At 39.3% G+C, this 72089-nt stretch overlaps 3 protein-coding genes and 1 pseudogene across 4 annotated transcripts in view; 1 reads left to right on the top strand and 3 right to left on the bottom strand.

The window, feature by feature from the left end:
- Positions 1–16213: 16213 nt before the first annotated feature.
- LOC104589561 (uncharacterized) lies at positions 16214–33465 on the bottom strand (annotated as a pseudogene). Its single transcript, XR_016085887.1, has 5 exons — positions 30096–33465; positions 29947–30018; positions 20825–20946; positions 16936–20649; positions 16214–16863 (listed from the first exon to the last, which is right to left on the bottom strand). The product of XR_016085887.1 is annotated as an uncharacterized LOC104589561 (transcript).
- Positions 30648–35520, bottom strand: LOC104589560 (pentatricopeptide repeat-containing protein At4g38010-like). Its single transcript, XM_010247910.1, has 5 exons — positions 35232–35520; positions 34025–34095; positions 32588–32670; positions 32431–32484; positions 30648–32271 (listed from the first exon to the last, which is right to left on the bottom strand). The coding sequence occupies exons 1-5, from the start codon at positions 35518–35520 to the stop codon at positions 30648–30650; spliced, it is 2121 nt and encodes a 706-aa protein (XP_010246212.1).
- A 25656-nt stretch (positions 35521–61176) lies between these two features.
- LOC148792232 (uncharacterized) lies at positions 61177–61539 on the bottom strand. Its single transcript, XM_088903766.1, has one exon. The coding sequence runs from the start codon at positions 61537–61539 to the stop codon at positions 61177–61179; it is 363 nt and encodes a 120-aa protein (XP_088759892.1).
- Positions 61540–71868: 10329 nt separating this feature from the next.
- Positions 71869–72089, top strand: part of LOC104589554 (protein FAR1-RELATED SEQUENCE 5-like) — a 7081-nt gene continuing 6860 nt past the window's right edge. Inside the window, exon 1 of the mRNA XM_010247902.3 lies at positions 71869–72089. This exon is cut by the window's right edge and continues 1198 nt beyond it. The gene's annotated coding sequence lies outside the window, so the exon portion shown is untranslated.

Here is a 72089-nt window from a genome sequence, read left to right as displayed (position 1 = left end):
ATGTGGAGGAAGATGAACAAAACATACATAACCAAAGGCATGAAGAATAGACAAATCAAGTGAATGGTGAAACAAACTTTGAAAATGAGGGGTATTATGCAAGACAGATGATGGAAAAATGTTAATAAGGTACACAGTAGTGTCGGTTGCCTCCACCCAAAATGAAGTAGGAGCATGGGGATCATGAAGAAGAGTTCCAACTATGCTCAAGATATGTATGCTCTTGTGCTTTGCCACTCCATTTTGTTGTGGAGTGCCAGGACAAGATCTTTGGGATTGAACTCCATTGTTTCTCAAGAAAATTTGAAAATCTCCATCAAGGTATTCACCCCTCGAGTTTGCATGGAAAACCCCAATGTTTGCATCAAATTGGTTTTTTATATTTTTCTAGAAAGATTTAAAGGTAGGAAAAAACTTTGGATTTGTTTCTCAATAAATATATCCATGTAAAGCAAGTACAATCATCAATAAATGTAACAAAATATTTAAATCCCAACCTACAAACAACTGGAGATGACCAAACACCACTATGTATTATTTTAAAAGGAACAAAAGCATTTTCAACAACTGAAGGAAAGGGTAAAATATGGCTCTTAATAAGGCAACAAGAAATGCAAGCCTTATTAACATTATTAAAAGAAGTAGTTTTAGAAGACAAATAACCATCATGAAACAAAGACTCAAGTTTATTTGCATAGGGGTGCCCAAGACACCTATGCCACAAGTGCCATACATTATTTCTGCAAATAACCTCAGTACTAGGAGTGGTAGTAAATAAACGGGATGTTGATAAATGCCTTAGTGTCTTTTCAAATTCCAAGGCAAATGGCCAACCCAATGTACGCACCTTCCCTTTCACCATCCTAGTGCGCTAGTCCTGAATCAAACATCTATCATGGGAAAAGGAAACAATGTTACGTACCATCCTCAACTAGCTAATTGACTGAGATCAAATTCGTTGTAAGTTTATGAACAAAGAAAGTTTTAGGTAGATGAAAGCAAGAATTGGTAGATGTAATTAATGACAAATCATTGCAATCGACAATATCTAATTTCTCTCCATTAATAGTAATAATATGTTTATTCAAGGATTTGGGTTTAACGAACTGACCAGTGTGAGCCCCTGTCATCATATGGTTAGAGGCCCCAGAATTAACGATCTATAAGTGACTAGGAGAGGAACAATAATATGATGATTCACCCAAAAGACCGGTGGCTAAAAATGCAAAGGAAATAGCTGAGGATACTAGTTGTCGCATTCTTTCTTTTATAAGAGTCCCAAAATTTTCATCCATTCCTATTGAAGTTGTACTCCTTGTATTTGCACATTCAGTTGTTGTCTAGAAAGCCTTGTGTTGATTATTCTTAGATCTTGAACCATTTCCCTTTGTTGGCTTGGTAGGACATTCAGGAATAATATGCCCATGCTGTTTTCAGTAGGTGTAGAAAATTTTCTTCAGACATTATAAGATAACATGTTCGTATTCCTTGCATTCATAGCATTGTCCAGGGGACAAGTCCTTGGGCTTGGATTTGTTCATTAGAAAGGTTATCTCTGTTGTTGAATCAGATTTTGACCTCCAGGTCGATTGAGTAATGAGTTTAGTTTCCTCCCTGAGAAGCTCCCCCAAAACTATGTCAAGTGTGGGAGAAGTGCCCTACTGAGAATGTTGGACCTTACAATTTCGTATTCAGGTATTTTATGCATTAGAAAATGCATGATTTTCCTCCTACCAAAGTGTTATTTCAGATTTTTGTTGTAGCAAGCAAAGGTGCTTTCACCCATGTGAACTGATTCATATTTTGTCCACAAGTTCACAAAACGAGCATAGTACTCCTGTATTTTCTTCTCACCCTAACTGTAAGAAAATACCTCTGTCTCTATCTGATACTAATGAGAGATGTTGGATTGTTGGTACACCTTTTCCATATATGTGAACATTTCACTAGCAATTCGATAACTTCTCACTGGAATAGCAATCTCAGTTTCAACAGATCCAAGAAGCCAACACACTATTTTGGCATTGCCGATCTTCCACTGTTTCGCCCCTTGGAATCATACTCATTTGGTTGTTTTGTGGAATCATCCACAAATCTCCATAAGCCATTTCCTTCAACATAGAACTGGAAATGGAATTTATAGAAGGCATAGTTTGTTCTATTGAATTTTACTAGTGGAATATCTCTTTTCTCCATTCCATTTCTGTAATGAGTAAGCAAAGAAAACTAAGAAAATAAAATAGCCAATGGTCCAATAAAGAAACTAGTCACACAAAGTTTTCAAACTGATAACAGTCCAAAAAAGGTAAGTTTTATGGACTGTCGAATAAGATGAAGGGAAAAATACCCTTCAAAAGGAATCTGAACCAGAACTAAATTATAGATCTATATAGATCTGACCTGGGCGAGTTCAAATTTGAAGTTTCATAGTGTTTGGAGTAGCCAATTGAGAGAAAAGGAAGAAACCCTATTTCTGGTGGCGATCTTCTAGAGAAATAGCAACAGAGATATGCAAATTAGTACAACAACATACAAGATCCAATACTGAAGTAGATGGGTCGATCTCACAAACCTAAACAGATTTCAATTAAGGATAGGTTGAAAACCTGTTCTGATACCATGTCAACTTAGATCAAATCAGAGAAGAAAAAGCTGATAATGAAATGGGTGTGTTATCTCTTAAATCACATGCCCAAAAATGCTCAACTTATATGTGAAAGAATACAATGTCATGGAAATGACAGTTATGTCCTTGTCTTACAAGAAAGAATAAAACAAAAGATAGTATACATAAGTTACAACATAAAAGAGTGGTTCCAAGGGCCAAAAAAGGAAAGATGTAAGAAACATAAATCAGTCTCTATATAGAAAAGTCTAGCTAGTGAGGGAGAAGTAAAAGCATCTTTTAATGCTTTCTAATCTTCAAGAGATGCCTGTAATCTAATAACCTGATTGATTATGTTTTCATTGAGAGATGAGATCATCTAACTTAAAATAAGCTGGTCCAGCTTGATCCACGTTGTGTGTTCTGGGTTGGGAATCATACAATTCTCTTGAGTTAAATATGCAACTTGTTTGGGAGGACAAGGTATGCTACCATTTATTATTCCCTCAATTTCATGAGTGTAAAAAATGGGAACAAACTGAGCTTTCCACGCCACATTATTATCACCGGTTATCTTTATAAGAATGAAGTGATTGATATTTGAAAAATTGATGAAGGAAGACAGAAACTTTAAAGTATAAGTCTTAGGAAAGAAGTAGAGGATGAAGAAGAAGAAGAATTAGAGGATTGGGAGATTAGAATTAATAGCTGTTATGGCTAATAAGAGAAAATAGAAAGAAATATAATTCTTGGTTTTTCCACACCCATTCCATTCAGTGATGCATGTATTTATAGAGTTTACATAAGTCATGAGTCCTACTAGTACTTGGGGACAAGATATACTTTAGGTAGGATACTCCTTATCCTTATCTCATAGCAAACTTCCTACTAGGACTCAAGGGTTCAACACTCACACATATGATGCATCTTATATTTTCTCATAATTTCTTATCTTATTCTTCCTCTTTTGTTATTGTTTCATTGATTTCTTTTTATTTATTTTGATTTTTTGTATCTAGAATTCTTGGATCTGGTATACAACTTTTTCATGTGTTTTAGACTTTTAGAAGTCATTTTGAAGAAGAACATTGATACTTAGTTTTTTCATGTGTTTTAGTTTGTTATGTTTCTATGCTGTAGAATATGTATTTAATGAGTCACTGACATTATTTGCATCGGTGTTAGTAATCCAATCTATGTCTTGGCATGTAAGGCTAAAACAAGACTCTTCACAACCTACAAAAATCATAACCTCACCATTTGAAACAACTGTAGTTGTCTCATTTCCTTTTCTCCTTTTTCTTTCTTTTTGTCATCTTTTAAATTTCTACATTCTCTCTTAAAGTGTCCCAACTTATTGCAATAATATCAAGTGATATCCTTTCTTAACTTGGATTTACTTCTAAACTTGTCACAATTGTATGGACCTTGACTTTGACTTCTTATCATACTCATTATGATTTTTCCATCGGGTGCAAAGTTGCTAAGAGACACCACAAGTGTCTCTAAACTTTTTGGAAATGAACTAAGTAATAATAAGACTTAAAGCTCATCTCCAACACCATTTTCATTGAAGCCAAATGATTTACAACATCTTGCATTTGGTTCAAGTGTTCGGTATTGGACGAACCCTCCTTGTACTTCAAATTTATGAGATTTCTTATTAAGAAAGCCTTATTGCCAATAGTTTTTTTCTCATACAACTCATCTAGCTTATTCCAAAGTGGAACGGTTGAAGTTTCATTTACCACAAGATGATAAATCCTATCATCCAAACATTGTCAGATACATGATATTGTTGACATATCCTTGGGCTTGCCTTGTTCACCTAACTTCCTTCCTTCCATGATTTGCATAAGAGCCTTGCTTTGGTACCACTTTGTTAGGAAGACAAATGCCCTTTTACTTCCTTGCGCAAATCAAAGAGATTAACAAGAAAATAACGAGCAGTAATATACAGATGCAATTTAACAAATACAATGCAAAGAATAATAGAGACACCAATATTTGCGTGAAAAATCCCTAAATGTGAGGGTAAGAACAACGAGACCGAAATCCACAAACTTTCATTATCAATCAAATATATAATAGGGTATAACACTTTTATCTAATTAACACTAGATGAATACATTAAGAGAAAACTCTTGGTTTCCAACAATAGTTATCATCTAAGTAGATGGAATGAAGAAAATGACAAATGTCTCACCAATAAGAAAGCGAAAGAGAGAGTGCCAAGGGATATTATAAGATTCCTTCTTTCTCTTCTACAACCCTTGCAAGTCTTCTTGTCCACACTCAAAAAACCCTTCTCCACTAAAACCTTAGAAAGCAAGAGAGAAGATGGAGAGTTGAACCCAATTTGTTGAGACCCAAAAGACATATTGGCTTATGAAAAAAGCCAAATACCAAAGCCAGTTTTTTTTATTTACTTCTTTTTGTCTTTTTGCACTTTTTACCACTTTGTTTGCCTTTATTTATTTGTAAATCCCACCTCATGAGGAGGACAATGTATACTGTTTTGACTTTGTATTTTTGAGCTGTATAACGTATTTATATGCTAAAAAATTTTATGCATGCTATATATATACATATATATATATATATATATATATATATATATGAAAAGTAATAATTTGAGAAAAATATGTTTAACTCTTTACACGCCAAGTGGTTCTGCATGTGTCGTAATGCTTGCTTATGTTTTACATTTGCCCGTATCAGTCATGTTTTTTCCTTGTCAAATAATATATGCATGAATGTTCTATCTATATGCAAATGTATGGTTTGGATTTTCATATTTCATTTGGTTCTTGTTTTCCACAGATGTACATAGGGCATGAGAGATGTACAATAACCATATCCAACAACAATTTTTGAGCAGATTTGCAGAAGTGTTGTGTAGGAGAGATGATGTGCAATAATCATATCCAATAAAAGGAGAAAAAACATATCCAATCACAATATGTTTAGTTAGATTTTGATTATTTGATTGCCGAGATTGTTTTGACGTTTGTGAGGATGATGACAATGCCATTAGCCCAAAATCGAAAGATGTTCAATCAAATTCTAACCAACAGTTTCAATTACAACCAACAACAAGATAATGGTGAAAATTTGGAAGGTTGATCTTTATCTAGATGTGTCATACCTGGACGTAAAAAATATTGAGTGGTTCACTACTTAAATCAGAAAATGTTCATTCTCCTTCTAGAAAAGCTAATGGTGAAAGGGTAAAATTGGCTAAAGGTGAAATGAATAACTACCAAGGAAAGTGGGTGTTACAAAAGAAATGAGAAAATAAGAAATCTCGTTTACCTGAATAAATTAAACAAAAAAAAAAGGGTAAGTGCATTTATCCAGGTTATTATGTTTTTGAAAAAAGAACAAGATCTAAGTCGTGAACTCTTTTTTCTATGTAGGCTTCTTTTATTGATAATTCTATTCATCCAAATCCATCATAGCCATCAATCTAAAAAATAAAAAACCCTAGTGTATTTATCTATTCTCTATTTGTTCCTCAGTAGCTTATGCGGAAACTAGAAGCCAAAAGAGGACCGAATAGAAACACCCAAATTGTCAATCTGATTCAAGGTTTTGGTTATTCTCTTATTCCGACCCTATATTAACAGCTGAAACATGAACCATCTGCATCCCCTTTCTCTCCCATGCAGCATGAAACTACATCTGGAGTTAACTAGGGGAAACACAAGTCTCTAAAGTAATGAAAGTCAAATCAATTGGTTAGCAGCAGGAAACACAAAAAAATTGTACTTAATCGGATTCAGGAGGCTATCCCCATTTAATTCTAACTACTCCATGGTCATGTATGAGTCTAAAATGTTGAGGTCACTAATGTGCCTATTGTTGTTGCTGGAGATGGGTGAGCAACAATTTTTGATTATTTTTGGAAGGTCGATTGATGAAGCCATTTTTACCATGTGACTAGACACTTCAATCTTATTCTTACCACCTATATAATAATCAGATACATTATCTTTCAATCAAATCATGTTATTTCATGATGCGGGAAAGATATGGTATGGAAAGAGTTTTGACCAATCAAAACCCATCCATGAATTTTGATAAATAACACCTTATTTGCTACAACATTTAAGATTCCACTTTATTGATCAGTTGTTTTTCAGATATCATATCTTTTTCATATCATAGTCGCACCCAAGATTTAAATATGCAATCCATATGATACGATGCTAATCACGTTTGTACTTCCGTGTTGTTTAAAATTTTTGTAGTGGGGTGATTCACACTTGAGACTTTTTGAAAAATAACTCTAAAGCAGCTAAGCCAATCTTTATCTTGCAACAAATAACGTAATACAATAACTTTTATCTAAACATGAAAATGTAATCCAAATAAATAATATATATCTATTCAACAACTTCAACTAGGGGTGTTAATCGATTGGTTTTGGTTTGGATCTAATCCGATCCAAACCTTATTGATGATGCATGTTTCGGCAGCTCCCAGCTGGCAGATGACTCAGATGCCTAGCTGAACAATCCCTACTTGGAATGTGGCTTGGATGTCTAGCTGAACAATCCTTACTTGGAATGTGGCTCGAATGCCTAGCTAAACAATCCCTACTAGGAATGTGGCTCGGATGCCTAGCTGAACAGTCCCTACCTGGAATGTGGCTTGGACACCTAGCTGAAGGGTTCCTAGCTAAAAGGTGGCTCGGACACCTAGCTGAATTGTCCCTACCTGGAAAGCGGCTCTGACACATAGCTGAACTACCCCTAGTTGAAGGTGGCAAGTTGCATAGTTTATTGGTGTGACCTGCAAGGAAATAGTGTCAGAGTGCCCGGTTTGCTTTACCCGGGGTGAGCACTCCGATGCTTAAGCGGTGAATCAGAGATTTTTTAAGAGAGCTAAATGTGAGAGAGTTGCAAGAGCTAAATTGCACATCTACATTATGAGGTTGGAGGTAAGGCCCTTATATAGGCATTGTTTGGCATCGATTTCACTCACTGCATTTGAGATCTCTAGGAAGATGTGCCTAACTGGTCTGAAGTTCTCGGAGGTAGTCACGCACGTATACCATTCTTTGTGCCTTATTCGGTTTCCTCCGGAGCATTCAGTGTGAGAGCTGATTTCCAAGAGACCCAGGAGTGATGAATGCATGAAGAATTGGTCAACGAGCACATCTTGCAGGTTGCCACCTAGACCTCAATCAAGTCGACAAGCCTTCGAGGGAGGTTTCTCCTCACGTCAAGGTCACTTCAGCTGGTAATGATGAGGTACCATAGGTCGGCCCTAGACGAGGTGCTGCTAGCTGCCTTGAGTTGTGGATGAGGTCACTGATTTCCACTAGGTCGGTGCGGAGCCAGGTCGCCAAGTCGGCGGAGGCAGGTCTCCAAGTCACCAAGTCAGTCGAGGCAGGTCTCTAGGTTGCCAGGTTGACAGAGGTAGATCTCTAAGTCACCAGGTTGGTGGAATTCTGACAATCCAGTTTTTCTCTCAGAACCTCGGCCTATAGACACCTCGTCACCTCGGTAGGACTGGTTTGCGAGGGTGGCTCCACAACCTGCTGGCCATCAACTCCCATGTAGAGCATGGAGTGCTCTACCTGTGGAATGACCTCACAGTTTATTGGCTATGAACTCCCACGGGAACCACAGAGGGCTCGACCTTTAGGGGTGGAATCACAGTTAGGGAGATTTTGTCCAGGCAAGACTGCAAGAACTCGTCTAGGCTAATCATTTTGATTCTGCCCCCTGGGGGTTCTTTTGATCAAGCATTGTTGTTATTGCTTAAAGATGCTATTACTTGATGCTCAGAGAATCATGTGAGAACTTAGCCTTTTGTAGCATTTCCCACAGACGATGCCAATTGATGATGCGTATTTCAGCAGCTCCCAGTTGGCAGGTGACTCAGATGCCTAGTTGAACAATCCCTACCTAGAATATGTGGCTCGGATGCTTAGCTGAACAGTCCCTACCTGGAATGTGGCTCAGATGCTTATCTGAATAGTCCCTACCTGGAATGTGGCTTGGACGCCTAGTTGAATGGTTCCTAGCTGGAAGGTGGCTATGATGCCTAGTTGCACTATCCCTACCAGGAAGGTGGCTCTGATGCCTAGCTGAAGGTGGCTTTGACACCTAGCGGAACTATCCCTAGCTGAAGGTGGCTCTGACGCCTAGCTGAGGATGGTGAGCAACATAGTTTACTGGTGCGACCTTGATGGAAACAATGTCAGAGTGCCCGGGTTGCTTTACCTGGGGTGAGAACTCCGATGCTTAATTCAGTGAATCAGAGATTTTTTAAGAGAGCTAAATGTGAGAGAGCTGCGAGAGCTAAATTGTGCGTCTACCTTCTGAGGTTGGAGGTAAGGCCCTTATATAGGAATTGTTTGGCATGGGCTTCATGCACCATGTTTGAGATCTCCGGGAAGACGTACCTAACTAGTCTGAAGTTGTTGGAGGTAGTTGTGCATGTAGACCGGTCTTTGCACCTTATTTGGTTTCCATTGGAACATTCAGTGTGAGAGTTGACTTTCGAGAGACCCGGGAGTGACGGGATGCATGCAAATTGGTCGGTGAGCATGTCTCATAGGTTGCCACCTAGACCTCAAGCAAGTTGGCAAGCCTTCGAGGGAGGTTGCTCCTCACGTCTAGGTCACTTCGACCAGTACCATAGGTCGGCCCTGGACGAGGTGCTGCTAGCTGCCCTGAGTTGTGGTCGAGGTCACTAGCTAGATTTCCACCATGTCGGCAGTGAAGGCAGGTCGCCAGGTCGGCGGTGGAGGTAGGTCACCAAGTCGAGAGCAGAAGTAGGTCGCCAAGTTGGCAGCAAAGGCAGATTGCTAGGTCGGCAGCAAAGGTAGGTCGCTAGGTTGGCGGCAAGGGCAGGTCGCCAAGTCGCCAGTTGGGACTCCATCAATTTGGCTAAGGCAAGTCATCACCTAGGTGATGCTGGGATGTCATCCAACTGTTCTGAGGTACCATGCTTCATGATGTTAGGGGAGGGCCAAATTTTCCCTCATCAATTGCCCCCCACTCCCGAGTTGAGATTAGCTCAACGAAGGGAGTATTTTTATTGTAGGGCCTTTGGCTTGTTACCAACATATTTCGAGGTTTGGCTTCCCCTTGTAATACGTGTGTCACTGTTGGCATTTGAATAGCGGGTCGATGCCACAGATGCTTTGTATCAATCCTCGGAGGTTCTAGTTTTCTTCTCCTATGATAAGCCATAGGGAGCTCAACATGCGGGGGCATCTCTACTAAGCAAACTTGCACGGGAACCTTGAAAGGCTCGACCCACAAGGGCGACTATAGTCTATTGGCCGTCGACTCCCGTGGGAGCCACGAAGGGCTTGACTTGTAGGGGCAACCTCGCAAACAGGGTGGACATGGCTCGTCTAGGCTGATTACGTGTGTCGCCAAGTCGACGGAGGTAGGCCGCCATGTTTGCGATAGAGGTAGATCACCAGGTCGATGGAAGTATGTTGCTAGGTCAGCAATGGCAAGTCTCTAGGTCGCCAGGTCGACGAAGGCAGGTCTCCAGGTTGGTAGGTTGGCGGAGGAAGGTCTCCAGGTCGCTAGGATGGTGGAATTCTAACAGTCTAGTTTTGCTCTTAGCACCTCACATCGAGGTCACTTCGGTCGGTATTGATGAGGAACCATAGGTTAGCGAACCTTTGAGGGAGGTCGCTCCTCACGTCGAGGTCACTTCGGCCAGTACTGATGAGGTACCACAGGTCGGCCTTGGACGAGGTGCTGCTAGCCGTCTTGAGTTGTGGGTGAGGTCGCCAGCTAGATTTCCACCAGGTCAGCAGTAGAGGCATGTTTCTAGGTTGGCGGCAGAGGTAGGTCACCGGGTCGGTGGAAGAGGCAGGTCGCCAGCTGGGACTCCATCATTTTGGCTAAGGCAAGTCGTCACCTAAGTGATGCTGGGATCACATCTAGTTGTTCTGAGATGCCATGTGCCATGATGTTAGTGGATGGCCAAAATTTTCCTCATCACTTATCAAATTGGATTTGGACGGTCCATTATAATTATTGGATTGGGCCAATCCAAAATAAATTGGTTTGTATTCTTATTGGTTTGAATTAGACCTAAACCAAATTTCCAATAATCCGATCATGAGGCCAAACCCTTGTCCAATTTGAAATCTCTTGATGCTCAGATTAGTCGAGGACAACACAATAAATTTACTTTGCTTCCTTGACGAACTGGCTAGTGGAAGGAACCAAGGGCTAGGGGAACCCGAGGTGGGTTACAGTCGAGGGCTGGTGTAGTCTGCCCGAGGTTGGTTGAGGCCGAGTACCTGTGAGGAAGGGAACGTTAGAGGCCCCAGGTGATAACCTGAGGAGGAGACTCTAACAGTCAAGTTAGTGAGGGCGTAGCGGAGAGGGAGAACAAGGTCCGAGGAGATCGGACAAGGTCACCAGAAAGCTAGAGAGCAAGAGAGTTTGGAAAGATGAAAGCTTGGTGGCCAGAGAGAGACCCCTTACCTTGGGGGCGGCATGCCCTATTTATACTGAGGTCGCCTGACAGCAGACTCTGTGGACAGTCAGGATGCGATCCGGCCCTAGGCAGGGCAGCCTTCCGAGCTCACCGTGTGTAGTCGTGCCATTGGTCCCGCACTGGGTGCCGACCTCCGCCCTGCTAGGCACGCAGATTGGCTCCGCCCCCGGCCATGTGTCGGTGCCCCGGTGAAACGTACAGTATTTTGTTTGGTCACCCTTCTTGGGTTCCTCTTTTTCTTCTCAAGCCACTTCATATACCCCTTCCCTTCTACTTGCATGAGGATGTGTGCTTGGGTGGAGTTGAGCGGCATGTACTGGTCGTAGGATGAGGCTGGCGACTTCATACTATTGTCGTCACCGCGACTGTCTTCATGTTGGTGGTCGCAATGGTCGTGGTCGGCCTCTCCGCCTCAGTGCTCGTTGGCCAAGGCTTCCTCGGCAGCAATGTACTACTGTGCCCTTTTCAAAAATTCCGCCTTGGTTTTGGGTGGTGTCTTGGCGACAGAGCACTTAAGGGCTGACCCGGGGAGGAGGCCTTGGATTGCTGCATGCATGGAGACCATGGGGTTGAGGTCGCGGACCTTGAATTCTTCTTTCTTGAAGCAGTCGACTATTGATGAAGTGGGTGAGGAAGAGGTTGGCGAACTGGTCCCAAGAACTGATGGAGCATGGTGGGAGCCCGAAGAACTAGCGTCAGCCTATCCCCTTGAAGGTAGTTTGGAAGGCTTGGCATATCAATGCGTCGAAGTACTCGTACAGGAGCATGAGTGCCCAGAAGCTCTCAAGATGTTCGTCTGGGTCTGAGGTGCCATCATAAGTCTCCAGTGTGGGAGCTTTAAAAAGTTGTGGAAGAGGTTCTGAGGTGATGGCGGAAGCAAAGGCGTTCATCCTAGTGGAGGGGTACTGATTTGCCGAGGTGTCACCTTGGTTCTCCTTGACATGCTGAACTACACAGAACTTGGTCACCAGGGACCAACTCCAGACGGTCCTCAACCAGCTTGACCACCTCATGCAGAGGCTAGACGAGGTGGGGCGACTGGCAGAAGGCCACCCCGCTGGAAACCTAGGCCATCGTCGCGGACGCTCTTCGTGGGCTCCGCCGGCTAAGCACCCTGTTGGACCTCAATGGGTTGACCCCTCAATGTTTGGTGGAAGTGGACGAAGTGTGAGTCAGCCACCAAGAAACTTGCAACCTCTCAGCCAAAGGGAGAATGAATCAGTACGGTCCTGCAACTGGCACTGAAGCCAAGGAGACAGTCGTCGACAAGAAACGCCTCCTCCACCTGGCACCTCGGACCTTTAAGACTACCTCGACAGCCAACGGGCCTAAAGGGATCGAAATGCGACTGGCCTATCCCACTGCCGAAGAGACTAGGGCAAAGCCGAGGTCGGCGATCTACTGGCCAATGGGTGCCTCGGCTTTGTCCTGGTCTCTTCGGCAGCGGGATGGGCCGGTCGCGTCTCGATGCCTTTTGCCCCGTCGACCGTCGAGGTAGTCTTGGAGGTTCGAGGTGCCAGGTGGAGGAGGCATTTCTTGTCGATGACGGTATCCTTGGGTTCGGTGTCGGTTGCAGGACCATACTGATTCGTTCTCCCTTTGGCCGAGAGGTTGGAGGGTTCTTGGCGGCTGACTCACACTTCGGCCACTTCCACCAGACATTGAGGGGTCGACCTAGTGAGGTCCGACAGGGCGCTTAGCCGGCAGAGCCCACGAAGAGCGTCCGTGGCAATGGCCTTGGTCTCCAGCGGGGCGGCCACCCTATGGGCGGCCTCCTGCTGGTCACCCCACCTCATCTAGCCTCTGCGTGAGGTGGTCAAACTAGTTGAGGATCGTCTGGAGTTGGTCCTTGGTGACCAAGTTCTATGTAGTTTTCTTGTTTCTAGCCATTTCGCCGGATGCTGAGTTGTAATGCTGGGGGGAAAGGCTTAACAGTCATTCCCATAGACGACACCAATTGTTTTTGCTCGGATTGGTCGAGGACAACACAATAAATTTACTTTGCTTCCTTGACGAACTGGCTAGTGGAAGGAACCAAGGGCTATTGAGGCCGAGGGCTAGGGGAGCCCGAGGTGGGTTACAATCGAGGGCTAGTGAAGTTTGCCCGAGGTCGGCTGAGGCTGAGTACCTGCGAGGAAGGGAACGTCAGAGGCCCCCAGGTGATAACCTGAGGAGGAGACTCCGGCGGTCAAGTTAGTGAGGGCGTAGCGGAGAGGGAGAACAAGGTTCGAGGAGATCGGATGAGGTCGCCAGAAAGCTAGAGAGCAAGAGAGTTTGGAAAGATGAAAGCCTGGTGGCCAGAGAGAGACCCCTTACCTTGGGGGTGGCATGCCCTATTTATACTTGAGGTCGCCTGACAGCAGACTCTGCGAACAGTCAGGATGCGATCCAGCCTTAGGCAGGGCAGCCATCCGAGCTCGCCGCGTGTAGTCGTGCCATTGGTCCCGCGCTGGGCGCCGACCTCCGCCTTGCCAGACACGCTGATTGGCTCCGCCCTCAGCCACGTGTCGATGTGCTAGTGGCCTGCCTAAAGTGCCTACATCAAAATCAATCAAAACTGTAAAAAACATAAAATCACTTTTATGAAAGTACTTTTACGAAAGAACTTTTATGAAAACAATTTTATAAAAGCACTTTTATAAAAGTAATTTTATGAAAAGTATTTTTACGAAAACAATTTTATAAAAATACTTTTACGAAAGCACTTTTATAAAAATACTTTTACGAAATCATTTTTACAAAAGTACTTTATAAAAGCACTTTTACAAAAGTAATTTTATAAAAGCACTTTTACAAAATCACTTTAATAATAGAACTTTTACAAATGTACTTTTATGAAAACACTTATACAAAGGTACTTTTGTACTTTTATAAAAGTATTTTTACATGAAAGCACTTTTATGGAAGCACTTTAGAAAATCACTTTTATGAAATCACTTTTACAAAGGTAGTTTTATGAAAGCACTTTTATAAAAACAATTCTATGAAAGTACTATTACGAAAGCACTTTTATGAAAGTACTTTTATAAAAGTATTTTTGCAAAAGTACTTCTGCAAAAGTACTTTTATAAGTCTATGGAAGTACTTTTCAAAAAGTGCTTTTACAAAACCAGTTTTCCGAAGTACTTTCAATAAAGTGCTTTTGTAAAAGCACTTTTATGAAAATATTTTTATCAAAGTACTTTTACAAAAGTGCTTTTTTAATGCTAAAACTGCTTTTATATAATTTGTGATATTTCATTCGGTTTGGATTGGATCCAATCCAATCCATTTATATTTTAATGGATCGGATTGGATTTGGTTTGTATTGGATTTGGATAGGATTGGGTCCAATCCATTTATAAGTGGATTCACATTGGACTCGATCGGGTTGGACCAAATCCGTCCGATTGACACCTTTAACTTCAACTAAAGATGAAAAAAATAATATTAAAATTTATTATTTTGTAAACTGATGGAATAAATTATAAATTCATATTTATATCAAAAAGTGGTTTTAGTGTCAAAAAAATTATAGAAAAAAGTATTAATAATAGAACAATTATCTTAATACTTAAATTTTAGAAATTTGAACATGATGGGCATTTTAAAATTTTTATAAATTATTAATTAATATTTTAATTTACATTAAATAACAATATACTTATTATTTACAAAAATAAAAATATTATTTATCAAATATTGGAGAATATAATATAAATTGAATTTGTCAAATCGGCTAACCTACTTTCATAACAAAAAAATGATTATTTTATTTCATAAAATTTATATAAATAAAAATATTATTAATGGAATAATTATTTTAGTAATTAAAAATTATCAATTTGCATATGACATGCATCTTAGAAATTTTAACATATTTTGAAATATTTTAAGTTAAAGTTATAAAATATTATTTACCAAACATTTGAGAATTAATTTTAATTGATTTTTTGTTAATATTCAAAATTAAATAGTAAAATAAAAAATAATTGATTTAATAATTCAGATATAATAGTTGTATATGTTTTGTGCCTTGAACTTTTATAGAAAATAATATAATAATAACTTTGTGGATGTATTAATTTATTAAAAAGAAATATAATATGTTCTAGCACTCTTGACATTATCAAAATTATATGATTTCTATGTACCCCACTATATCAATTGTAATGTATTTCTTCACATATACCATTAGAATATGCAATTCCTATGCATTTATATATTAATTATGGCTATCTTGACCTTAAATATAATGTTACTATATTTGTGTAATTTATATGCATTTCCTATTGTATTCAAGCATTTCCATATTTTTTCATTCGTATCCATACGTTTTCAAAACATATCCGTATCTGAGTGGTCCGATATTATACCCGATATTGATACTTTAATCCTTGATTCCAAATTTGATGAGGCCCATTAAAGCCCATTTTTACTTTTTTGTTCATTGGTAGTTCTTTAAGGTGCATTGAGGCCTATCTTCAGTTCTTTTTCAGCCCATTTAAGCGTTTTGGTTTTTATGAGACCACAAGGACCGTACCTATCAAAGGCATTTTTTTTTTTTATGTCATTGAGGTCTTTCATTGGCCCTTGTTGGCCCATATTCAGTTCGGTTCATGTTGGCCCATTTTCTGTTCCAGTAACCATCTTTTTTTTTTTTTTTTCTTTTTCTTTTTTACCTTTTGAGGAAGCTGCAAAAAATAAAGCTCGGATCATCATCTGCTTGCCATGTCATTATCCCGATGAGCTTGAAGGTTATTTCATTTAATCCCTGTGTGTTTGAACAGGTGGTTAAGATAATATTAGAATGAAGGATTTGACTTGAATTAGGATAGAAGATGATAGACTTTGATTTGAATTGGTCTTATTCTTCTTGGTCTATGGTTCCAAAATTGTGGACCTTTCCTTCTAATAATTTCTATAACTTGTATAAAAGTTATCATTTTCTATATAATTATTTCACTTTATAAAATATATTACTCTTGTCAATTTGCTGATTTTAATAAAATTTTGAATTAATTTTTATAATATTATTTTATTAATTTCTAAGATTTACTGTAGCGTTTTAATTAAATGATTTTCACTAATTATCTTAATTATAAATGCATTAATTTGTATTGTCATGGTTAAATTATATTATTTAAAAAATAGAATATTGTTTATTTCTGATTAACATAATAGATGGGTGACATGTATGGAATCAAAACATAGAGTGTGGTGTGGACTGAATTGCACCACAGCTTACAAAATGCTTATAAGGATGTGGTGTGGTTCAGTCCACCCATTTTTATTCACACCCCCTTAACCACTCGCTACTGAACCATATCATACATGAGAAAGGCCAATGGCAGATTTGAGACCAAAAAGGTCTCTTTCCGAGTACAAGCCCATAAATAAGAAGATATATTTGAATTTGACCTGCTTTTCTTGGGCCTAATTCCAGTCCATTATTTCACACTTAATAATTGAGAACATAAAGTAAAGCCAAAATAGAAACTAAGTAGGGATTAGTTGCTGAGATACATATTGCATGGTTGGTCGTAATTGGGGATTAGCATGCAAGCATGCGATTGCCAGCATCAAAACGGAATCTACCTTCTTTCCAACTTGTTCTGATGGAGAAGTGAGACGTTGATCTAGCACATCCTTTAACAGCGAACCTTGTTCAACAGATAAGGACACAGTGGGGATCAATTCTCCTGGATGCTCTCCCATTATCACCTCTAGTGTCAAAACTCCAAAGCTATAAACATCACACTTTTCGGTCACATTCATTGTGTAAGCAAGCTCTGCAATCAAGAAAACAGTTAAATACCATGAATCATCAGAAGTCATGAAGACTGCTTTGATTACTAGCTTACCTGGAGCAACATATCCATATGTTCCTGCAAGCGCGGACCAATTAGATGAAGCTGCAGACTTCAAAAATTTTGCAGTGCCAAAATCAGCGATATGAGCCTCAAGTTCTGAATCTAGTAAAACATTTTTGCTTGATATGTCTCGGTGGATTATGGGTGGCATGCAATCATGGTGCAAGTAAGACGGAGCATGAGCTACACCTCTCACAACATTTACTCTCTTCTCCCAGTTGAGCTCCCTTGCTTCAGCCTCGTTTCTCAGGATATCTGCTAAGCTCCCCCTTTCAATATAATCATATACCAGAAATGAGTGCTTTCGATGAGAACAGAAGCCATGAAATTTCACAATGTTTCGGTGCCGTATTTCTGTCAACACTTGTATCTCGTTCTCAAAACTTTTCGTGTTTTCTAGTTCTTCACCTTGAATGGGATGAAACTTCTTTATAGCTAATACCTGACCACTTTGTAGCTCCGCTCTGTAGACACTTCCACATCCTCCAACTCCGATGCAATACTTGCTATCGAAGTCATTTGTGGCTTCAACAATGTCTTCATAGCAAATTTTCCCATCAAAGTTCAACACCGAAAAATGATCTTCACAGTTTGAAGAAATTTCTTCTTTTTTTAGTCTCATCAATCTTTTCCTTCGGAAAAGAGAGATGATTCCAACAGAGGCAGACACAAGGAACAATATGGCTAACAAAGAAGCAACAATAGCAATCACTAACTTCCTTCTGTGACCTTTATGAGTTGGATTGATGATGCAGGGAGGCAAACCATGGATTTCACCGCATAAATCTTTGTTGTTACTAAATGCCTCTGGCGGAGCCTGCAGAAAGGCTTTCGTAGTAGGAACAGAACCCACTAAATCATTGTACGAAAAATCCATGTCCGATAATGATACCATCTCACTCAGCGACAAGGGAATAGAACCTGTAAGTTGATTGTGCGAAAGGTTTAACTTTACTAACATTTTTAGATTCGCAAGCTGGGGTGGTATGCCTCCTGTGAGTGAATTTTGACTTAGATCAAGTAATTCCTGGAGAGCTACTAGATTTCCAATCCGATATGGAATCTTCCCTTGGAAATAATTTTTGCTCAAGCTTAGGTAGCTAAGTTTGGTGCACAACCCAAGTTGATCGGGGATCGGTCCAGTAAGCTTGTTGCTCGAGAGGTCTAAGAATTCTAGATCGGATAGTCCTCCGATTTCAAGTGGTACTTGGCCAGAAAGTTGGTTATCCCTTAAGGTAAGATTGAATAGAGAAGGAAGCGCTACGAGTTGCTTGGGTATCTCTCCAACTAATTGGTTGGAAGAAAGGTCCAGTAGCCCGAGTAGAGTTAATTGACCAAACTCAGCTGGTATTCTCCCACTGATCTTATTTCAGGAGGCTTTCAGCGCGGTCAGGTTTTGGAATCTTCCCCAATTTGATGAGAGCTCTCCCTCAAATCTATTGTAGCTAAGGTCAATATATTCAAGATTTGGATGTACTCCAAGATCCTCGTCTATCCTTCCAGTAAGTTGATTTCCATCGAGTCGGAGTCTCAATAAGGTGCTGCAGTTTCTCAAGCTTTTTGGGATAGGACCCATAAATTGGTTTTGGGACATAATGAAATATCCAAGCTTTCCTGCTCTACACACTTGTTGGGGTAAATATCCAGATAAGTTGTTTTTATGCACATCGAGTACATACAAAGACGAGAGGTTTCCTAGCCCCTGAGGTACTGAGCCAGACAAACGATTTTCAAAGAGGGTGAGAATGGTCAATTTTCTCAAAGTAGCAATAGGAGGAGGGATGGATCCAGAAATCTGATTGTTGGTGAGGAATAAAGTCTTCAGCTCGGTCAAATTACCAAGTGATGTAGGGATAGGACCAACAAGATGGTTAGTGCTCAAGGCTAATGCTTCCAAGTTTTTCAAGTTTCCAATTTCAGATGGTATTGGACCGCTAAATTGATTTTTTAAGAGGGCTAATTCTTTGAGATTGGTAAGATTACCAATTTCAGCAGGGATTCTCCCGGTGAGTTGATTGTTTTGTAGTTCAAAGTATGTTAGTCTTGTCCAACTTGAGAACAAACGCGGGTCAAGTTCACCACTTATCAGATTATCGGGTATGTAAAGCAAGACTATACTTGTGAGGTTAGATAAAGACTGAGGTAGAGAACCAGAAAGAGAATTTGAGGAGAGATCAAGGTGGGCGAGCTTTGAAAGTGTGCCAATTTGTTTGGGAATCGAGCCATTGAGTTTGTTGTAACTCAGATTGAGATGAACAAGGTCGAGCAACAAAGAGAAATCTAAGTTGTCGAGCTTACCATGTAAACCTGCCTCCGGTAATTTCATTTCGGTTACACTTCCGTCCTTGTTGCAAGTTATTCCAGTCCAATTGCATGGTGAACTGGTACGGGCAGTGGTGTTAGGTTGGGTTGCAATCCTCCAAGAGCTGAGAATGGCTCCACCACTTTCGAGACTGGCTTTCCATTTAAGGAGAGCCTCAGCTTGTGACGATAATCCTGCTTCAGTTTTCAAAGAAACTAAAACCCAAAAGCCTAACATAACGAGGGAGAGAGAATTCTTGTTAAAAGTGGCTGCCATGGTTGATAATTTTAACTGTTCTCGCAGCGCCCTGTATGTATTTGATTTATAAGTTCAAACCATTTACGTTGGAATGTATGATGCATGCAACTCGCTTCCTTCAGTCTAGCGTCTAAGACGACTCTCTAAGGCGTTTTTCTAGTCAACAATTTATTATGGTCACCTCTTAATGTTCATTCAACTTAATTACATGAAGGTTTGCCCCACGCTCATGATAACGTGGGTCACAGGAAGCTCTCATGAATTTCCAAGCAGCGAAAGATTTTTCTCACCAATTGTTTGACTAAGTTGCTATCTGTAAATTTGTCAAAGTTCGCTCCAATAAGCTATCAGATTATCTTTAATTTTAGAATTTTGCAAAACTAAAAGTATGGAGCTTGCTCCTTTTGGATGTTGATTTCAACATTTAACTACCCACGTTCTCAAAGGAGCTTATATTCAATGATTCAATCCCACGAATGCAATCCGCACGAAAAAAAAAAAAAAAAATCTGCAATTCTTTCTGACCGGCAAAAGCATAGAATGAGTGTTGAAAAGACTCATTTGGGTTGACATGGAGTCGTCATTCATCAATAAATGGAGGTGATGAAACCTTTGAGAATAACATCAAAAATTGTTTTTATAACTCCAAACCAAACCAGTCTGAGTAAAACTCAAATGGGAGAAGAAAAATGTTAAACACCTCTTGATGGAGGATGATTTGACCCGACCTCCTAACCAGGGGACACGTTGATATGGCTCGATGTAAATAATAGCTCAGCATGACAGCTTGGCCACAACTCAGCATAATGAGTTCGCTGAAAACCCAGCATGAATAGCTCGCCACAAGACAGCTCGCTGCGGAACGGCTTGCTGCAAGGCAACCGCTATTGGAGCTCGCTACAAAGGAGCTCGCTATTGAGTAACCCAAAGTCTTCAGAAAACTTCTTATCCGACAAGACAGTGCCTGTCAGACTGCTCCCACATCTCTTGTCTGGTGGCGCAGCACTTGCCAGTCCAGAGGACTGCGCCCACGTCTCACGTCAGGTGGTGTCATGCACGCCAACTCTGCGTAGCGTCTCTCAATTGACAGGACCGTACTCTACGACGATTACCTGCACCAATCGAATCAGCCTGGCGAATAACGGCTGTAGCAGAGAATCAAAGGCGATTACACCCGATTTGACAGAGCATTAGTATATAAGGGCTCCAACCCCCAAGGAAAAGGGTAAATTGAAAATCACACATCTTCACTCTTAGCATTTATTATTTCGCAATTCTCTCAATTTTCTGCCGAGTTCTAACTTAAGCATCGGAGTGTACCTGCCGGGCGAACTCCCCGGGAATCCTTCGTCTTCTTCTCCTTCTCAGGTGCTGTCCGTTGCTAGTTAAGAGCGAGACCCCTGCCAGCTAAGAGTGACCAGATCGCGCTACATCACCTCTCTCTACAATCGAACAGGTGGAGCTCACATAGAATTCCCAAGCAAGCATAATCACAAATAGATATTTATTTAATTAATCAAAAGCATGATAATCGATAAAGAAAGCAAACTACCCACACTCCTCCCCTTTCGGTCTAATATGCAGGCATACACTTTTTAGACTACTTGAGATAAATGAACTAACTCAAACTACTTAAAACATCAAAACAAACAAATAGCTGTTTAATTCACACTTTAACGACTAAGATTAGGAAAATGCAATCTAAACCGATCGACAACTATCAAATAGCAGCGGGCTTATCATAATCGGCGCTTGAAGGATGGGGAAGATCGACAACTCATCGATCTTCCCATCCGACCAGTCTGAGTTTCACAGGAAAGTCAAAAATGGAATTAACTAAACTAGCCAGCAAGCATGTAACAGCAATCAACATTGATGGGACTTGGGTTGGGGCCGAGAGCCCACATGAATTGGTTTTCACCCACTCCGTCGAGTCTTCCCCATCCTTCAAGCCCCAATTATGATAAGCTACCAAAAAATGATAATATAAGATAGTTAAAAGAGAGAACTACAGGGGAGTACTACGCATACCTGAGGCGAATGTTGGCCTGAGAACGATGCTGCCGCAAGGTTGGTGATCGGGGATTGCAACTAGGAAGCCAGTTGACTTCGTGCGATGTAGTGAAGGGGGGACTTCATTTCAGTTTGTCTCTTCCAGCAATGGTGACGATCGGGGTTATGCCCAATAGATTGATGAGAAGAAGGTGATTTCGATGTGGGCTTCGGATGAACCTGGGAGGAAAACTCTCTTTAAAACTTGTTGTGGTCGGATCTATTTAAAGGGCAAACAAAAACAGGGCTTTGGCGATTGGTTGGGAAAAAGAATGTGGGAACGAGAAACGGAGAGGCTCGAGAGGGAAAGAGAGAATGCCGTCGCTGCTGAGAGTTGCAGCGGCGGATCAACTGGAATGACAGTGGCAGGGGAGGAGGGAGAGAGTGGGAGAAGTGGGAAAAAGTAAGAGAGGACGATAGAAAGATGGTTCCTTGCCGTGGTCTGTTCGCCGCTACGTCGCCTTCTCATGGACAATGAACAGTTCCAATTTCAACATTAATCTCAATGTGGTTGAAAGAAGAATGGGAAAGAGAGAGGGAGAGGGAGAAAACGAGAGAGAAATTAGGGAAAAAGACTGAAGAAGAGACTGGGGGAGACCACAGCAGCCTCTCAATTCGGTGTCAAGAGGTGGGGAGAGAATGAATAGTGTTTCGGTTCCTCAGTCCTCACCTTGAGTTTGGGTAAGCTTGGATTTTATAATGGGAACAGGGCATTTTGGTAATTTTGGAAAGTTTAGTGGTATTTTCATACTTTCCGGAAAGTTAGGTCAAACCGGGTCTTAGGATGGTCAAACCGGGATTCTAGATTTGGGTCAAAATGTGAAGGGTCACGATCAATGTTTTAAAAAACGACTCAGAAACGAAACCGTTATGGCCATTGGTTTCTGGATCGACGATCGAATTGTTTGGCTTGAACGGACAACTCGTTTTGACAAAAGAATTAAAAAATAAAAAATATTTAAAAATAAAAAACGGTCAAAAACTGTTGAACGGGTTGACAATTTGACCACCCGAGTCAACAGGTTGTTGACTTTTTCAATGGTTTTTTTACCAAAAACTAGGTTTTGGGTAAAACAGAACCGGTTGCCTAGACAGTTCCCAGGCCGAATAGTCCAACTGTCTAGGTCAACGGCGGTTCAAAAACCTTGGTTACGATAGGTTTGCCCATAAAGAAGGGTTTTGTGTGTGTGAGCTAATAAGAATGATCAAAATAGAATTATTTTGGATGAGTGACCAAATAGGGGTATTTTGGGTTAAAATTTTGGTAGGATGGGATTTTTGGACATTCTAAGTTGATTGGTAGGGTCAGATTGGTCCAACTGGGGTAGGATCAGCCAAATTTGGAAGGTGCTTACTTCGGTTGGTGTAGGGCTTTGACATGGAATCTAGGTGTGATGGAGGGGCAAACAAGGGTATTTTGGTTCGTGAGCCTTTGAAGTAAGTGGGTCTAAGGCCCAAAATTAATAAGATTAATTAAGCTGTCACATGACCACCTATCATCATAAGAGGATAAGGCTTATCTATTAATAGAATTTAGATCCAAATTAGGTTTGGATAATCTCCTAATCTAATTAGGAGATAGTTTCATAAAAGGATAAAGAGAGAAGAGAGTGAACCAGTCTTGAATTCTGCACATTCTTGATCTCCCTTCTTCTCTCTTGTCTTTCAAAAACAAGTGTTGTTGAATAGGTCCTCTATACACAACACCATTGGTTTTGGGTTTGATATTGGGCATGAACTACCACCTTGGGATTCGCAATTTGTTATCTCCATATCAGATATAATTTCCCTCCTTTTTAGTTTCAAATTTGGCCCAGTTCAATACAAGTAAAATTTCATATTTCAATTTATTGAGAAATCGGTTCCTGAGAAGGTTAGAAAAATGTTTGAAATTTTGGTCAGCCATCTTGTGTGGTTCAACCATCCATTTGATGGCCCATTTACTTTAAAGACTCACGACCCAAGGTATTGCATGGCCACTTTAGGCCTGATTTGTATGGTGTGGGACTCCACAATGATCTTATACAAGCCCATATGGGTTCGGCCCATCCTCTGAAAAAGGCTAGGCCGAATTCACTACTCAAGGTAGTGAACCTCTAACCTAATCACCATTGGTCCAATTTGGACCCAACATTTAAACCTAAATGATCATTGGATTCAGTCATCTTTTGAAAACCAAGGATAATGAACTCATATAAGACAAAACTAATCATGAAATTAGCCCTGTATTGGTCTCTTACATTAAACCTCTCTGCCCATAATGATCAAAACACTGTTCAACAGGGAATGACCTCTCCCCTGACTGTAAGGTGCGGTGCCACACTCTTTGCTCAAATAGATCTCGGGATTAAAAACCTTGTGCAAACATTTTCCACAAAATAGTAATATATAGGGAGAATGACGGTTCAGCTTAGGGTCAGAATTTTTAGACCGAACGTATAGTTGGGGTGGGTGCCAACTCGGAATTGATGCCAATTCATGAGTGGGCATTGGTGAATAGAGTGGGGTTTTTTTTACATTTTGAATGTTTATAGATCTGTAGTAGAATTCAGAAATCTGCATTGGGCATGTTTCTACTTTTCCATAATATATAACATATAAATATATTTTGCAAAACCAAATTTTAAACACAATTGAAATTTACTACCAGCAATTTAGGTTTCCATCAAAGAGAGAGTGTAGAATCTAATATTCACTTTGTCCAACAAAGGGGCCAATCCTATTACTATGATCACCCACTTAGGTGAATTCTTAAACTATACCAACATACTCAGGTATTTAGTCCATGACAGATTTTACTGGTTGGCATATCAAAGACAAGTTAGTCTAATACCTAGTGTAATACCATAATCAAGTCCGATGTTATATATAACTTTTTAGTTTTGCCTATCTATCTCCAAGGTCTAGGGCAGAACTAGAAATTGATCAAAGTTTAGTGCTTCTGATAAACACCCATTAGCTATGCTTGCGGTCTAACCCTAGCAACTAAAACAAGATGTTCCAACTCTTTGGCAGCACACTAGTGTCAATTTTGTCAAGATAAACTCCCCAAGTCTATTTGATGGGTAAGAACATTTTAAACTAACACGAGTCTTTTAAGTGTCCAATTTAAAGTATAATACACAGAAATATACCAATTTCAAAATAAAACAATAATATTCTTTATTTAATAAATGTTTATGTACGTCAATCTAATTGGATCTAAGGACATACACTATTTAATATGAATCTACACACACTACTCAATATTCAGCTTAGAACAATCATAAATCTGAGCATCCTTGTCCTGGGCCAGAGCAAAATTTGCTAGAAAAGCATTGCAAAGTGGTGTATCATCACACCACCAATCCTTACACAACAGGATTCTTTCACTTGAACCTATTTTGAAGCTAATAAATTAAAAAAAAAAATGAAAGTGTCCCCTATGTAGATGATCTTCTTCTACATGCTTTCTCCATAGGGTTCAATGACTAAGCCCGATTCTCAGCCAAAACCTGCTTAATGACAGCCCAATATGAGGGAGGTTTTTGGTGATAGGTCTGGCATGACACAACAATGAAGCCCACCAACTATTATATTGGGTTTACATTATAATTTTCTGATCAGTAATGTTGAAAATTTTATCAAACTAATAAAAGAATGAATTTTATATATGCAATGAAGTGCCAGTCAAAACCCTCAGTTTAGGCTCGTAGTTTGCCCCAACCTATTTTTCGGTCATTACATTACCTTAGGAATCCTTGTTTTCCTAATGAGTGATCCAAGCAATTAGCTGATCTATACACCCACTTGAAGGTTGTTTGAGTTCCCTAGGCAAACACTAATTCTTTTATGGTGTTCGTAAGCTTCCATGGCCCTTTATTTCATAATGTCTATTAACTTTTGCAATTATTTGTATTACTTTTCTTTATTGGAAGTTGATATTTTGAAACACCAGTGCTTTGTTATTAAAGAAAGTAGTATTAATTTATTAGATAAAGATCTTACATTATAAGAACAAATTTTGAATTCTAATAGGTCAATAAAGTTTCAGATATAAGGTATGGAAATCGTATGATTCCTCAGTCCTTGATTGCACAAAATAGCACGGACATGTTAGGTAGCTAGCCCATTGCACTTGACTAAAATTCGGATTTCCATTGTTTTACAAGCACAAGGCAAAAAAACAGGTGCAAAGGGCATTTGCACCCGTGGCACAAAGCACAATATGAGTCGCACACCTTTTTGGCAAGGCACAAATATTCTAAAATATTTAAAAAGAAAAGGCAGAGAAAGTATACAATTCAAAATAAACTAAGAAAATATTAAAAATATTATTAATTAAAGAAGCAACTTTAATTTTAAAGTAAACATTTTCAAAAGCATTTTAGCTAAAATTAAAATGCGTAACCATAGCATATAAAACATATTCAAATATGTCAAACTCTCAATTTGTTTAATTCTTTACTAATTTACTATTTCAAATAGATAATATGATGTTAAACATTATTTCATTCCAAACATCGATGTTAGGTCTTAAATTTTTAATTCCTACAAATAAATGGTTTTATAATTTCAAACATCTTTTTAAATTTTTTTTTTATTATAAAGAATGAATGAACATCATTAGCAAATAGGGGATTCTTGCATACCCTAGAATGTGCCTTGCCCATAAACCTAAAATCCCTGGATTTCCTACACTTCATTGCACTTCCATTCAGTTTGTCTGTGACATGTCTTTAAGGATGGCAATTTCCCTTGTAAAACCGGGGCCCCACCCTGCCCTGCCCTAAACAAGGACAGGGGTGGGGATGGGGGAAATATTTTTTTCTTGAACCGGGTACGGGGTGGGGACGGGTTTTGTATATAATTCCCCGAACCTGCCCCTGAACTCGAAGGTAAATTAGTAAAATATCTCTAGGTTTAATATTGATATTTAAAATATTTCTAAGTTTTCCCTCAATTTTTAAAATCCTAGGATCCCATAACTTTATTTTTGAATTACCCCTAAAGTACTATAATTCAATTCTAAAATACCCCCAAATTCCTATATCTTATGTATAAATTGTCCATAAAATAGATAATTTTTAAGCAATTGCCTTGGAGTGGAGAAAATTCGGGGATTCCCCGTCCCCGATGGGGAATGGATGCCCCACCCCAAACCTACCCCGCCACCGGGAACGGGACGAGTACGGGGCAAAGTCTCTTGACTTTGGGGCGAGGACGAGGAGGGGGTGTCCCGCCCCAAACCCACCTTGTTGCCATTCCTAATGAGTCTCATAAGTGTCTAGTTTAAGAAAATTCATAAAAAACACGTCGATAAGAACATGAAACAATAACATTATTCATTTACTGATAAATGTTTATCTACATAAATCTGATTGGAGATAAGAGCATATACTGTCTAACAAATTGATTATTCAACACCAACAAAAAGAATACAAAAGAAATCCTTAAAGAATCTATCTTGAATGATCACTTCTCAAAACAATAAATTGATCAATTTTTTTTTGTTTTTAATAAATGAATGCAATTTTATTAATCAAAGAAAGAGTGTACAAACAACTAAGAGTTGGCACAAGATGTGACCCCCCCCCCCTTGGAGCTGAGCATTAAGCAAATAAACACACATTAGCTTCAATTACAATTATAAGGTAGCCCAAAAAATGTCACCCCTTGTTTAGCCAATGAATCAACATTGCATTTGCCGATCTTCTAACCCACTAAAACCTAGGTACTCAACCAATTAATTTTCCTCAAAATATTCCTGTAACCCCAAAAAACATTTCTAAAATTTCCAAATAGACCACTACCTTAGAGTCCCCCTCAACTATCAAGTTTTCCACTCCAAGTTGACTAGCAACTTGTATGCCTTGTACCACTGCTAGTATCTTGGCCCTCATAGAATCACCAACACCATATGTCTTGAGAATAAAGATAGGATGTTGTCGTCCTTATCTCTCAGAATCCCTTCTATGCTTGAGGGCCCTAGATTACCTTGACTGTTTCTGTTAAAATTCAGTTTTACCATTCCTTCTAGAGGGGGCTCCCATTCTACTTGTAGTCTATTCTTTGTGGAGGCTATGAATGCCACCACTGCCCAAATTCTCTTTAAATCATCAAAAGAGTAATCCACAAACAATTATGAAGTTTTCATCCATGAGGTTGTCTTTGTCATTATATACTCCTTTACTTCAATGAGACTTCTTTCCTTTTCTTGAAAAATTCTAGCATTCCTTTATTCTCATAAAATCCACAAATTAGCAGATTTTATACATTTCCACATTAACTTCCCTCTTTTTGTCAATCTCCCAAAGGTAGACAGAATAAAAAGCATATTTACTTTAGAGGGCAAGTTCCACCTGCACCCGAATAATAATAAATTTATCAAAGACGAAGGCTTGGATCTAAGTCACTGGTGTATGAAACTTCATTAAGTTGAAGCTAGAACACCTTTCACCTAGAAAAATGAAGATCCAACGATCTTCTCTCAAACAAGTCGGTGATTTCTTTCATGTAATCAAATAAACGAAAGGCTCTGAAAAAACATACTCTTCCACCATTTCAATGTAGCAAATGAGAGCAAATCTTCACAAAAACTCTACTTGTCCTCTTTCTCTTCAATCCAAACCGTATTCTTGAACTTTCTCATCAGTTGAAGAGAAGGATAAGATGATGAAATTATTTTGGTGCTGAAAAAATGAAAGGATTATCTTCTTGTCGAATAAAGAGAATATAGTGTCCCCCACTTTATTTTAGTGATGATCTAAACTAAAATTGGTTAGAGCAGTTCAATTCCGACTAAAGACAAAAACTGTTGGGCTAGTCCAAAGAGCATGCCTAGGTTTTTTTGTGTTTTTAGTTTTAAGGTGGTGGTCTAGAGGTGACCGCCCCCTTAGGTATGCCTAAGCTAGTGCTCCTTTTGACCGTTGGCTCTAAACCGCTGGCTTAACCCAAATTTCTTGTAGTGTTGGGAGGATGATGCTGGATCTTTGCTAGCAATCCCCCCCGCTCTTCATCCAACCCCCATTGAAAATTATAGAGACATGCAACTTAAATATAATCAGTTTAGGTAAGCTGAGTATTGGATCTTTTGATGAATGCTAATCTGTTTTAACTCAAAATAAAGACAAATAGAAATTCTAACTAAATTAATCATATGACCTACAAATGGAATTGCAGAGAAATTTGTGTGCTTATGAAGAAGCATTGTGGCACAAGACATCTCATCCATAGGCTATCTTATTTATTCTACCACTGGAGTTTGTGAAGAAGTATTGTGGCACAATCATCAAATTCTCTCCAAGTTGACTAATTCTCGTTATTGTTCAAATATCCATGAGGATTGTTCTTACTTCTTACCTTGACTTCCATGTAATCATTTGGTGATGATAGCAGGATCTAGGGAAGGTTCCTACTTAGTTTAGCATAAGGCATTCCTATGAACACACTGCAGTGGAAAGCATCTAATTGCAAATCATTTATTACTTCATTTTATTCAAGATATCAGTCGTTCTTAAATTCTGATATACAATATAAATAATAGTCAGTACCGCCAACAAGATGTTTAGCCAAGATCATTCTTCATAAATTACATAGGATATCAAATGCGCTAGCATTAGAATTTGTATTAATATGTTTTAAATCAGAAGAAAAATTATAACAGGATTACCTCATCAAGAAAAAGAACATCCGTTACTAATATTGATAAAGTGATCTTTAATGCCAAGAGAGAAAAACAAGGAGAAAAAATAAAGAGAGAGAGTTTTTACCTGTGTAAGAATTTCTATGGATTTCATCATTAAATAAAAGAAACTATAGTCGTATTATTCTCTCTTCTATACATTCTAAGCTTAGAGTCATGTAGTGCAAACTTTAGTTATATCTATTTCTCATGCATGTATGTGAAATGGATAATTAAGAAAGACCAAAAACGAAAACACAAACACACACACACACACATAGACAAGTAGACACACAAACCCCATAGAGAGAGAGTCAGCTAGATTGGGTTGAAGGAGGTTGAACTCTGTTCTTCTTAAATGCACCATAGTGTCCAAGGTTCAAAATTTCAATACGTATCGGAGCCTTCCCGATATGCCCCTATAGGGGATGTTTCGGGTCAGATTTGAAAAAATTTTTAAAAAAAAGAGAGAAAAAAAAGTACCGATAAGGGCGTATCAGGCTTTATCAATATTTTGAACCTTGCTAGTGGCTGTACTATCATATTGCAAGAAGTACTTAAAAAAGGAACGGGAAATCAAGAGCTGATGAAAAGGTCCGTACTTACTAAAACCCATCTAATATTTTGGTTCATTTGATTGTACATTTACCGATTTACTGCTGCTCAAAATCTAATCAAAGAATCAAAAAATAAACTCCATAGCATCGAAACAAAACAGAAAACTTACATTTGGTTGAGACCTCAAACTGTTTCTTGCTCCTCTATTTCCTCCTCTGAAGCTTTGCATCTAGTTAAAGATCTGTAATAAGCAACACCAAAGCCTTTGTCAACTGACCTATGTACTAAAATGAAAATGACAGTAAAAGCCCTTCTTACTTTCAACATTTTGCACCGATAGACAAATATCAAATCCTGATGGTGGTGACAGGGCAGATGGAGGATAGGGTTTCCTAGCATTCAAAGTTTGGTGGAGGAAGAATGACAGAGAAGAAAGGGGCAGAAAGCAGGGTGTTCAAAAGAGAATGAATGAGATTTGTTGGGGAAAGAGAGAATTAGAAGGATAGAGATGGGTTGAGAGAGAGAGAGAGTTCACAGCAAAGAGAGGGCGCCTGCACAAAAAATCCCGTTGTAGAGAGTAACAAACTATTCCAGTATGGAATTCCTAGTTTCAGGAACCAGTACAGCAAATATCAGGACAAGAAATCAAGAAGAAAGTCAAACAATTAATCCTCAAGAAATGATTACAGGAAACCAGGACAGCAAATATCATCAAAAGTTTCCACAATACTTTTAACAATCAAGACTAATGCTCCTTACGATTTGAAATTCAATACAAAGTCTCTTTCTGACCATAAACATTGATATCTTACTTTTGCAGTGAAAACCACAGAATGAAGGGTGAAATAAGCCTGATTTATTATATACACATCAATTTACTTGTATCTCACTACAAGCAGGATCTAGTTTAACTACTCCTCTTACTACCATATTTGTCCTCACTTGTTTGGCATTGTCCCACTCACCCATGGATGCATAACAATTTGACATTAATATATAATTCCCACTATGTCTCGGCTCTAATTCAGTTAAGTAATTCATGATTCGCTTTGCTAGACTGATGTTACCCTGGTTTTTACATGCTCCAAGCAACATACGGTACACAATCACATCCGGGTTTATTGGCATTTTTCCCACAAACTCAAAAGCATCGTCAAGCAGCCCTGCTCTACATAGAAGATCTACCATACATCCATAGTGCTCCATCCATGGTGTTATGCTGTAATCCTCTATCATGGATTTGAAACATTTACGCCCCTCATCCACCAAACCAGCATGACTACATGCAGATAAGATGCTAAGGAAGACGATGCAGTCTGGTCTGAAACCCTCCCTTTGCATCTGAGAGAACCGAAGAAGAGCAGGTATCCCCTTACCATGCAGTGCTAGACCATGTATTATACTGGTCCAAGATACTACAGTTTTCTTCTCCATCTGCTCAAAAATTTGACAAGCTTTCTTGATGTTACCACATTTGGCATGCATGTCCATGAGAGCGTTTTCCATACAAACATTCCCTTTCTTAAATCCATTTTTCTCAACATAATTATCAATCCACTCCCCCGGCTCAAACCTTCCCAACTTAGAGCACATAGAAACAATACCCAACATGGTAATTTCATCAGGTCGTACTTTTGCACGCTCCATTTCTTTAAACAGAGCCAAAGCACCATCTGGGAAGTTACTATTGCTATAACCGTTTATGATTGAAGTCCACGAAATCACATTTTTCATAGGCATTCTTTGGAAAAGCTGATGAGCATTGAACAAACACCTGCACTTCGAGTACATGTCTATCAAGGCATTGGCAACGAATACATCAACATCAATGAGGTTTCTAAGAACATAACAATGCAGCATTTTCCCTTCTCTCAGCGCTGTCAAAGAAGAACAAGCTGAAAGAATACTAACAACAGCCACCCCATTTGGTCTGACGCAGTCATTGATCATAGCACAGGCAACCGAGAGTGCCTTGTACAGGTAGCTCCTGTGAGCATAAGCGGCAATAAGAGCATTCCAGAGAGCTGAATCTCTACGAGGGCTTTCATCAAATACCTGTTGTGCAGATTCAGGGTTACCAAAGACACCATAAAAATGGAGGAGGGCAGTCCGCGTAATTATTTCAGACAAAAAACCCATTTTGAAAACTTGGCTATGAATCTCTTCTCCTTCCCGCATCCCTAATATTAGTCTACAAGCCTTGATGGCAAACATAAGGCTGTAACTGTCCACCTTCAAACCTTTCCTTCTCACATGGGCATATACCAAAATAGCTTCTTTGGGAGATTCTCCCTCCAAGTAACCTCTAATGACGGCATTCCATGTATAAATATCAAGTCCTTCAATTTGTTCAGCGATGAGACGGGCGATACATGTGGCTTCTACAAGGGGATTTGAGGCAAAAGAGACTACAAGCTTTGAGGCAGCAGGGAGATGGTGAATAAGTCCTGTGGATATCATTTGTGCCTGTATTTGGCTGAGTTGGTCCTTGTCCCTGCATTTTTGCAAGAAGGAGAGAATATCCAAAGAAGGGTATTTGGTGGTTGGTGCAACTGGGCGGAGCTGAGACTGGCTAGGTTTACATTGATGAGTGAGACATTTAATGACATTGGCATTTGAAGGGTTAAGATACGGACGATGTAGTGGCATTTACTTGCGAAGGTCCAAGTTAAAATTCAGAGAAGCTGAGAGAGTTGTAGACGGCATCCTATCATTCCAACCAACAATTAAAAAGGTGAATACTACCTCAGACAGAGACACTCATCCCAAATACGGGTTAAATGGTTACAATGGGAAAGCTGATTTATTACATCGAATTGACAATTAGCTTTGGCATCCTTTGGAATTTAAATTTTCTAAGAACTGACGGTAGATCTTGTACCCAATCACGACCCTGTGGCAAATGTCAAACACAATAAGTACATTTAAAGAAAAATGTTCAGAATTGATTTGTGACAGATCATATTTGGCCAAACTAAATGAACACCGCTAGTGGCTCACTTTGCGAGTAAATATGGAATCCTAGAAAAAGGCACGGGTTAAATAAATAGGGTAAGTTTGGAATGCGAGAGGGAACCTCTCCATTTCTGGTAGATGGGGCCAAGTCACACAAGAGAAGTCTAAAACAAATGCAAGTGAATAAGATTTGTTGGAAATGAAATTCCTTGTTAACAGTGTGTAAATCAGCAATGGAATTAACAAATGAGAACAAGCAATAGCTAATGAGTAAAATAATCAAACATCACAAGAAAAATAGCACACCATAATTTTTAATGTGAAAAACCTTTTCAATGTGAAGAGTAAAAATCACGGAGCAATAACTCAGAAAACTCTCCATTATCAATAAGATAAATGAGAATTACAACCTCTCTAGTTCCAATTAGAGACTAGCAACTTCAAGAGACAAGAACCTTTCTTGGATATACAAAATAATAATCAAACAAGATATATTTCAACCAATAAACATGAGAAAGATCTCACCAAACAAGCTGCCCAAACCCTCTCCAAGACTATTACTGAAGAGCCAAGAAAACCCACCAAAATCCTTGATGGAACAAGTGTAAAACAACAGTCACAATAGTTGATTGAATGTGCTCTTGTTCACATACTAAGAAGCTTGAATCTCTTTTTATTCTCTTGTAAAAGAGGAAAATTTTCTTCCCACTCTCTTCTTCTCTTTTTTTTTCTCAAAGAGGATACCAATGTGAGAGTCAAGAATTTCAAGGGACTCTTCTCACCAAGACATAATAAGGTTTGTTGGAAAAGCCAAAGGATAGTCGAGAGTGGGTCCCACCATCCACTAATCATAAAATAAGACAAGACAAATTGTTTCTTTTTCACTAATGAGAGAACATCAAGAGTCTCAACATTATTTGTCTTTCTTACCAACTTTCTCAAGTTACGTGTTAGGCAAAAGACTCTAACACATGAGTGGTCCCCACCTCTACATGAGGAGGGAAACCTAACAAATCTCCCCCTCTCAACTCATGAGGAGTGTATAACTCCTAAGCCTACAATGCTTCTACAAAGTTCGCGTTTTTCCCTTGGTAATGCTTTGATCACCATATCCAAACCATTTTTGTCGGTATGAATCTTTTCTAGTTGCACTAGCTTTTGCTCCAACACATTTCTAATCCAACGATATCTCACATAAATGTGTTTGGATTTAGAATGAAAGCTGGAATTTTTTCTTAAGTGAATGGTACTTTAACTATTACAATGGACAATACACCAATCTTGCTGCAAACCAAGTTCTGTAAGAACCTCTTCATCCACAACATCTCCTTACAAGCTTCAGTCACCGCAATGTATTTAGCTTCTGTAGTAGATAATGTAACACATTTTTGCAATTTAGATTGCCATGAAATACCTCCTTCGGCAAAGGTAAATAGATAAACCTGATGTGAAATTTCTAGAATCAATATATCCTACCATGCCTGCATCTGTAAAGCTTTCTAGCATAGACTTACCATATCCAAAACTCAAACATACTTTAGAGGAATCCTAGAGATACCTAAAAATCCATTTCACTATTTTCCAATGTTCCTTTCTAGGATTGGCAAGTAACCTAATAACAACACCAACAACATGTGCAATTTTGGTCTTATACAAACCATAACATACAACAAGCTACCAACTACTGAAGCATAAGGAACTTTCTTCATTTCTTCTTTTTCTTTTTCATTTGTATGACTTTGTTTTGAGCTCAATTAAAATGACCTATAAGAGGAAACCCAACCAATTCTTTCTTGTTCATATTGAACCTTTTAAGCACCTTTTCAATGTATCTCTCTTGTGACAACCACAACTTTTTGGCTTTTCTATCATGAAAGACATGGTTTTTAAAATCGACCCGAAGACCAAACTAGTCAGGGATCTGGTTATCGACCCGAATGGTCGACCTATTTTGACAAAAAAAAATAAAAATTAAAAAAATGGTCAAAACCATTCAAACGGTTCAAACATTTAACTGCTCGGTTTAGTGGTTTGTTGACCAAAATCAACGTTTTTTAAGAAAATCCAATTTTTGGGTGAAACGGAACCAGTCACCTAACCGGTTCCTGATTTTTCCGGTCCGACCCGGTTTTGAAAACCATGATGAAAGATCTCCATGCCTAAGATTTGCTTTACTGGTCCTATGTCTTTCATAGAAAAAGACTTGCTCAATTCTTTCTTTAACCTGTCAATTTTATTAGCATCATGACCAACAAGCAACATATCATCAACATAAAGTAAAAGGATAATAAAATCATCACTTGAAATTTCTTAACAAACACACAATGATCTGAAGTTGTTCTTGTATATTCATGATCCATCGTAAACGAGTCAAACTTTTTGTACCTGGAGCTTGTTTCAGCCCATACAAACTTTTCTTGAGTTTGCATACCATGTGCTCTTTCCCTTTTACTTTGAATCCGTTTGGTTGCTCCATGTAAATCTCTTACTCCAAATTACCATGGAGAAATGTCATTTTCACATCTAATTGCTCAACTTTCAAGTCCAAACTTACAACCAACCCCAGTGCAACACATACTGATGACATTTTCACAGTGAGAGAAAAAATATCATCAAAGTCAACACCTTTTTTTTGCCCAAAACCTTTCACAACTAGCCTTAACTTGTATCTTGATTGTGAATTCTTGTTTTCAGCATTCAATTTAAACACCCACTTGTTCTTGAGTGCTTTCTTGCCTTTAGGCAACTTCACCAAATCAAATGTGTGATTCTCATGCAAGTAATTCATCTCTTCCTACATGGTTTTTAACCACTCAACTTTGTATTCACTAGATAGCACCTTTTCATAGCTTTCTGGTCCTCCTTCATCGATAAGCATAACAAATTCTTCAGGTGGGTACCTCCTTGATGGTTGCCTCTCTCTAGTGGACCTTCTTACTAGTGGCATGCTTGGTGACTCTTGAGGGGATTGCTCCCCCTACTCATCATGTTGTATGTGATCATCATCACCTACATTTTTTTTTCTTTTTCTTCTCTTGCATCACAATGCACAACTTGAGGAGGAATTGGATCTAACTCAATTAAATCACTAGTACAAGGTTGTGGTTGTTCAATGTTGTCAATGTTTTCAGTGGTTTAGTCTTCAAAGAATACCACATCTTAGCTTCTAACAACTTTCCTCTCAATAAGATCCTATAACCTGTAGCCGAACTTCTCATTTGCATATCCCAAGAAAATGCATTACTTGTATTTGTCATCAAGCTTGAATTTGTCTTCTTTTAGAACATGCACAAATGCCCTGTATCCAAACACTCTTAAGTGTTTATTGAAAACATCTTTTCCTGTCCACACTCTTTCCGGAACATCTCTATTCAAGGGGGCTGATGGAGATAAATCGATCAAATAACATGCTATGGACATTGCTTCTCCCCAAAAACTTTTTGGTAATTTTGTATGTGACAACATACATCTAATTCTTTCAACAATAGTGCAGTTCATCTTTCATCCACACCATTTTATTGTGATGTCTTGGGAATGGACTATTCATGCTTAATGCCATGAATTCTGCAATATTCCTCAAATGGACCAATGTATTCTGCACCATTATCCATACAAATATATTTGAGAGACTTTCCCGTCTTCCTTTCAACTTTGGCATGAAATTATTTAAATGTTTCTAAGACATCATCTTTGTGTTTCATTGCATATGCCCACACTTTTCTAGATGCATCATCTATGAAAGTGACAAAATAAGAGACACCACCAACAGTTTTGACTTTCATAGGACCAGACACGTCGAAATGAATCAATTCCAACACATCACATTTTTTTTTGAAAGAATTTTTCTAAAACAAAACTTTATGTTGCTTGCCAACTAAACAATGAACACATTGAGTTAAAGGTGTATCTGTCATGTTGGGGAGGAGTTATTTCTATGTGAGAATTTGTAGGCCTTTTTCACTCATGTGGCCTAGCCATGTGTGCCATAAATCTATAGACACCTATTCAACTATGTTCATCTCACTCTTGCAAACATGTGTTTAAGTCTTGTAAAGAGTATAACACCTTCTTCCTCTTGCCACTACAAGAGAGCCTTTGGTAAGCTTCTAACACCTATTACCAAAGTGAAATACCCTTCATCTAATTTTCCTAACGAAATTAGGTTGAGTCGAAGGTCTGGAACATGTATAACGTCCTTGAGAATCAACCTACAACCAGAATTTGTCTTCATGTGTACATCACCAATCCCCACAATTTTTTATGCACCACTATTTCCCATCTTAACTACACCAAAATCACTAGATTTGTATGAAGTAAAGAAATCTTTCCTTACGGTAGCATGGTAGGAGGCATCGGTATCAATTACCCAATTCGTGTCATGACATGTGATATTAATGCAAGATTCTTCATAACCCGAGAAAATGATTTAACTCTCCATCGGAAGCAACTATAGTGGTTTCTTTTTCTTCACCCTTTTCTTTGTGTTCTTTCTTTAGTTTTCTGCAATCCTTCTTCATATGTCCCGACTTTTTACAATAGTAACATGTAATCCCCTTTCTGGACTTGGACCTTCCCTTGGATCTATCACGGTGTTGTGGATATTTACTCTTGTTTCACCCCTGATTTTCTATAACAAGTGTTTCACCTTGGGTTGAACCGGATGTCTTTTTTCTAGTTTCTTCATTCAATAAAGTTGTTGTAACTTGACTCATTGTGAAAACCCCATCGGGTGCAAAGTTACTTAGAGACACCACCGATGTCTTCCAACTATCCGGCAAAGAACTAAGCAACAACAAGGTTTGCAATTCATCATCTAACACCATTCTCATGGAGTAGAGCTGATTTACAATGCTTTTCATTTCATTTAAATGCTCCACAATTGATGTACCTTCCTTGAACTTCAAGCTCACAAGCTTTCTCATTAAGAAAGCTTTGTTTCCCGATGTTTTTTCTTTCATATGAGCTTTTTCCAAAGAGAGTGTGTTGAAGTTTCTGTAAAAATATGGCAAAAGACACTATCTTCAATCCATTGTTTAATTACCCCCATAGCTTTTCTATCAAGTTTCTTCCATTCCTCAATGGACATCCCTTTTGGTTTGACTTATTTTCCTTCAGTAGGTCCATATAAGTCCCTACAATACAACAAGTCTTCCATTATCGGTTTCCAAATGGTCTAGTTTTTTCCATTCAGCATAACCATACGACTTGTACCAACATCCATGATGAGACACTTCTTAACAGTGTGTAAACACTATAAGAAAAGAGGCATGTAGCTATGGATAAAACCGTAGCTATAAATCTAAAAAACCGTAGCTATAGATCTATAGCTATGAACTATCTACGATCAAAAAACGGTAGCTACAGTCGCATTGGCTATAGGTAATAGCTACGGTTTATGTCTGTGGCTAAAGCCTAATTCAGTAATTATATGTGAAGTTTTAGCTACGATTTTCTAGTTAACCGTGGCTACAAATTTGACACTATAGCTACGGTTTGTTTTATAACCGTAGCTAAATGTTGATCTATAGGTACGGTTTCTAAATGCCTGTTAGATCTATGGCTACGGTTTTGAAATGACTGTAGATAAAAATATGAATCATAGCCATAGCTACGGTATAAGCAGCCTGTAGCAAAAAAACATGAATCATAGCTACCGTTTTTAACTATTTGTAGCTAAAATTGTTGATATATGATTGATGGCATTTTTTTCCTGTACCAAATACAAGCACAATATATTCCATTCATAATAAAAGATGAAACTTGAATGCAAAATTCCAATAAAAGATTTTATAATGAAAAAATGAATTGTATCTCAAGATGTTTTAATACATCCATGTGTTTAAAATCTATTACAAATTCAAGGTTCTTGAATACATGAAACTTAATCTGCCCCCCCCCCCCAAAAAAAAAAAAAAATTGACTTGTAAAATTTGATTAAATTGGTGTTTAGTTGCACATGTGAAGTATCTCCTTTAGCATGTTTAACCTATAAGAAAATACGAAAAAATAAGTTAGAAATCACATTTTTAGAGATATAAAATCATGTATGAAAATATAATTATTAACTATGCAATATAAACTTACCTACTTCATTCCAAGCCTAATGTTTAAACAAATTAGAAATACAAGGATTGAGTATCAACCACAAATTATGCATTGAGCAATATAATGGTGTGGCAATGTGTATTAATTTCTATTTTTCCAACGAATAATTAAAATCAAGTAGAGGACTTAAAAGCAACAACCAGAGGTGGACTCTTTGAGTGCACAAATGAGTGAAATGCAAAAAGAAAATAAACAGTTGACATTTAGTTTTCCTTCCTTTGTCAAAATTCTACACTTACATAATTACATGGTATGAAGTATGCAAGGCAGAAGTATGAAATCAGTGGCTGAGTTAGCAAATCAGGGAGAGAAGGCTACTTTCATTTGACCTAAGCGGTGAATGAGTGAAAGTAGTGGGGCAGAGCAGCACCAGTTCCTTAAGTCTTAGTCGGAGCTTTCATTCTCTGTTTCAAGAAGGGAAACCACACAATGAGTTTTGGGTCTCAATCATACATCAATCAAAAGTGCCAGTTAGTACCAGCTGCTTTGTCTCTCTAACTTCAATTCTTTCCTGCCACCCTATAACAAACAATCTATACAACCATCTTTTGAATTGTAGAATGTAGATTAAGGCCTCATGAAGCAATTCTTTGAATTTTATAGCAACAAAATCTAACCTGAGCCCCATGCTCCCAGAAATTCAATTGCTCCAATCTAGATAACTAAGGTAGATGCTCTAACACTAACTAAATGCCCAAGAGGAATTGCATGAAGCAATGTTGCAGTCCACACGTGAAGCCTTGCACAGCCACTGAGATTCTCCAAGCATGATGGAGTTGGGCCTTAATCAAGTCTCCTTCTACGTCTACCTGCTTTAATCCTTTTTTTATTATTATTATTTTTTTTTTTTTGGTGGGGGGGGGGGGGAGGGGGGGGGTTAAAATCATCACAAGAACCTTGCAATCAAATCAAATCATTCTGGCCCATCACATTCTGCCTACATACCAACAACTTCAGTGCTATTTCTTTTGTCGTTCAAATCAATGGATGAGTCATGAGACACAACCACTCTTCGGCAGCATCCAAGAGTTCAAACTTGGCCATTGCGTATGGCACAAGCTTTTACCAAAAGCTGTTTGTTGAATTGCACCGCCAATAACTTCATCCCCCACTAGTGTTTTGCTTTTACCTTCCTCAAAATCACCCAAAGTAGAGCTATTGAGCCCATCTATATATTTTGTCCTTTTCTTTTCAAGTGTTGTTTCGTGATTTGCATGCCAGCCTCTTGGCCTGTAAAGGGCCCTTTCCTAAAGCCCAATGAGGCTCACACATGCTAGCCTCTTGGTCTGTCAAGGCATATTGTGGTTTGATCCAATGTGGTCTTTTTGTTAGCCTGTGGGCGATGGTGGCTCACTACTTGGCTCAAGATGCTTGTCACTCCACAAAATTCTCTCTTGAGGAACTAACAAGTTATCAATGAGATGGATTGGCTGTTGAGGAACTAACAAGTGAAGATGCAGGTTTGTGTGTTTTATGATTCCATAAATGCTGCTATAGGTTTGAGTATCAAACTACAATCTTTAACTTAAGTAGTTTTTTATAAGGGTTTGTGTAGGTTTGTGTGTTTATCCATTTATAGAAGTCCCAACCCAATAAAAACGCAGAGAGTGTGTGTTTATCCATTCAAAATTCAATATTTCAACTTTCCGGAGTGAGTTTGTTTTAACTTCACAAATCCTACGTGGATGAAGGAGGTAAAAAGTAAAATCAGAGAGTACGTCTTTATCCTCATGAGCAAAGCTCAACATAACTAACTACTGTTTAGAGGTTTAGAATTAGGATCATATTAGATTATTGGCATAACCCATTTATTTTCAAAACATCCCCTATTTGGTCCTACCCTTCCCCTTTAATCACAAACTGACAAAACTAAATTGCACATAACCCATTTATTTGCAAAACATCCCCTATTTGGTTTTATCATTTTTCTTGTGATTTAAGGAAATAAGGCCCATGACACTCCTTGCCAATAACACTAGCATTTCTCTTTAATGAAATATACTTCATTACAATAGCAAGCAGGCCAATTACGTGGGATATGCAAGTATTTTCTTATCAGAAAGTCATTATTGTTCACTTAGTTGCTTGCAGTGGAAAGGAGAAGAAAAAAAAAAAAAAAAGATTAGCTTTTGGAAAGGGTGAATCCAGCTGTTGTGAAAACCATGCCATCTTATGAAGACTATTCCTAGCTTGTGTACATTGTGTAAGTTGGAATCAATCTTATTCTGTAGATGCCTAGGCTGGTAAATGTGGACTTTGTCTCTACGTTGAGTAGTTTTTTAGGATTTTGTCTCTACGTTGGTTTTCTAATATTCTGTTCATTCCTTTGGTACAACTTCATCTCAAATTATTGGAATGGGATTTGCCTCATATCACTTTGGGTTACCAAAGTGATATTCATCTATTCTTGGTACTATGTTACCTAGATCTTTCTAATACTCCCCTAAACCTACAACGATAAGCAAAGCCACAATTTTAAATTTAAAGAACATAATTCACATGGTGACAAGAGACTCTCTCATTTAAACCTAGAGTACTTGAAAATAGTAATCAATTTTTTTATTAGAAGATAGTCTTCTTATGATATCTGTGAAGGGCTGCCTACCTGGAGTCCAACTTTCAGGAGAAGTTAATTTGAATGACTGGGAAATAAAAGAGATGGCTTCTCTATTCAATCTGCTCAGCATGTCTCTCTGGAGTCCTGATCTAGAGGATTTAAGGAGTTGGAAGTGGGAGAATTCCGGAATATTCTTGGTCAAGTCCCTGTACAAACAGCTGACTCATAGCAACAACTTTGTTTTCCCTCATAAAGAGGTCTGACTCCCCCACAACCCTTCTAAGGTGGATTTCTTATTGTGGGTGGCAGTGCTGGATAGGTGCTTAACTAGAGACAATTTGTACAATTTTTTAAGGAGGCATAGCAGATCAATCTGATGCTTGTGTGTTCTGTGGAAATAGCATAGAAACTTCAGAGCATTTATTCTTGCATTGCACAGAGGTGTCCAAGATTTATTCTCGCTTTTGTAGTTTGCTGAATATCTCTTGGTACTTGCCAGATTGTTTATCAGAACATTTGTTCTCATCAACAAGGTTGATTAAGATCCTAAGAAAATCTATGGTGAAAAGGATGATCATCTATCTAGCATATATACAGGAAGAAGCCAAAAAGTATGCTAATTTGTGTTGTGAATCCAAAAATGAGCATTTCATTCCTATAGGCTACCCTCAAAAATAATTGATACTAAATTTGCTGCACCACTTGGAGTGAATGACAATCAACTTAAGCCATTATCCTGAAATACAAATAATACAAATCTGGATTCCACACTTGACAATGGGATCATTCTTGAACTGGGAAGCAAGAGTTAATAAATGTCAAAAGCAATTTGGCCAACTGATCACCCTCTTAAATTTCTCTCTTATTGTGGATAATTGATCCAAGGTGTGGGAAGTGATTAGTTTGGGGTTAAGGTAACTCTTGATCATCAATCTTAATTGCACCTCCATCAATACACTCTTTTTACTAAAACTACAAAACATGTATTATGTCTATTAGTCCAACTTATCTTAAAGTCTTTTGATCCTAAACATTTCTTTGCTGTTCTAGCTTTGCATTTAGGCTAAACTTTAGTCTTATCAATCAAAGTTTTATTGTTACTGGATTAATAGAGAAGTACCACAAAGTTTTATTACCAATACCTCTATAACTAGTGGAAAGGCTTTGCCAAGTCCTGGTTTACTTGTAGTTTGTCTAATTTATTTGAAATGCTAAGCATTTCTTGTCTTCCTCTATGTTGATTCAGATTTCAGAATAGGTGGAATTTGTAGTTGTGGTTGGCTAAGATTTTCTTTTCTCCTTGTCATTGCAATAATCTATTAATTTATTGAGTATAAGAAACAACATAGTAATTAGTAAATCCTATTAACTATTTTAGTTATATTCAAGTTTTCTTTGTTTGATCTGCCTTTGCATCTCTTATGCGGTCTGGTTTTAATTGAAATTCCCCTTCTAGAGGTCTTCCCAAAACAGAATTTTAATCTCAGAATAAACATCATATTAAATAAGATTGAGAAAGCAAGGGAGATTTCCATGAATTTCCACGGGGAAGCCAACATGGTGCAAGGAGATAAGCCAACATCCCAACCATTTATCTGTTTGCCATGAATGCTAATCACAGCTTGATGCCATAGTCTCTTCCATTGGGAGTCTCATAGCCACTTGCCTAACAGAGTGATATTCTTTTTCCTTACATTATATCCTCTGCCATATTTTTTTCCTTTCTTTTTCAGATCTAGCCATAGGGGACAGAGAGAATAGATAAAATGGAGTCTATTTTTAAAATACTCAGTAGTTTTCCTTTTTTTATTAATAATTCTAAGAGGGAGAAAAGAACAGAGATAGAAAGGGAAGTAGAGAGAAATGACGAAAGTGATCAAAACTTCCCCAAACTAGCACATACAAGAGCATGGCCCCAACACCCAAAGAGCACCATGAGCTGTGGCTGGACCCCCGATATAAATTCTGTCTATGAACATCCTTTCATGCAAGTGAATCAACAAGAATGTTTGTTGTATCTTTGGACCCTATTGAATGAAAAGATCAAGCCAATGTCCAATGACCTATCTTCCTGGTTGTGATTTTGCAGCTACCAACGGCCCAAAGCCCCATTTCTTCTCATCAAGCCAATGATTGTTTGTGAGTCTTATTCCCAACTCCAACTTTGTGTATCTCATAAAGCACCCAATCATCGAAGCCTTTGAATAAAGAAAGAAGCTCAGTCTGCGTTGAGTCTCCAAAACCAGATTGATCTCTTCAAAATTGAGATTGTTGTTGTCTTTTCACTTTTTAGTTTCCCAAGTACAGGGGTTTCAATTCTTGATGAATGGTAACTAAGTAAAGGTAAAAAGAACGTTTTGTTTACAATTTAAGAGTGTCATGCTTTTGGGTAACTAAATGATAGTAACTAACCATATAGGACATGTGTAACACTAGATAATCCCTTTAAATTTGGTTTAGCCAACTGAATAAATAAGGCTCTTAGATGGCTAACATTTCTTGGTAGGTCATATTATCTTATCTCTTTGAGGGTCCATATATCAAAACAACAAAGTATCTAGTTCCCTTTACATATCTAACACAGTAACACTTTCAATGATTTTTTCTTGTTTCTTGCTACATCAGTGATTTATTGGTTATAGTTGGCTTTTCTATTCAGTTACAAACAAACACAAACCCAATCAACCATCATATCAAAAAAGTAATAACCAATCAAGTGGATTTTTATCATAGTTTTCGAATCGCTATTGACCCAGATGGTCGGACCGTTGCAGCACGGCCCAACATGATTATATGGGCTGATGGGCCATGCCGGGCCTAGGGTTTCAGGTTAGTGGGCTGGGTCAGCATGGCCTGTTCTTTCGTATCGTGGCACTCGTGGCCCATGACACAACCCATATGTATTTTATATATATATTCATATATATTTTATATATATATGAATATATATAAATATATATTTTATATAAATATTATATATATATATATATTACATATTTATATATAATACATAGTATATAATATATTATATAATAATATATAGTATATAATATATTAATAAAATAAATATTTTTATTATACTATTTTATTTAATTATTATATATATAAAAAATTGTATACATCAAAATTCATATAAAATTAAAATTTGAAGTTTTTTTTTCAATTTTTAAAATAAATAACTTTAGCCCAGTTGAACAACCCGACCTAACCCAAGGCTATGATATGACACATTGTCTCAACACTGTTTACTACACGAAAGGCAAATGATATATACTATACTCAATACTCCCACAAGGCTACAAGCTTCCATTGGTGTTCCCTTTGACCACCTCCTTATATTTAGAATTGGGATTTGTTCCTCATAGATTGCACTTCACACCAGCCTCATTGCACATCCCATCATGAATTGGGAATATCTCCCCATGAATAACAACAAACATGTATAAAAGATGTTCTCGATGTGCAGCTGGGACATATGCAGTTGGTATAAGGCACGCTCTGTGAAGAGAAAACCTAAACTCTTATGGTCAAGGTTCAAAGGATGAATACTCTTGATATTGAAAAAGAGAGTATTGAGGATCGAGCATGAAAAATAGTACAATATTCCTTTTTTTTAGTTTAACAATTTGCAAACCTCTATCTACACTTGGTTACTAATGTTTAAATGAAACGTATTCTACAATACTCATGATACATTCTGATAATTTTGAACCTTGCTTATAGGTTCAATTGATGCATTAATCAATGTCATACTTGTAGTCGATCTTATGGTAAGTTCTAAGTTCCACTATGATAGCACATATCTCCTTAAGCTCTAATTCTTTGTTGTTTTCTCAAATAGAAAATTTGGAACTTCAACAACTAAATGTGGAATAAAGTTATTCTTCATTCATCAATATGTAATAACATCTGGAACCAAAATTTTAATTTTCTTTTAAATAGTCAACATTTAAATTTCACTATTTTACAAGTTACTTTGTTACGCTTTTAAGTTAACAAACTTCCCAATTTTACATGAAAAATTAGTAAAACGTTAATTACTTAGATATAGGGATTCCCACATTCAATTCCAAAGTGCATTGGTAATTATATATGCTTTTTTTTATTTACTAGTTATCGAATATAACCACCATAATTTAAAGGATTGGACTTGTAGCCATATCTAGATAAGACTGCACTTACTTTATCTTCCAAAACTCCACAGTCCAGTCCTAGTTAGATGATGTAAAAAGTGACCCCACCACAATTCAATATTTTGCCACCTCACTCTAAAGCCTAGTTCATATGGATAAACAATGATTGTTTTATCCATAAAAGTATCATCGAAGCTCTAATGTTGCATCATCATGGGCTGGGTAGTCCGACGGCCCGACCGGGCTTGGTCATATAATTAGGCATGTGGGTCTGACCTCGGGCCTAACATAGTAAGCCCGACTGTGTTTCGGGCCGGGCTCGGGATTTGTCAAAAAAGCCCGGCCCGGCCCGACTCAGTATTATATATTTTATAAAATATATAATATGTATTTTATATATTATATAAAATATATAAATAATATAATATTTATAATTTCAATCTCTCTCTCTATTCAGCCGCTTCAACATTAATAATAGTAATAGTATAGACTAAATTTCGGGCCTGGGCCCAGGCTCAGGCTTCGGGCTTTTTGAGGGTCGGGCTCGGGCCCAAGCTATAGGCCCGATGGTCGGGCCGGGCTCGAGCTTGGGCTCGGGCCTTAGAAAAATTTGTTAATACACAGTAAAAACTCAACCCAAGCCCGGCCCGGCCCCGGCCCATGAACAAGTCTAGTCTAAGTATGTGAAGGGTAATATACCCAAGTGATTAATCGTTCTTTTTCGTGAAACCCACTAATACCAAAACATTAACGCGGGTGAATTGATCAACTCTCACACTAGCATTGACCAACTTACTCACCCATGTTTACTAAAAAATGGGCAAGGCCTAAGTAATATAACTTGTAAAAATTTCATATATATGCAATATATCATAGGCATATTTCCTTGCTAAAAATATTAGATAGAAGCATTGAGTTTACCACAATAATAATAGATGAACTCATTAGAATGAAAAAATATACTCTAAACAACCTTAGCTTATACCTGAGATGTGAAAATAGAAAGTAATAATTGAATGGTTAAAATACATTCTCAACGCCAGCATGATATCATCTCCATCCTCTATATTTCCCTTTGAAAATCCATTTTTTGTTTTCCATTGTGTACAACAAAGAATCAATTTGTTGAGGTGAGCGTTTCAAGTTTCTTTATAACCATGAATCATCACATCTCATGAGGTATCTTAGTTGGTTTTCCACTTAATTCCTCTCTGATTAATTTCAAAATATCCATGACCTGTGTCTGGACAAACATCACATACTAGAATCAATATATGACTGCAAACAACAAATAAAATTATAAAGAAATGGTGTAAAAATTCCAACTAATGAAGATTCATCTTCCTAGACTTGGATTTAATGGTAATCATCAAAAAGAAGCAGTAGACAAGGGTATACAATTGAAGTTAGTGGCATAGATCTACCACATTAGGCATTTGGATTTACTCATATAATCTGTATGGCCTTAAAGCCCATTTTAAGGAAAATTTCCTTAAACTTCTAATGAAGCCAATTCTCCAAAAAAAATTCTGTTGACTCAAGAGGTACACAAAACAAAGTTCACCTCCTTTAATCCTTTTGATTCCTACCAACTATGCCCATACATTCACATTCTCTCTTCATGTTAACTATATAGGGAAATTGGTTACTTATTTTTATATTCTATTTTAAACCACAATGAACAATAACCAAACTTTAATCCATTGGTTAGCCAAGGAAGTCTAGCAAAGCAAACTGAGCAATGCCAAAAAATTACATAATGGGTTAGGTAGCTAGGTAAACACTAAAAATAATCTGAAGCTCCTCTTGGTCCAAATTAACATGAACAAAGAGCTCATATGTGGTAGAGTTGGATCCAAAACAAGACTATGGTTCCACTATGAACAAAGAGCTCATATGTGGTAGAGTTGGATTCAAATTAACATAAACCCGTTCACATGTTTTCCCTAGAATAACATGCGAAGAGGCCTTTACTCTCCCTAAACTTCCCTTTCAACTTCACCCTTGCTAATCTCTTGGGGATGAAGTTAAACTAGTTCACAAGTACATTTATTTCCTATTTTAATTTTTTTTGTTTCAATCATTCATTTCAAAGTTTCTTAGCATGTCTCATAATCTTGATCTCATGAAAATTCATCTTACTTTGTATATAACCTTTTTTTTTGTTATAATAAGCATAAACATGATATTCCTGTGTTCATCTTGTTTTTGTGGCCTCCATTATTATATTTAAGGGTTTATTTTTCTGTAATAAATTCACCTCTTCAATAGATTAGGAACATCAATTTGCCTTAACTTTTCAACATTAATTTGCATTTGTTAGTTATGTTGTCGGAGTCTTTACTCATTGTATTGCTTGATTATTGGATGTAAGAGCAATGTCACTATGACCTAGAAATGATATTTTCATAGGATATTAAAATTCCAAAACTTAATTCAGGCATTCAATCCCAAAAATTTAATAGGTTTCCACTAAAAGGTGTTCAACACAAATTGAGAGCATAAAGCTACATGTTTGGTTACCTAGGTTGTTACAAGAGAAATGGAAAATTTTAAAAGAAAACAAAAGAAGATAGGGAAAAATAGCTTATAAAATAAAATAAATCAATTTTTGATTTTTTATGAGCACCCCTACACACAGGGCAACATCCATGCTGGCCCATGTGCATGGAATGTGGGCCGGCCCCATGTGTATAGAACATTGGGGACTAGTATGTAGACGCATTTGTTTTTTTTGCTTCATGGGGTTAAACAACAGGGGGTAGCCCATCCCCTTTCCCTTAACCACCCCCCCCCCCCCACCCCCCAAACCCTGGTGGCAACAGGATTTGATCCCAAGTCTCTACTCCGACGAGTTAGAGAACCTATCAACTGAGCCATCATCAGTTGGCATATGTAGACGCATTTGTGTTTCCAATAAATCCCGTCTATGTAGAGGTTGGATTAGTCCACTTATTGTCAAGATATTTTCAAATACCATTGGTGTTGGTGTTGTTACGATTTAGGGCTGCCAATGATTTGAACGGATCCAATCCATTTCTACTTCTGTTTTGCGAGTATTTAGGGAGAATGACCGATACCCCTAGTGTCAGAATTTGTAGGTTTAAAGTGCATTTGGGATAGGTGCCAGCTCGGAATTGATGCCAATTCACGGGCGGGTATGGGTGCATAGAGTGTGATTTTTTGTCGTTTTGAATGTTTATAGCTGTGTAGTGGAAATTAGATTTCTGCATTGGGTGTATCTATACTTCTCTGGAGTATTTATTACTTGTAGCTTAAGTGGCTGAATTGAAAAATTTATTACTGTCTTTTAGTCTATGTTTGGTTTGAAGAAAAAGGTAGGGAAAGGAAGGAAAATGTAGGGAAATCTATACAAGGTTTGTAAAGGTTTCCCTACCTTTTCCTTTAAACCAAATACAGCCTTAGTGAATAAGACTTTAAGGAAGTCAGGGAATCTTTAATAGCTAAAGGTGAAGTTGAATAGATTATTATAATCTAAAATGTTTTATTAATCAAACAAACAGAGTTGGGAATGAGGTCTGTTTTGACCGATTAAAACCTGAGCCAATTACTCACAGTTTACCTGTAATAATTTCATAATTTTCATTTTATAGGGGATGTAAAATATTTTGAGAAGAGAGATCAAGAATTATGGTTCAAGTTGGGTTGAGGAATTGTTAAATTTTGAATAGATTCGAGTCTTAACCTGAGCCCAATATAGTTGAGATTTTTTAAATTGGACAATCCAACTTGCACCTCTTACATTTATTATCGAACTAGTTAAGACCCGTGTGATGCATGGGAATTGTTAAAAGAAATTAAAGGAAGAAGAACCTTAGATTGGGTAGAACAATTGATTATACATGTTGCTGATGTATCATGGTTTGATCGACTTGACTTTAGAGACAAAAATGGTTCAGCCTTCGGAAATTCTAGATTCATTACTTACAAACTCCATAAGGTCTAGGCCAGGATTATGTTTGGGTGTTTTTTTATCAAGACCATCTAAAGTTCACATGTTATTTTCTTTCTTTTAACACATAGGGTTGTCTATGGTGAGATTGAATTAGCAAAACTTGAGAGCTGTTTTATGGGTTGTCAAGGTTCAAAGTATCGATAAAATATGACCAGTGTCAATACGAAGATCAGTAGTTTTAAATGAAGGTGCAGAATATAATCATCATTATAGCCTTGTCCTAATCATGAGTTCTGCTATATGAATTCTACTCCACCATTGCATTCATTGTTATATTCATTATTAAATTATGGGCCATTAAATCATTTCTTATTATAACTCACATCCTCTTTTCGTTTGCTGTTGCTGACTCTTTTACCCCTCAATGTGTAATAGATCACTTGTTATTGGTGTAAGGGATGTTATGGGTGCAAATGGATTGAATTATATTTGACTTGAAGTATATATAAATCTGATCGATAGAAAATCCATATGATCCAAATTCAAATTCGAATCTGTTAGATTCTCTAACTTCTTATACGAATTTGATTTGGATCGTTTTATTGGACATTTGATAAAGATCCAATTCAATTCAATATATGCAATATAAATACATTTATAAATATACTATTGGGGCATGTGTGATGCATGGGAAAGCCTGATATTTAATATGATAACAAAGGGATTAAGTGGAAATGCAAACCCTTCTTTGACTTGCACCCACTGGGGTCCTTTCATCGAGTTTGGGGTGAAACTCGAAACTATTTTGACTAGGGACAAGGTGGATGTAGTATTTATCTACCCCATCCTAATAAACCTGTCTTGAAGTTTGCCAAAAAATCACTTTAGACCCTAAAGAATTAAAAGGGCAAATTGTGCCCCCAAACTATGATGGAAAGGTTACTTTGAGGCAAAAGTAGATAACATTAGAGACATCATTTATGAATCCATTAAATAATAAAAGTATGCTTATATGGCACTATTCAAGTTTGAAAAAGCCACTTTCAATGTTAAAATAAATCTATTAGTTAAAAAAATAAATAAATTTTAGGGTAAATCATAAATAGGTATCCTATACTTTGGAGGTAGTGGCACTTAAGGGCTTGAACTTTGAGAAATATAAATACAAGCCTAGCCATTAACATTCCATCAGCTATCTTGAAGCATGTGATGTCATGTGCCCTTCAAACATTTTAAAATCCCGAAAGTACTTTCTTCTTTAACCTCTAGTTCAACCAAGCAATTATGGTTGATTGAGCTTTCATTCTCCTTCTTACAAAACTTATTAACCATATGCAATGCTTTTCCTATTTCTAGCACTCCTATCTTGTTCTTCTTTTTTGTCCCTTGTTGCATCGTACAATGTCCCCGATGATGAGACAGATTGGTGATGGTGCTAGAAAACCTTGTACCTCGGTGGTTGCAACTCTTCCCTAGAAGATTATGATCCTAACCCTTCTGTCCCCGAACAGAAATACCAAAGATGGTGTTGCAAGATGCAATGGAACGAGCGGAGAGTCACGCCAAGTAGCTAGGTCGGTCGGAAATGTAGCAATGAGCGAGAGAGAGCTGCATGGGTTGACGTATTGTTTGAAGATCTCTATGAGGACACCATTCTGCAACTCATGCAACAACACTCTCAACCCAACCAGCAACTGAGCAGTGTTCTCATCGATGATGCCATGAAAAAAAATGTTCATCACCGGTAGAAGTACGTAGTTTACAAGGATTCTCCACCACCTTCAACACTGCAACTGTACAACTGTTGGTGAGAGAGCTCAATGATTTTCTATAATAACTATTTGATTACTTCTTTTCTTCATGGTTTCCTAGAGAAATGGTGAACAATAATTAGAAAATTACACATCTTTTAATGAAAACCAACTCTACATGCATTTGCTCTCATTTTCTTGAAAGTTAACAAAAGAAAGAAGACAAACCAAATTACTTAGACATAGACTGCGTGCTCTATAAATCCATGGAAACTACAACCTTCCCCTCTTCAACTTTTTGTGATCCCGTCAACCTCGCCAAGATCACAAATGAAGCACCTCCCAGAACGCTATTTAAACACCTTAAAATCACCACTTAGGCCTTAAATTCCAAAGATGGCAGTCCATTCTCCAACAGAAATTAACTAAGAGGTTACTACTCTGCCCCATATGAATTGCACAATTAAGGCCCCGTTTGCTTTTCAGTAAGTTACTTACATGGGTATAAGTGGTTCGATCGGTTCTTAAGAAATACTTACCTAGGTAAGTGCATTTATCCATTTTCTTTTATTTCCCAGGTAAATAAGACAATGACCATTTTAACCATAAAAATCCATTATTAAAATGGGCAATTTTGTCCCATCCAAGTGTTGGCAACTTTCACTCTAGATGGGAAAGTTATTTATCCACCGGGAGATGGGTAGCGGGTAAGTGATACCGAGGAAAATAAATTCTCCCTGATCCCCACATAAATCTGGAAAAAGGACATGGATTTCTTAGTCGATGGGAACCAAAATCCCCTCTCAAAATACAAAAAATGAATACCCCCTAAGAGTATTCAATAGTGGTGGCAGAGACTTATTTGGCATCTCAAAATTGGGGTCCATAGGAAAATAAATTCTCCCTGATCCCCACATAAATCTGGAAAAAGGACATGGATTTCTTAGTTGATGGGAACCAAAATCCCCTCTCAAAATACAAAAAACGAATACCCCCTAAGAGTATTCAATACTGGTGGCAGAGACTTATTTGGCATCTCAAAATTGGGGTCCATAGATGGGAAAATTATTTATCCACCGGGAGATGGGTAGCGGGTAAGTGATACCGAGGAAAATAAATTCTCCCTGATCCCCACATAAATCTGGAAAAAGGACATGGATTTCTTAGTCGATGGGAACCAAAATCCCCTCTCAAAATACAAAAAACGAATACCCCCTAACAGTATTCAATACTGGTGGCAGAGACTTATTTGGCATCTCAAAATTGGAGTCCATTTTCTTCCTCGTCGTTTAATCAACCAATCTGAAATCATAGAGCCCATAAGCTCTGCAGCAAACAGAGTTCCTTTATGCACAAACCATTAGGCTGTGTTTGGAAATTATGCAAATAATATAGTGTAAATGCAAATATGTAGAGTGTAAAATGGTTCATATAAATTGCAAAGTTGGGTTAGTTTTGCACTGACAAATTTACCTTCTTACCAAACTGATTTTAAGTTGTAATGGATGCAAACATGAATTTCAATAAAGCATATGCTTTTTTTTTATCAAAAGCCCACTTGAATGCAAATTCACTTCTTTTTTATTGATGTACTTTTACATCTTATTATCAATGTAAATATGCACTAGTCTGTCATTTGTCAGTGCATAAATGTAATGTTGCTGAAATACAGGCAAAAATGAACCAGAGTGCAAATTTACCCTAAATCGGGATTTACACTCCATTTGCATCATTTCCAAACGCAGCCTTAAGAACATTATATGCTCTTGATTCAAACACATGGCTCTTTGGACAGCTTGTGAAGATAAGAGGAAGATTCAACAATGGCGTAGCCACTATTGGGGCTAAAAGATACAAGAGAATGAAGCTTGCTATTAATCTAACGACAAGAGTCAAGAGGACGAAATCAAGCTCATTGAGTGCGAAATTAGATCAAATGACCATGTCTCCAAGAAAGTTTGCACTAACACCAATCCATTCCTCCATTAGAACCTTGAACGAAAACTATGGATCAGCATAGTTATCCATTATCTCCATGCTTTCAAGAATTCCATTATCTTCGTGCTTTCAAGAATTCCAATACCTGAAGATGATGATGAAAAATTATCTTTGGAAATTGGAATCTCCAGGGGGGGAGATAGAGACTAATCATAATGTAAATCCAAGGTACTTAGTTGGCACATTTTAGAAGCTTAGGTACTTTGAAGTTTAGGGACAAATTTATACTAGGCCCAAAGTATAAGGTATTAATATGTGATTTACCCTTTCTTAAAATTGCAGGGAAAGAAAGGGAAAGGTAGGAAAACCATTACAAATCTTGTATAGGTTGCCCTGTCTTTCCCTTGCTTTTCCTTCAAACCAGCCTCCTCTTAGTTTACTAATAGCCCCCCCCCCCCCCCCCTAAACCGCATCTCGCCCATGAATTTAACATCAATCCATAGACAGGATTCAGTCCACCCCTTGAAACCTTAGTTCCACCCTAAGAGTGGACTGAACTATAAAATTCCCCTTTAGTTTAGTAAAGGCCCAAAATTTTATTGAACGGGATTCTAGCTTAGGACTATAGGTGCAAAAACCAAAGTTGGGTAGCAATTGTTGTACTAGCTATGGTTTAAGCATAAGGAAAGGCATTTCCTAAAGTAAAGAAAGACTTATTGAAACACACTCAGGACTAGACTATCAATGGACTGGATGCTGCTCCGGTCAAACCTTAATCCAGTCCAATTAAATTGGTTTTGGATGTCAAATAGTTTGATCAAATTGGATTTGATTGAAACCAAAAGCTATTACTACTTATTTTGATTGGTTTGAATTAACCTATAACAATCCGATAGCTCCTTTCATAAAAAAAAAAAAATCCCAATAAGAAAAAGAAATTTGCATAGAGATAAAGACATAGTAGGTGTTTGGCATCAATGTCATTGCTTCAAAGCCATTTGTAGAAAACGTTGTTGTATGGATGAGGGTCTGTTGCACCATTTTCTCAGAAAAGGGCTCCTTTTTTGTTTGGCATTGATGCTACCACATAGGATGTTTTCTAGGGAAACATCATTGGTTTTGTTTGGTACCAATGCTGTATAACCGTTTTCAGCATTGGTCTACATTATCCACATTATCCAATGCTTAAGATGATGCCACATTGGTGCCACATCATTGTACCATTGGCAGCAACGGTTCCAAAAAGGAGAAAACACTAAATTTGATGTTGTCTCAAACCACGCTTTCTCAATTCCCAAGGCATGGTCTAGGGCAAGGAATTTTTTGGAAAAATAGAACCAAACGTTACACCATTTTTTTCCTAATGTGGTGCCTATGAGGCACTGTTTTCTAGGGCAACAACATTGATGCCATACACTGCAATAATGAGAAGAGAAGAATTTTGGAAAAAAAATAAGGGAGAGAATTTAGGAGAGAGAGAGAGAGAGAGAGGTAATGATCAATGAATGACAAGTAGGGGTGTAAACAAATCGAATTCAAATCAAAGAAGGCAATATCCGAATTCGAATCCGATTAGAAAATTTGATATCCAACAAATATTGAAAATCAATATTCAAATTTGAATTCAATTAAATATTACAATATTTCATTTGATTTGAATTCGAGCAATTAATTATTTTAGGTAATTAATGAATATTTTATTTATATAAAGTATATAAATATATAAATTATTTATATAATTTAATTATTATATATAAATTATATAAAACACTTAGGTATTTTATATATTTAAGTGTAAGAATTAAATAATTGATAGAATTCAGATATTTATCAAATCGAATAAGGTCATATCCAAATTTGAATCTGATTAACTATTTAGTATAGGAAATCTGAATTTAACCGATTAGATATTTAAATTATTTGAATTCAATTCAAATATATCAAATCTTGAATTCAAAATCAGATTTTCAAATACCATTAACACCCCTAATGACAAACCTTTATGCGTATCTAAATTTGGATCACTTTGGATTGAATACATCTTGGATCCAACCACTATTGAATTAACATTAGATTGGATTTTATATATTGGATCCATTGATGCAAGCCTACTCACGACAAGGTAAAGAAAGGTAGATGGCAACAAGTTCATGAGGATTATTATTGTGGTAACACTTATAAAGAAGGAATGGTGGGTCGCATGGTGCCAGGATTAAGAAAAAGATGGCCGACGTCATTCATTGGGAAAGAAGATGAGGGGCCTACAAATATTACAATGAGATTCTGCACAAGCAAAAACACTGAACCATTCTATTAGCATGGAAATCTCGAGTTCAGATTCAGTGGACCCCTGGGTTCACGGGTTGCGTAAACCCTCCACTGAGAGGCGCGCACGTCATCCTCTATCAGTCTAACAGATCCGTTATGTTAACAGTCATGTTAACGTAAGTTAGCCCGGTTCAACTTCATTTCGTTTTCATTTTCAGCCAGTTGAACGCACCTTCTAAAACAAAAACCCAGCACTAGCTCAGGAGCAAGCGACCACCGGCGGGCGATTTCAGTGAGCCTGACAACATACACAGATACAGAAGCTTCCTTCTCATCAGTCCCTTCTTTCTCTCTCCTCTACCCTCTCTTCCCTCGTCCAAGAAGAATCATCGGCGTCAGCGTATTACTGTTAATCTTTTCGATGTGCATCGATGATAGTCTTGCGGGTGTCTTCACCTCCAAAGTTGAAGAACATATCGGAGACTAGTATATCCATTGGAGGTGAAAGCCACTCGCTAGATCTTCGTCGATTCCCTCTACAACGACTCACTCCAGAAGTTTGGTGAAAGCAATCGGCGAATTCAAAGCGTAGAGATGGACGAAAGATTTTACTGAAGTTTTTGTTTTGCCTGGGTAGGATCTACATGTTGTTAAATGTCAATGGATAATGTTCAATCAAATGCCTATAATTCTTCGAATTATTTTCTGTACTTAATGCTCCCGTATTGTTTGACCCATTGTCCCTGAGAATGACGTTAATTTTTTTCTGAAGTAATTAAATGGTTCATAGATTTATCCATTTAAATGGATCAAAGTCCACCATTTCACCATTGGATGGGTTACCCAAGAGTTCATCCCGGAAATTTCAAAAGTAATGATGTATTGGAACTGAAAATTTTTGATGTATTCAGATGCAGAATGGAAAAATAATTGTTTTCAGAGAAATAATTGATTGCAATCCAAAAAATAGTGGTTAAATACTCAAAAGGTGATCACAATTATTCTAACCATTTTGATTTTCATTACATTTATCTTATGAGGCCTATTAAAAGGTCTGTGACTCTCGCCAATATTTTGCTGATTTCATTGATCTACTCTTCAGGCTCCATTAGTGGCGCGGCAAATGGCTTTTTAAGATTTGAACTCTTGAATGAAAGTGAGGGCAGCAGTAATGGGTATTTGGAGGCCTATTAAACCGGCGGTGGAATCACCCTGGGTTCTCCAATTCAGTTCCAATAAATCATTACATTTGAAATTTCCGGGATGATCTCTTGGGGAACCCATCCAATGGTAGACTTTGATCTATTTAGATGGATAAATCTATGAGCCATAATTCAAGTTAAAATTCTCCCATTTTAGCTTTAATTTTCTTAAACACTACTAAAAATTGAAAAGGAGAGAATGATAAGGTCCTTGCCCAAAATCATTTGACAAAATGATTTATTATTATATAATCTTTGGCCTTTTTAACTGTTTTTCCACCATAAAAAAATTGTAAAATCTCAAAATAGTCTGTGATTAATTTTCTGGAATAGAAGGAATAGTAACCGGTTCAATCGCTGGTCCCATTCATTCACCCAAGCCTTTGAGTTATCTATGATTCAGAAAATGAGATGTATTACACCAACAATCACATATATAGAATTAGGAACCTTGGGCCAACCTCGCAGATACATGTCGATGCGAGATCTGAAAGCTCCTACCTGGAAGGTTGCTTGGACATTGTTCGCGTGACGATCTGGATCAAACTGCAAAATAGAGATCAAAGAGACTAGGGTGGATGACCCGGTGAGGTTGCTCTAATGCTTAATTAAGTTAGTATTCTTGTTGTGATTGCGAGCTAAAAGCTTGAATGCTAGAGAGCTAGAATGTAAATAATTGTGTGTACCTTTGCCCTGGAGGGGTTGATGCCCTTATATAGTTGAGTTGTCGTGGGTCTCACGAAACGATTACGGGATCTTCGGCCTGAGTAGATGAGATTTGTTTTCGCTTTAGACGGGGAGTAACGTATCAATCAATAAAGTCTATCATTACCACCCGATCCGGGCGGGGAGAGGATAAGTCCTACCATTACGCAGCGTGATCTCGGGAGGTTCGAAGTCTGCTGAGAAGCTTTTGGAGTCGATTATGTGTCACTTCGATTCCTGGGCCCCGAACTGGCTTAGGTGCTGAGGTGCCTCTATACCGAGGTGACTCTATGCCGAGGTGGCTTTGTACCGAGGTGACCGAACACCCAAGCTCTAAAAATTGCTGATTAGGCTCATCTTGCTGAGTTGTCATCCTACTGGCAGATCGCGTCCACGTAACCTTTACTTAATAGGTCGTGCCAAATTACCCCTCATCAATTGCCCCCCACTCCTCGTGTCAGGAGGTCCTGACCCGGCACGAGGAGTTCATGACAAGCCCAGGTGGATTTGGCACGACGTTTAGGTGGTACGGAGGGCGGACCTTTGGTTGGACCTGTTCGACCATTTGGCTCAACCAGAAAGTGACCCAAATTGCATATCAGGTATGCAAATGTCAAGCCGATTATAAACTCTGTAGACGTCAAAATGTGTGCTCAACTGATTTCAACCTCGGGTAGCATGCAACCAGTTTTCCTAGGAGCCGTTGGATCGCGCAGATCTTGGCCGTTGATCCCCGGATATAATGGCTATAAATAGGGGCCGAAGGCCCCATTTTCTTTGCCACAAACCACAAATCTAAAGTCCTTGAGGTCGCGTTCAAGTATCCCAGCTCAGTTATCAGCTATTCCCGAGTCCGATGTCATCTTGCTTTTTTCAGTCTTCTTTGGTGAGTTCGTCTTCCTTTGCTTTCGATTCCATTGTCCTTTCCATTAGCATGTCTAGTCTTAGCTTAGATATCCTTTTAGATGGGAGCGGTGAATTCGCCGGGGTCGAGGTGGGCACTTCGGCACAGATCGCAGAGCCTCATCTTGCCGATGTGGGCACTTCGGCACAAGATGTAGACTTCAGCCCGTCCGAGGCGGACTCACCTCGGCGATAGCGAGAAGCCTCTGGAAAGTCGGCCTCCACCTCACACCGAGGTCACCTGCCAAACAGCTTTGGTTCGTCTACAATGACAGCAAACAGGCTCTTGTCTTTAGTAGCTCGATACAGACTCCCGAATAACTTAGTATACAATATTCCCTTAGGCAACTTTCCTTGGGATCATGGTCATGACGAGATCGTTGTCTTCGAGGAGCAGCTCATAGCCAGGCTATGTCTTCCACTCCACCCTTTCATAGTCAAACTCGTTAAGTTTTTTGATATTGCCATAAACTAGATACATCCGAACTCCATCCACAACATCGTAGGTACCATTTCCCTTTTCCACGATTATAACCGACCTCGACATCTTTTCTTCAATCCTCTCCATCAAGAAGAACTCGGCTTGTGTTCTACCCGAGCACACGTGAAGTTAATACATGTCTCCTCATCCCGGGTACAAGCTGTTGCACGATCTCCCAAACAAATTCCCGGCCTGGAAGAGACGTTAATTTGTGGTCCGTAACATCGATGGGTGGTCGTTCCCGACTCACTGGAGCCATCCAGGACCCTGGCGTCACATTGGACCCAAAGACACGGGAGGAGGTTCGATCTTAGGCGAAGCTCGGCCTAAAGTTCGAAAACTTCGTGACCGAGGAGAAGCACGTACAAGCTGATCTAAGTCCTCCTGGTAGGTTGCCAACTGTTGTACTTGTTTTCTTTGTTTTGTTTTACTTTGATGTTGCATCTAACTCAGTTAATCATCTTTTTGCAGCTACCATGGCTGACATTTCCACCGATGAGCTCTTCGGGAGCATGCAGAAGGGGAAGAAGAAGAAGAGGGCCTCCAAGAAGGCTCACCTCCACACCGAGACCACCACCTCCGATGCCGGCGCCACTGTCCCCGAGCACCCACTAGTCGCCGAACAGCCTCCCGTGATTGACTTGGTTAAGGAGGACCAAGGCAAGGCTACCCCGTCCCGCATGCCCAAGGAAACCACATCTTCAGAGCCCCAGCACATATAGGCAACCACCACTCCGTTGAGTAGCGACACTTCCGCTTAGAGCATTTTGACTCCGAAGTTCGGTCTCCTCAAGAGCAAGGATGTGGTCTTTTCTGAGGAGGTTGTTTGCTGGGCTGACTTGTCGGTCGCTCAGCTCGGGGCCAGAGCGGCAATGCATTGCATGGTGGTATGTACTTAACCTTCAGGATACTTTATACTTAGATTTTCTTCATACTTATACTTGGTTTCTTCTTTTGGCAGGTGAACTCCTCGATCCATGCCCTGGCCTACTAGTCCAAGGTGAACTTAATGCGAGCTCTCGAAGCCAAGGAGTCCTCCCGAAGTGTCCACTCTGAGCTCAACTTAGCTCACAATGAAATCAATCAGCTGAAAAATGATGCACAAGCCAAGAAGAAGCAGTTGACTCTGTTGATGGCGGAGAAGAAAGAGCTAGAGGCGGAGAAGAAGCTGCTAGAGGAGCGCGAGGTGACTTTGAAGAGAGAGAATGAGAACCCTGATGCGCTGGTGAAGGAGCGGATTGAAATTCTGCTCCTGGCGAAGGAGGATGCCAAGGTCAAGGCTGTCGAGGAGTACAAGTCTTCAACGGAATATCGCGAGAAGCTGGTCGAGGCCGAGACAGCGAGCTACCGCAAGGGATTTAAGCTCAGCAGATGGTTAACCCAGCATGAATTTCCCCACCTTGACCTTAATGTCATCACAACATCCAAGATCACCAAGGAGATGGCCATAGAAGACGCTAAGGACCCAAACTCTGAGGAGGAGAGCGACGACGACCTTCTCGACGATGAGACAACGGGAGAGGGAGAGGGAGAGGGAGCTGATGCCGCCGAGGACCACATGGAGACAGATCTGCCCGCTGACGCCTCTGTTGGGGATGAGGAGCCCCGAACTGACTGATGCCTCTTTTCTTGGACCCCCTTTGTAAATACTCGATGTCCCAAGCCTCCAAGCTCGGCTAAATAGTTGTAATCTTTTTGTTGTTGTTGTTTTTTCTTTTTTTTATGTACTCGAAGTGCTTTATCAATGGAATACAAGTATTTTGCAAAACTCTTTGTGTGCAAAAAATTTTCTAAGTATAGATTACTCCCAAGTTGGCGAGCTAAACCAAATAGGAGCAAAATTTTTCGAAGTGTAGATTACTCCCGAGCTGGTGAGCTCGACTCGAATAGGAATAATCTAATTGTTATTGTACGCCGAGGTGAACAGACACTGCAGAGTACATGCCCGACCTGTATGTGCCCATGTTACTTCACCTTGCCCATGCCAAAGCGATTGGGTTTTAATGAGCCCATGCCGAAGAGGCGATCGTGTCTTAAGTTGCCTATGCCCAAGAGGTGACTAGGACTTCTCTACCCATGTCGGAGAGGCGACTGGGTCTTATATCATGCCGAAGTCTCTTGTCAGCTCGACACCATAGCCCTTAGGCTTCTGGGAGTGACTTAAGGTCCTCTCTCCAATTCATCGTCCATAGGATTTGTATCAGTTCGATGATCCTATGGACTTAGTCGTTTTTGTTTGCATTGAGGTTTACAGATAGTATCTCCTTAGGTTGTCAACGTTCCAAGCTCGAGGTACCCGTTTCCCTTCCATGGTCTCGAGTTCATAGGTTCCTTCTCTAAACACCCATCTCACCCGGTAAGGTCCTTCCCAATTCGGACCGAGCTTACCCACGCCGAGCTCAGGTACCATTACCTTATGGAGGACTAGGTCACCGACTTGGAATAGTCACTTCCTGACACGGGCGTTATAATACTAAGCTACTCGCTACTGGTAAACTATAGTTTGAATGTGGGCCAGATCGTGTACCTCCTCGACAAGGTCCAAGTTAGTTTTGAGCTCATCGTCGTTTGTCTCTTCGTTGTAAGCTTCGAGCCGCAATGTCAATACTTCAATCTCTATTGGGATCATGGCTTCCGTCTCGTATGTGAGGATGAAGGGTGTCTCGTCGATCATGGTCTTGATGGTAGTCCGGTATAACCAAAGGACACTGGGTAGCTCATCCACCCACAATCTTTTAGCTCGCGCAAGGCGAGCTTTCAGTCTGCGGAGGATAACCTTGTTCGTCACTTCAGCCTGTTCGTTTGCTTGTGGATGCACTACCGAAGTGAAGTTTTGTTGAATCCCCATCTCGGTGTACCAGTTCTAGAATTTGATGTCTTCGAATTGCTTCCAGTTATTTGAAATCAAGACTTTGGGCAGTCCAAAACGACACATGATGCTTTTCCAGAAGAAATTTTGCACATTCCGGGCGGTAATGCTAACCAACGGTTTGGCTTCCACCCACTTCGTAAAGTAGTCCACTGCCACGACCAAGAACTTCCTCTGCTCAGTTTCCGGTGAAAAAGAACCGAGGATGTTGATTCCCCACTGTGCGAAGGGTCACGGGATAGTAAGATATTTTAAATTGGTAGTAGGTTGATGGAGGATGTTGGCATGCCTCTAACATCTATCGCATTTCTTGATGAGCTCAAGTGCGTCTGCCTTCATTGTGGGCCAATAGTAGCCCTGCCTTAATGTTTTTTGGGAGAGTGCTTTGCCCCCCAAGTGTCCTCCACATAATCCTTCATTGATATCGCGAAATACGAACTCAACTTCTGAGGGTCGCAGGCAACGTAGGTAGGGGAGCGTGAAGGATCTCCTGTACAGTCATCCATCTATAAGGACGTATCGGGCTGATTGACGCTCTACCCTCCAAGCAGCATTGCGTTCTACAGGTAGGGTCCCGTTGAGCAGATAATCAACAAGTGAGTCAATTCAGCTCGGTTCCTTTTGCAATACGGGAGCGACCTCTTCTACCTCCCCCCCCCCCCCCCCCCCCCCCCCCCCCACGAGAATGCTAGGCCGAGAGAGGTCCTCTATGTACATAGTTCGCATGGTGTTGTCACTAGTACTTGCTAGTCAAGACAAGGTGTTAGCCTCAGCATTCTCGGACCTTGGAATCTGCTTATGAAACAAGAGTTGAAGCTTGGTAGGATATCCCTGACTTTGGTTAAATAGGTCACCATAGTTGAGTCGCATGCTTCATAGTCACCATTAACTTGGCTAACTACCAACTGTGAGCCACTGCACACGATGAGATGTTTTGTACCCATTTCCTTCACTAAGTTTAGCTCGGCAATTAGTGCTCCATACTTTGCCTCGTTGTTCAACGCCTCGAATCTGAACCGGAGAGTGTACTCCAGCTTCACCTCGCTTGGGCCATATAGTATCAGTCCTGCACCGCTTCTTCGCTGGTTGGAGGATCCAGGGCTCCTCGTCCCAGGTCGGTACTGCTATGACCGGAACCGGTGCCGCACTGGTTGATGCCTCTGACACGTTAGCAGGCTCAGCCAGTTCAGGGGTCAGTGTGCTGAACATACATTTCGCTACGAAGTCCACCAAAAATTTGGCTTTGATCGCTGGCCATGGCTCGAACTGGATGTCGTATTCGCTAAGCTCGATGGACCACTTCATCAATCTCCCTAACACCTCGGGCCTAAGTAGGATGTGCCTCAGAGGTCTATTAGTAAGGATGACGATGGTATGGGCTTGGAAGTATGGGCGTAATTTCCGAGTTGCTACTATTAGCGCGTATGCCAGTTTCTCAATGTCGGGATATCTGGTTTTTGCATCCTACAACACTTTACTTACATAGTAGACGAGTCGTTGGACCCGGTCTACTTCTCTAATTAGTACCGAGCTGACCACCTCGTCACGCGCAGAGAGATACAGCTTCAACTCATCTCCTTCCTCAGGTCGGGTTTAGACCTGTTCATGGGTCGGGTAGTCCGACGGGTCGGCCCGGCCAGGCTTGACCCCCGGACAGGCTTGCACATGAACTTTAGCTCGCGGGCTTGACCTCGGGCCTAAAAGCCCATGCCTGACTATTTTACGGGCCGGGCTCGGGATTTGTCACAAAAGCCCGGCCCAACCCGACATTTTGTATTTTATTGTAAACCTTAGTCGATTAACCTTTCCTATTTCCTCTTTTCATCTTTTATCTTTCTCTCCTCATTCTCACTCTCAATAACCGGCGCTAATCCAAGCAAGCAACCACTGTTCTCAGTCTCAGAGGTGATAGGCAAGCTCAGGCACCTGTCGTCTCTCTTTCTAGCAGTGAGTCTTCTCTCTCTCTCTCTCTCTCTCTTCTCTCGTCTCTCTCACAGTTCTCACTCGCACGCACTCGCATATTCTCAGGATTCAGGAACCGACGAACTCAGGCACCGGCGCCAGCCACGCCACTAGTGAACTCAGTCGCCCCTCTCTCTAGCGGTGAATCTTCTCTCTCTCTCCACCATTCCTCTCTCTCTTGTCTCTCTCACATTTCTCATTCTCATGCATTGTTGCATATTCTCAGGAACCAGTGAACTCAAGCATCGGTGATGGCAAACTTAGGCACTGGCGCCAGCCGCACCACCAGTGAACTCAGTCGCCCTACATTTCATCCTCCGTTAGGTCGGGCTTTTGGCTTTTTATGAGGGTTAGGCTCGAGCCCCAGTTGTAGGCCCGTTGGTCAGGCCGGGCTCGGGCTCGGGCCTGAAAAAATCTTGTTAATGAAGAGCAAAAGCCCGGCCTGGCCCGACCCATGAACAAGTCTTGTTGGGTTAAAATCGGGGCAGTACTTAGGTACCTTTTCAACTCATCAAATGTGAGCTAACACTCTTCAGTCCATGAACAAGTCTTGATTTTATCCGAATTAGCTTTGATGCCACATCAGTTCACTATGTAACTGAGGAACTTGCCCGACATGACCCCGAAGACACACTTATTTGGGTTTAACTTCATTTTATATTTCCTTAAAATTTGAAAAACATCATCTAAATCATCAATTAAAGATCTAGAAAATTGGGTCTTCACGACCATGTCATCAACATAGCATTCCACTTTATTGCCAATCAAAGGTTCAAAAATTTTGTTTACAAGTTGCTGGGAAGTTGCTCCAGCATTTTTCAAGCCAAAGGGCATAACTTTATAATAGTACAGCACGAATTTGATTACAAAAGCAGTTTTATCTTGGTCGGTTGTGTCCATCCTAATTTGGTTGTAGCCGAAATAAGCGTCCATAAAACTTAGCAACTCATGCACTGAGGTCGCGTCTATCAGGTGGTCCACTCCGGGCAAGGGGAAGCAATCCTTTGGGCAGGCTCTGTTCAGGTCGGTGTAGTCGACACACATGCGCCACTAGCTTTCTTTACAAGCACTTGGTTGGCAACTAAGCTCGATTAATGGACCTCCCTGACAAAGTCTGCAGCGATGAGCTTCCCGACCTCCTTATCGACTACTCTCCACCGCTCCAGGGCGATGTCGCATTTTCTTTGTCTAACTGGCCTGACTAATGGGTCCACATTAAGTTTATGAGTTATCACACTAGAGTCGATTTCAAGCATTTCTGTCGCGGATCATGCGAAAACATCTAAATTATTAAACAAGAAACTTACTAGCTTTGTTTAGAGCGGTTCGCTTATCAGTGCACTGATCTTGAGAGTTTTGATCGGCTCGGTCTCAGAAACCAGTATGTGGACTGTCTCTTCCATCGGGGCAGCTCGCTCCTTGGTGTAGTCTGCTGGTTGATCTAATTCGACATCTTCTGCCAGTTTTGCCTTTCCCTTGAGGGCAGCCATGTAGCACTTACGGGATTCAAGTTGATCGCCTCGTATGACCCCTACTCCGTAATCTATCAGAAACTTCATCGCGAGATAGTAAGTCAATACTATCGCGCGTAAAGCATGTGTAATGGGTCGACCTATAATTGCATTGTAAGGGAATGGAGTTGCGACCACCAAGAAGGTGTGCTCAAACTGTACAATATTCGGCCATGTGCCCGCCTCCATTAGTATTGTGACCCGACCTATAGGCCTAACTTCTTCTCCGTTGAACCCTACTTGTGGGATATCCATTGGTTTTAGATCACTCTGTTGTAGTTGTAACTTGTCAAAGGTTCCTTTGAAGAGGATATCGGCCGAACTGCTTGAGTCCACCAAGATCCGCTTCACATCGAAGTCATTGATGATCAACTTTACAACTAGGGCATCGTCATGAGGATATTGAATCCCACGAGCATCGTCCTCGGTAAAATAAATGGGTTCTTCGATCCGAGGTCACTTGGGTGGGTTCTCTGCCTTGTGCTCTAGTTCTCGGACTAAAGTCTGTCTTGCTGCTGCTATACACCCCGCTACAATGGATCCTCCAGTGATCATATTGACCACCCCGCGGATCGTTCTTTCTTCTAGTAGCGAGTGAGGTGGCTATTCGTTCTACCTGCTGGTTTTCGGGGCGTCTTTCTTCTGATCTCCCTATCGGTCCTCCTGTCATTTCTCCTCGTGCAAAATGTACTTCTTTAAGTACCCGCGGCGGATGAGTTCTTCGATTTCATCACGGAGGTTTCTGCAGTTTTCCGTGTTGTGACCATGGTCCCGATGAAAGTGACAATAAACATTCAGGTTCCTAGTCGTTGGGTCTCCCCGTAGCCTGGGTGGCCATTTGACGATGGAGGAGTCTTTAATGGCCATCAAGATCTCTCCTCGCTTTGCGCTAAGGGGAGTATAGTTGGTTCTCTCTACTGGTGGAGTTCTAGAACGCCAACCCGACCTGTAACTTGATGAGGGGGACTTATTCCTCAAGCTCGGGGACTTGCTATTTTTCTTTTTCTGCTTGTTGCTCGTTCCTTCTTCTTCTCTCTTTCTCTTTTCACCTTGCTGGTTGTCGGTCTTCTGGTTTATTTCCTCTCCTATACTAATGAACTGATCGGCCAGCCTGAGGAACTCGGTGATGTTCTTCGGCTTGTTTGCCACAACATGTCACTTGAACTCCTTATGAGTAATTCCTTTACGTGCAACAGTGAGGCATACTGTTGGATCAAGGGCTGGTATCTATAGGCATGTCTAGTTGAAGCACTTGATGTAGCTTCGAATTGATTCTCCTTCCCTCTGCACCACATTCAGAAAGCTCTCTTGCGACTTCGGGCACTTCTTACTGGTGATGAAGTGGGTTGTAAACATGTCCGCAAACTGCGCCCAACTTCTGATGGAACCCGACGCGAGGTTTCTATACTAGGTCCGAACTACTCCTCTAAATGTGGTGGAGAAATCCATGCACATGCAAGCCTCGTCGGCCCTGGTGAGATGCATTTGGGACTAGAATGTGTCTACATGATCGTTGGGGTCAAAAGACCCATCATACTTGTCTAGTGGTGGTACCTTGAAATCTTTCGGCATTGGGGCCACTAGGAGCTCAGGTGACAGGGGGATGGCCGGTTCAATAGAGCAGGCGTTGTTATCGTGGCCACCAAGCTTACCTCCTCTCTTACTCAGCCTTGATCTACTGGATGGTTGGGCTTTGCTGGTGGGTTGTTCCTTGTTGAGGAACGGCGAATCTTGCGACGTCGCCGTTGCTGCTTCTTTGGTGATGCAACGTTTGTGTTGCCAGCCTCAGTGTTGTCAGGTATCTCAATTTTGCTCCGAGTGGTGGGGTGAGGTGGTTCGGGGGTTCTTCTTGCCACTTCTTCTTCGCCGCGTGTACGGTGCTAGTTGTTGTGGGGAATCGAGGGGTCTCTTCTCGAGCCTGTTCCTCGGGCCCCGAGCTGACGATCTACATTATCTTGATGTGGAAACTACTGATTGCGCCTCTCGGGTTGGCTGGGTTCGGGCCTCTCGGGTTGGCTGGGTTGGCTGGGTCCGGGCCCCGAGTTCTCTCGGGGAGTACGCCGATCACTTGCTATATCCCGTGGTGGGTCCATCCCGAGGGAGGGACCGGTACCTGTGAAGTTCTCTCACCACAGGGAGGAGACTGGCAGACGTTCTGATGAGCCCGGTGTTGATTCTAGTTCTGAGTCTGCCCTTGATGTGGATTTGTCGGCTGGTTCGGTTGTAGTAGTGGGAATTGTTGCTGGTACTGTTGATAGAAATAGTACTACTGAAATTGCTGGAATTGGTGAATCTGTTGCATTTGAATCTGCATCGTCCGGACGCTCTGGACGAGGTCGTTAAACTAGGAGTGCCCAACCCCAAGGGGAATCACAGAAGGCTCCGAGAATGTGGCTTTCAGTTAGGGGAGCGGGACACTCACCTGTTGGGTAGTGTGTGACATGGACAATGATGGAACCCCAGAGACAGTCAGGGGGATGGTGAACTGGCCGATGGTCACCGAGGGACCCTGGTGAGTGACTGTTTGCTGTTCTTGCCCCCCCCCCCCCCTGAGTGACGTTCATGTTGCTTTTTCTGTTGTGGCTGGAAGATGCCATTGAGGTTGAGATTGGGATTGAGATTGTGAATAGGATTAGGATGACCTTTCGATCGTTTCCCACAGACGGCGCCAATTGATGATGCGCGATCTGAATGCTCCTAGTTGGAAGGTTGCCTGGACGTTGTTCGCGTGGTGAGCTAGATCAAACTGCAAAACAGAGATCAGAGAGACCGGGGTGGATGACCCGGTGAGGTCGCTCCAATGCTTAAGTTAGTATTCTTGTTGTGGTTGCAAGCTAAAAACTTGAATAAAACCCAAATTCCTTTGTTTTTTATTTGAACTTAACCATTTCCATTAAAAAAAAAGATCTAGATGTGATTCACTACTTATTGATAATTTTTAGGGATTATAGCTGATAAGGGCAACTTTTGGATTTTATTATCAATAAAAATAATATTTTTAACATACTTTCTAGAATACGGTAATTTTTTTAATATAAAAAAAAGGGTAAAAACACTGTTCATCTCCTTCCTCCTTTAGACCACCGAACAAATCTCCCCACCTCCGGTCTCTATCTTTCCCTTTCCTCCTCCTCCTTTCGATGGCCATGAAAGAGCTTCATTGCTGCTTCCTAAACCCTTGGCCCTCCTTTGGATTCCGTCGAAGCTTTAATCACAAATTGGTTCTTCAAGCGGGGAAGATCTTCCTGATCCATGAGAAGGTGTAGGTCTTCTAATTCTGTAAGAAGCTTCCAAGAGTTGCCCTTATCAACTATAATCCTAAAAGAAAGCCCAATATATGAACAAAAGCCACGAATAACATAAACAGGAGGCACACCTATCTGTGATTTATCCTCTCACCATCAATCCTCCCTCTTCCCAGTACAGGATGTCTTGACACAACACAATCAATTGGCGCAACATCAGTTGCGAAACCGATCCTAGGAGAGCACCAAACATCAGGGACAACTACAGAAGGAGTTGGATTCCCCATATACGTCTCCTTGACATGATGGCTTTTCATCTTCTGTGTATTCCTATGCTTCTTTTTCCTCACCTTCTTCACTTACCAATCTGCCGAAGACCGAATATCCTCCGGTGCTGATACCTGTGAAGTGCATGTGCATCCAAGACCTTTGAATGTCGTAGATGTAAAGCTCTTCTTTTTATCCTTCAATGTCGAAGACATGTCAAAACCCTTCTTCATTGTTGGAGGTGAATGTGGATAGGAATAGAGAAGAAATGGAGGTTTTACCGCGAGGAGACTGATTGGTAGAAGATATTTGTGAGTTTGGATATGGAGCTATAATGGGTTGGTTCTTGGGTCTCATGAATCTAATCTGCTCTTTTCTTGTTGGGTTTTCTGCAACAACAACAACCATAATTGAAGTAGAGAGAGAAAGACTAGAGGAGGAGAATAGTTTAGTTGCCCTTATCAGCTATAATCTTTAATTTTTAAGTAATGGGATTAAGTCCTCTCTCAAACACCGCCTTACCCCCCACAAAAAAAAAAATATTCTTCATCACTTTGTTGGTTAAAACACATTTTTAGGAAAACATACAATTATGGAGAATGGCCAATTTTCCATAGTATTCAATCATAAATGAATTCTGAAGCAATCTCAACGAGGAAGTTAAATCAGTATATATGCTTTGGAGATGAAATAAATAAGAAATTTATATTTTAATAGGAAAACATACAATTAGGGAAATTGCTATAAATTCTACAAATAAATAAGAAATGTATATTTTAATGATGCATATGATGAAATACATTACAATTAATATATTAGAATACATATATATATATATATATATATATATATATTTAGAAATACATTAGATTATCAAATATTTTGTAAACAATATTTTTGTTTTTAAATTATAAATATATTTTTATTTTATGTAAATTAAAATATTAATAATCATCTATAAAAATATATAATCTTAGCTTAAAAATATATCAAATCTATTAAGATTTCTAAAATATATCAAATAATTGATACTATTAGTATCTTTTAAAGGGATAGAGGCGGTCTCCCCTTTCTACCACCAGTTTCGGGTCAATGGTTCCATCGTCTGGTTCAAATGGACGGCTCATTCTGACAACAAAAATTACAAGCAAAAAATTGAGTGTGTGAGGTCTATTAAGCAGTATCATACATGCTATGTCATTTGAGCATGTGACTCAACGACCTGAAAATGGAACCGTTATGACCACCAGTTTTCGGGTTGACGGTTCAAACGGATGGCCCATTCTGACAACAAAAATTTTAAAAATAATAAACGGCCAAAACCATTGAACAGGTCGATGGTTTGACTACCCAGGTCAATGTGTTGTTGATCGATTCAACGATTTTTAGCCAAGGACTAGGATTTGGATAAAACGAAGCTAGTTGCATGTACAGTTCCCAATTAAAAAAATAAAAAATGATCAAAAACCATTAAACAGGTCAACGGGTTGACAGTTCAACCACCCATGTCAATGGGTCGTCGATCGATTCAACGGTTTTTTGCCAAGGACTAAGATTGGGGTAAAGCATAATTGGTTGCTTGGATGGTTCCCGGGCCGAAATGTCTATTCGTCCATGTCAACGACGGTTCGAAAACCATGTTTTTGGACTTTCACTATTCAAAGGTTTCTTATACTGTTTGCTTTATTTGAGTATGTGCGGTATGTTCCTTTTTTTTCATTTTCTGTTGTTATTTTTTTTTTTTTTTGTGTTTGGTCTTCTTCTTCAAGATCCTTCAAAATGGTGTAGGGTTTACCACAATTATATTTCTTTCCTTTTGTTTTCTCTTTGGGTTTTCTTGTGCAATGTTTTTTTTTTTTTTTTTTCTTACAAGATGATCTGCTTTTTCTCTTTCTTTGATTGCATTTATGTTTAGCTCGTCTCAAAGTAGAACTTTGGGATTGTTATACTGTTTGCTTTGATTGCATTTTTTCTTGGTTTTTCCAGTTTGGTGGATTTGCCGCCAATTTTTTCTGTGTTTAAGGTCACTTTTGATTTATCTTTTAAGGTTTTGGAATCCCTTACATTGTCCATCCTTCCCATGACTATAACTACAAAATTATTTTGTCTAATTATTGACATCTAGAAAAAATGAATCGAAAACGGAACCATTATGGCCACCGGTTTTCGGGTCGATGGTTCGATTGTCTGGTTCAAACAGATGGCCAATTCTGACAACAAAAATTAAAAAATAAAAAATGGCCAGAAATCGTTGAACGGATCGATCACCTGGGTTAACGGGTTGTTGACTGATTCAACGATTTTTGGCCAGTGACCAAGTTTGGGGTAAAACGGAACCAGTTGCCTGAACGGTTCTCGGGCCGAACAATCCTATTGTCCGGGTCAATTGAGTGTTCTTGATGTAAAACAAAGGATAACTATGAAATAGAACTCAGAACTATCACTAAATGATTGTATTCTTTTATATGAGATGCTTTGCTACAACAATATTTGAAAAATAAACACATGATTATCACTTTTAAGTCTTTATATGAATTTGAAGACTTGGATAATTATAATTGGAAGTTTCTTATTAAAAAATCGTTGTCTTTTTTAATATAAATGTTGCAATTCCAGCCCTCCGAAGCAGGGACCCTCCCTAGTTTTTATTTGTATAAATTTACTTATCGTGATTGGTCGTTCTTATTAATCATGATTACTAGAATAATCATTTATTTGGATGTACTTTTTTTTGGATAAATACTTTTATTTGGATGTACTCTCCAATCTCCAATAATTATTATTCATTAATATCACGATTGATTATGTTGCTGATATGTTAATGATTTATTTTATCTTTTTAAGGCAGCAAGATGTTCTCTACGTTTTTAACCAATAACATTATCATGTATATTGTCTATAAAATTTATTCTTTCGAACATAATATAACAAAAATTATAAAAAATCACAAAACCTTTATGTAATCAGTTGGGTCTGAATTGGTTCGAAACAGCATGAACCGGTCTGATCCTACTGTAATCACTTAACGACTGAACCACAGAAGCAGAACCGATATAATCCGTTCAATGTTCTTTCGGGTAGATCCGACCCATCGTTAACAGCCTCACATATTAATTATGTTAAGACATCCCTCCCGTCAGTTTGACGTTAACGGAAAAGGATGACGTCATGCTGTATAAATACAACAAAATTCCAATTTTGCATGTCATCAGAATCCTGAGCGTCATCAGGATATGACTGGTGAGCGAGGTGGGCGAAAACTAGTTAAAGATGAAGAATTCCATAACTCACTAGAATTTCTCAGATGAGATTGTTCTGGAGCATGAACAAATCCTTCCCCTTGCTCTTCTTGCATACTAGCATTTGAGTCCTGAATTGGACTCGCCATAATTCTCAGTCTCGGACATGTCGATGTAATTGAAGTAATTGAAGTTGGCTCAAAATCCTAGCTTCTGAGTTCTGACTTCTCTGAGGGAGAATACCGATGAAGCAAGAGATTTGACAAGATACCTGAAGTCCCCAAATTCTTGGGCAATCTCCTCCA

This window comes from Nelumbo nucifera, chromosome 4 (assembly GCF_055504915.1).
Source record: "Nelumbo nucifera cultivar China Antique chromosome 4, China Antique-T2T, whole genome shotgun sequence".
In the NCBI taxonomy this organism is placed as follows: domain Eukaryota; kingdom Viridiplantae; phylum Streptophyta; class Magnoliopsida; order Proteales; family Nelumbonaceae; genus Nelumbo; species Nelumbo nucifera.
The sequence above is the reverse complement of the archived record's forward strand: the minus strand, read 5'-3'. Positions and strand labels throughout refer to the sequence as shown.

Coding starts and splice junctions, on each gene's coding strand:
- LOC104589560 (XM_010247910.1), bottom strand. CDS start 35,520: ATGAATTACTTGCATGAGAATCACACATTTGATTTGGTGAAGTTGCCT. Junction 34,096..35,231: donor GAAAATGACATTTCTCCATG/GTAATTTGGAGT, acceptor TATCTACTACAG/AAGCTAAATACATTGCGGTG. Junction 32,272..32,430: donor TTTAACTTGGACCTTCGCAA/GTAAATGCCACT, acceptor GCAAAAATGCAG/GGACAAGGACCAACTCAGCC.
- LOC148792232 (XM_088903766.1), bottom strand. CDS start 61,539: ATGGGGATTCAACAAAACTTCACTTCGGTAGTGCATCCACAAGCAAAC.